The 72,089-nt window shown below is 38.4% G+C and overlaps 1 protein-coding gene across 2 annotated transcripts; it reads right to left on the minus strand.

Moving 5' to 3' along the window:
- Positions 1 to 2,150: 2,150 nt before the first annotated feature.
- On the minus strand, positions 2,151 to 40,901 carry LOC150052645 (fatty acid desaturase 2-like protein FADS2B). Of its 2 annotated transcripts, none has more exons than XM_090348748.1 (12): positions 40,581 to 40,901; positions 30,206 to 30,316; positions 26,477 to 26,674; positions 24,551 to 24,652; positions 17,769 to 17,894; positions 14,403 to 14,463; positions 12,827 to 12,903; positions 12,609 to 12,706; positions 9,428 to 9,524; positions 6,126 to 6,205; positions 3,994 to 4,119; positions 2,151 to 2,331 (listed from the first exon to the last, which is right to left on the minus strand). In XM_090348748.1, exons 1-12 carry the CDS (start codon positions 40,899 to 40,901, stop codon positions 2,283 to 2,285), a joined length of 1,446 nt encoding a protein of 481 aa, XP_090204874.1. In that variant the 3' UTR covers positions 2,151 to 2,282. The 2 variants fall into 2 exon arrangements, with proteins under 2 accessions (XP_090204874.1, XP_090204875.1); XM_090348749.1 differs by having other exon boundaries at positions 24,551 to 24,644; positions 26,469 to 26,674.
- Between the last annotated feature and the right edge of the window lie 31,188 nt (positions 40,902 to 72,089).

The raw sequence follows: 72,089 nt of genomic DNA on the forward strand, positions 1-72,089 counted from the left end.
ATCTTCCTTACAATATTAACAACCACCACCACCCAAATGGTGTTCTTTACTAATGAAGACCTCTTATTGACATCATTTCATTTGTTTATTATAATAATGCTATGATGAATATAAGTAAGTTAATAATATGCACTCCACCTGTTTTATAAATGTGAATATGGGAATGAATAAGTAAACTGGCCAAATTCACTTGCTAAATTAGAATTTAGTTTCATGACTTCTGCAGTCTTCTTATTACTCTGCTGAAACTTTCAGTAAATCCTCGTTTTGTAATTATACCAAGAAAAGTGAAGCCTTGGAGGAAAGAAAGAAAGTATTAGGGAAAAATCATATAAATATAAACCATGGGTAACATTAATTTTTCCTTGATTGACTTTCTACTATGGCACTGCAGAATTTTTAATTTCTTCATCCTGCTTACCATATGTAATACAGCATTTGGCATTCTGAGAGGTGTAATCTTGAGTCACTCCAAGCAAAACTGCCTTGATCCAAATACTTTTTTAAAGATTGGCAAGTAGAGGCTGGCCAAGAAGGACCTTTGCTTAGTTTCTTTTTATCTGTAACATGGTCCACAGGTATCTGTTCTGGCAGAACACACTGGTACTCATGGCTAAGGGTCATCCTTCCTACTCCATCAGCTCTAGAGAAGCTCTCAGAAATATTTCAAAGATGTCAACTCCCATGTATTTGAATGGTACCTAGTGATACTTTTCTTTGGCTATCCTACCATGGAAATGAATCAGCATTGCTGTGAAGTCAAATAGTCCCAGAACTGAAATTATATTATTTTCTATCTGTGAAACCAGGCACATTGCTCAGCTTCCCTTAAGCTTCAGATTTTCATCTATATGATGAGGTTAGTTACAGTATCTGCCACATGGGGTTATGATGAAGCATAAATAAAACAAAGTCTGTGCCTATTAATTATTAAGAATTTCACATACCAAATTCATTTCTTTGTATTCATTGAAAACAACGGAAGGAAGAGATATTAGCACTCTTATCTTAAAAGATATGATCACTCTCATCTTAATTGCAACAGTACTCAGGTATGAAAACAACTGAGATGCTGATTAAGATATGAATGAATAAACATTGAGGCATGTGCATCCCAGGGAATAATATTCAACCTCAGGAAAGCAAAAACAAACAACCCCACCCCCCAAAAATCCCAAATACCAAAACCCTAGAATAAACAACACAACTTGATCTGGAAGATGTCACAATAAGTGAATAAGAAGGATGCAGAAATGCATCAGAACTGTTCAGTTGTTTGCTGTTGGGACTGATGGAATTTCTTTTTCTTTTTCTTTTTTTTTTTTTTGCCAGTCCTGAAGCTTGAACTCAGGGCCTGGGCTCTGTCCTTGGGATTTCTCAAGGATAGCACTCTCTCATTTGAGCCACAGCACCACCTCTGGCATTTTCTGTGTATGTGGTACCAAGGAATCAAACCCAGGGCTTTGAGCATGCTAGGCAAGCACTCTACCACTAGCCAACACTCTCAGTCCAGTCCTTTTTTCTTGTTGTTGAAATTCTAACTTCTCCCATAGGAATGGTACATACACACAAATTGCGAACATATATAGGTCAAGAAATGAAAATCAGAAGCATTATATTGGAATCTTTGAAGATACTTTAATGTCATTCAGAATCAAATTTTGTTTTTAAAGAAAAAGAACTCACATAATTTGAGAAGAAATTAGCAAAAATGGATACTTCCCAAGCTACCTTTTTTTCATATATTTTTAATTGTAATTAATAGAAGGGTTACATGATATCTGCCAGATAGAAGGTGCATTAATTCACATACATTGATACCCTTTCACATGTCCAAGCTACCTTTTGAAATCAAGATACTTTCTTTTAAGATCAGTCACCCTGTTTTAAATAGAGCATGGGAAGGTCTCTCCTTGGTGGACTCACTTTTTCCTGTGGCAGCATCGTCTGGAAACTTTTTCACCTAGTTCCTGCCCTGATTGTTCTGATTCCTTCCTATTGTTCTATCTATTAAGATTCCATTAAGCTCATGAAAAAAATAATCAAAACAATGAACTCTCATTTCCTGTTTGTTATCCTGGCTCAAATCACCTGAGACATTTCTTCTGCTTGTTATAGGCGAAGAAGACCTTTAGGGAAAGGGTTTTCCAGTGTGTCTGGGGTTCACATTCCTGGCACACACACATGCCAATGGTGCCACTAGCTGATTCCCAGTTAAGTAGGAGAGAGCCCTAGCACAGCTATCAGCCCCCTCAGAGATACAATTACATGCACGTTCTGCATCATTCATAGTAAGCATCCATCCAGAGAGCTGCAGATTTCTTCAATGCCCTGTGGGAAAGTAAAGGAAAGCATCAGGAGGTGAGACTCGTCATGAAAAGGAGTTTCTAAATATGACTTTCAGTTACACTGGATAAGTTAGTTAAATACATCAAATCAATTCCCCTTCCTTTTCTAAAGATTTGAGTTTAGTTTTCATTTCTTTCTCTCTCTGAACCTATGTATTTACATAGTGGCCTGTCCCATATCCATTTACCTACTATATTTTATAATGAAGAAGGTATTTTTCTATACTCTGGGTATATAGTGATAAAAGAAACAGATGTGAGTCCTGTCTATGTGGAGTTCCTGGTCTAGTTTTAAAGACATATCATAGACAGTTTATTACATACTCAAATAATAATTTATTTAAACTCAATAGTTCATTATCAACAAATAACAGATTATTTTAGTATGGCTATGACAAAAGTCATTTCATTAAGAGAATCAGGTGCCATGGATCTAGTCTTGGAAATTAATGAAGATCAATCTGAGGAATAGGAATTTGAGAGGATCCTTGGTGAGTGAATGGGGATTGTCAAGGTGACATTGAAGAGATGCAGCAAATTGAAAGGATAATGATGAAGGAGGGAAAAGTGGTAAAGGAATGTGAGAGCAGGACCAGGGAGGGAGTTTGGTAGCAACTGAAAGGAGAAAGGGAAGTGTGGTGGGTGTAAAGCTACAAGGATCTGGTCAAGGATCTGAGAAGATCAGGCCTGGCCCTGTTGATCTTCCAGATACTCCTTTCCCTGTGCTTTTAAAAATAAAGGGACAGTTATCTAACTGGGACTAGCATAATGTCTTCTAGAAAGTTTCTGTGAATGCCTTCAGATGAATAAAGATTTTTCAGTGTTTCTAGCTCTCACTACCCAGAGCCAGTCACCCCAGTTGGATTTGTTCTTTGTGTTCACTAGATTCTTAACAGTGCACTGGAAGATTTAGCATCACTTTCACCACTCAAATTCTAAAGCCTATAAGGGGTACAAAGATGAATGATACTGGGCTTTCATTTCAAGAAGCTTGAAATATTATATTGACACTGGTGGTTTTGCCTGTAATTACAGCTGCTCAGAAGGCTAAGAACTGAAGATCATGGTTTGTAACCAGCTGCTCAGTATGCGAGATTCTTATCTTCATTTAACCAGCAAAAAAGCCAGAAGTGGAGATATGGTTCAGGTGATAGAGTGCTATCTTTAAGCCAAAAAAAAATCATCGAGAGCACAAAAGGCCCTAAGTTTAGGGCCTAGACACTGTTTCTGAACTTTCTATGCTCAAGGCTAGCACTCTACCACTTGAGCCAAAGTGCTACTTCTTTCTGAATAGTTTATTGGAAATAAGAGTATCTTTTCTTGCCGGCCCAGTTGGCTCACATCTGTAATCCTAGCTACTCAAGAGGCTCAGATCTGAGGAGCAAAGTTCAAAGCCAGCCTGGATATGAAAGTCTGTGAAACACTTATCTCCAAGGAACCACCAGAAATCCTGCCAATGGTAGGTATTTTAGTTATCAGATTACTGTTGCTGGAATTGTTTTCTGTGTCCCATGTCTAGGCTGAGCCTGCAGATAGATATTAACAAATGGTTGTGGGAAGTATGATTCACAAGCCAGTGCATTCGGTAAGGATTGTCAGTGAGGGGAATGTGAGGGTTGTCAGCCAAGAGAAATTATGGTCCCACCTGGCAATATCTCCAAACGCCTTCAACATGGGCTTGTTCACATACTGCAGTCCGTGCTTGGCACACAGTGACTTCACGAAAGGAGCCACTTTGTGGTAATTATGACGTGGCATTGTGGGGAATAGACTAGTAAAACAAACAGAGAATATAAACGTTAGACCTAAGGAAAGAAAATCCAAGGGTGTTTTAGTTCCCGTATTACTAAATAAACTTACATCAGCAATGCAAACCCAACCTTGACCTTACACAATCCTTGGAAGTTCAAACCGCTTGCCAAAACACTCTCAATCCTATTTCTTAACATCTCTGTGAGCTGGGTAGGTGGCAAATGTTTGAGACATGGTAACAGATATGGTATTGTTTTCACTGAAAATATTTACTATGGGATAAGTCAGATAAAAGTATGGGTGGTTCTATTATTGAGAATTACCTTGGAGAGCTGGGGGCTGCTCTCAGCTCCCACCTCCTCTGTCTCTCTGTCTAACTGTTGTCCTGTGAAGAGGTGATTATTCATTCACTAAGATCTAGTGATGGCACATGGGGAAAAAAACTCAAGGGCAGAAATAAGAAGTGAGGAGATACAGATTATATTCAAGGTGATATTCTTTTTTTTTTAACCTCCTTCTTGATAAAATATAAGTAACAACCCTCTTATTATTATTTTTTTCCCTGAGTGTTGTAAGGACTAACGTAAAAAAAAGGATGGGAAAAATTCCATGAATAGGCAGGCATAATATCTCTTGTATTCACTAACTTTTCCCCAGTTATGGTTTAGATAAAGAGATGAGGAAATTGTCCTTTTGAATTTTCTGAAGAGACTGGCTATCCAGTTGACTATCAGTTCCTATTTATTTTATGTTCAATAAACTGACCTATTTGTAAACTATTTCAAGATACTACTTGTGAATTAGATAAGAAATATTTGATGGTTGAATATTTTATATTTTTGACTCTAAAAAGACATTTAAATTGCCATGAAATTTCAATGAAATGTTGTAACTCAGGTTATATGATTTTTTTACCACCTTGAGTTTCACCAACTAATAAAATATTCATGTACACATGTCAACACACACACACACACACACACACACACACACACACACACACGCAGACATGCACCAATTTGAAACATTCGGTGTATCCAGAAAAGAATTACTGGTACATTTATACTCTTCCACTCCATTTTCTCACAACGATTGTACCTTCTTTTTTTCTTTTTGCCTTCCCCAACCACTGACCCTGATAGAAATATACTTCAGAGAATCCTAACTTATTTTATCCCTTCTGAGCTTCTGAGTGGAATAACTGCACACCAGACCTTGTCTGGTGCTGTTATTTGTGACTCATTCTTTCTCTCATTTCTTTCTTTTTTCCCCATATTTTTTATTGTAATTAATAGAAGGGTTACATTATATTCACTAAATAGAAGGTGCATTACTTCACAAACATTGATACCCTTTCTCATGTCATGGTCCCCATTTCCCTCCCTTCTCCCCCTCTCATCTTGATTTCCCCCCTTCCCTATCCAATTTCAAATAACCAACTAAGCATATCTAAAATATTTCAAGGTGAAATATTGTAATAATATGAGATAACCAAGGGACAGCAAAGGAGATGAGAGATAACATAGTACATTAAGGACAACAATCACTTATTATATGGCTTTTGTTTCTATATCCTGGAGGTCCTTTCATTTAGCATCATACTATATGGCCTTATATATCTAGATTTTGTTCTACTGTAAATTTCTGCTAGGAGAGCCCAAGGTTTCTACTGATTATGACAAATGAGGGAAACCATTGAGCCTTTGTCCTTTGAGTCTCACTTACTTCACTTAGTATGATTTTTTCTAAGTCTTTCCATTTCCTTACAAATGGGGCGATGTCATTCTTTCTGACAGCAGCATAGAATTCCATTGTGTACAAATACCACATCTTGTTGATCCACTATCAACGGAGGGGCATCTGGGTTGGTTCCGTATCTTTGCTATGGTAAATAGTGCTGCAATGAACATTGTTGTGCTAGTGGCTTTAGTATGTCCTTGTTTCTGGATGATTGGGTAAATGCTAAGTAGTGGAATTTCTGGGTCATAGGGGAGTTCTATAGCAAGGATTATTTCTATTACTCACTGGTGCTCAATTTGGAAGTTCAGGTGTCCTGTGAACCAGTCATTGAAAAAGGACTGTTCAATATTGCAAGTGGCCAAAACCTATAAAGGAAAAGTTAAATTAAATAAAAACTTCAGCATCAAGTAAAAACAAAAGCCTGCTTATTCTTTTACACAGCCAACCACCAACAGGTACTTTCTGTTTGTAGCAATTAGGAAGAATATAAAAGCTAACATAGCCCTCTGTTATATTTCCTTGATAGTAAAATCAGATTTTTTAAAAAAGATAACATAGTCCTAGGTCTTAAGAAGCTTAAAAGGATGATGAGATATTTTTAAACTATTTTTTGCCAGTCCTGGGACTTGAACTCAGGTCCTGAGCACTGTCCTTGGGCTTTCCTCAAGGCTAGAGCTCTACCACTTGAGCCACAGCACCACTTCCAGCTTTTTCTATGCGTGTGGTACCAAGGAATTGAATCCAGGTCTTCGTGTATGCTAGACAAGCACCCTACCACAAGGCCAAACTCTGGCCCGAGATAATTTTAAAAAGACATGTAAAAAGATACTTTTTGCCAAGAAGCACATACAAGATATAAAAGAACGTGTAGGATTTCTAGAGAAATGGTCACTGTTGATTCTTAGATACACAAACGTATGGTGTAATGAATAAGGATTTTGGCAGGAGGAAGTAGGATTGTCGAATTCTAATAGAGATTATAGGGATAAATTTCCATTCAGGGAGTACACTTCATGGACTTATAAGGTATGGAGAAAGGCACATCTTAATGTTCCATTTGATTTTATGGATTAAAAAATCACAGTCTCAAAGAAGTGTACTCTTAGGAGAAGTGCATCTTATTCTAGAAATTAATATACATCAAAATGAACTCCAGGAAATGGAAACTTTTATTTCTTCTTTGCAGCTGCTGTTCTTGTTTTCTTTTTTTCTGTCTTGTTTGCTCCTTTATCTGTGTCTGGAGGGTAAAGGGGCACAGAAATGAGGTGATAGAGGGTGAACCAATTGCCAGTGGTCCTCACTGGATACTATGTTGAACATGAACTCTACAATTTGTGGGCAGGGATGGGAGGGAAAACCTGGGGGAGAACAAGGGAAGGGGTGACATTGTCCCAAAGAAATGTACTAATTACCTGACCTATGTAACTGTAATCTGTATATCATCTTTCTAATAACAATAAAATTATTAGAAAATCATGGTCTTAAGAATTTGAAGACTTGACTTCAGATTGCCAAGATTAAGAATGTCTGTCTGTCTGTCTATCTATCTGTGTCATTTTCCCCAATGTCATTTTTTTCTCTGGTCCTGTGCCTTGAACACTTGGTCTGGCACTGTCCTCAAGTTCCCTTTTCCCAAGGCTAGCACTCTACCACTTGAGCTACAGCTCCACTTCTGGCTTTTTCTGTGATTATTTGGAGATAGGAGTCTCATGGACTTTCCTGCCTGGGCTGACTTTGAACTGTGATCCTTAGATCTTAGCCTTCTGAATAGGTAGGATTACAGTCGTGAGCCACGGGTGCACGGCTTTTCTTAATGTCTTCTTAAAATTTAATTTTAGCTGTATACTTCTCGTGAATGTAAATCTGTGGTTGATCTATGTTAGTGTTACTCAAAATGTAGCACTGATCATTTTGAGAGATCCAGTACCCTGTATTAAAAAATATTTCATATTATTTCAAACACACTACCTTTTAATTCTCATTTTCTGAAGGTACATGGTGAAATCTAGAACCAGAGGGCACAAATATGGAGTGGCATCATGACCTTGGTGTTAATATGAACTTAAATGATAATTTTAAAATTAATAAGTATTATTTTTTTGTTTCAGTTTCAAATATAATAGATAGCAACAATATAACTTACAAAGTTCTTTGACATTCTCAATAATTTTTAAAATTGCAAAGTGTTTTTGTGCTTTCATTATTGTAAGAGAGATGGAGGGTATTAAAAAACCCAGAAGTCTGGAAAGTTATTGGGAATATTTTATTCTTTCCATGTACTAGGTATAAACATGATATGGTAGTGTATTATTTTAAGTAAATTTCTTACTATAAATTATATGCCACAATCACCACAAGGTATGCCTGGAAAAAGAAGAGTGAATGGCTCAATATAATAGTTTTTCTTCTAGGGATATTGAATGTGAGACAAGAAATATTAATAACTTTTTTCCTACAGTAAAAATTATAGGCCCCAAAACCAAGCAAGAAAATAAACATAGCCTATATTATGCTGCTATCTTTACAAAGTTATTGAAGCTCAACAAGAAATAGACAACTATCTAGGTTGTGAACTATCTAGTTCACAGAAAAAGAAATAGGGAGAGCAAATAAATGTTCAAAGAGGTCCTATCAATTTAACTAATGAGTAAATACACAGTAAGTGAAAAACCAAAAGAGAAAAGAGTGGTTCTGTGGGACAAAAGTTTAAGAAATCTCCTCTGAGCAAATAAATGTTCAAAGAGGTCCTATCAATTTACCTAATGAGTAAATACACAGTAAGTGAAAAACCAAAAGAGAAAAGAGTGGTTCTGTGGGACAAAAGTTTAAGAAATCTCCTCTGCATGAGGAAGAGAGTCCTTTAAATTTTCATATGAATCTGCAGAAGAAATAAGGTAATTACTGATTCCTTCATTAGCCCAGTAGAGTGGCAAATGGTGTAGGAAGCAGGAAAGCTCTTCATTGAAGATAACTTTGTAAAGCATTAGCAATATATTTGGAGAGCATATTATGTCTCTTCTTTGGGTTACTCTATCCAGGTAGGCAATTTCCAAGGTTCTTGCAGGCATAATCTTTTTTCTATAATGTTGAGTCCCAGATTCACTTGAAAGACTATCACACAGGAGATTAGATAAGGGAGAGAAACTTGGCCCCTAAGTATCAGATAACAAATATTTTAGTTCTCACATAGTTACTCAATTCAACTGCATCACGAAAGAAGTCATAAATAATGTGTATGGGATGTATTCCAATAAAATGACATAAATGAGCCTGAAGTAGTTCTGAAGGGGTTCTGGTATGCTTGACTGATACCTGGTTTGGTGGAACGGTTTGAAGTGCCAAGGTTAAAATCCTGCTCCTATCATTTATTGTTTGTACGGCTCTCCACAAGATACCAAACATTTTCAAAAGTTCTGTATGCATCTTGGGATATCAGTTTTATGATCTGGCCAACTGAAAATAATCTTCGTGCTTAATCTTGTAGAGTTACATGAAAAAATGCTGCAGAGGGCCTGGCTTCTGGAAGCATTTTGTGAAGTGATTGCTATTTGAGGTGACAAGACTGTAGGTCACTCTGGTTGGATTACCTGAGTGCTTAGCCAGTCCCGGTTCTCCTCTTTGCTCATTTTCATTGGTATGTGGCTCATCTGAGTAACATAGGCAATCCATGGGCTTTCAAGAAACCTTTCAGGGAAGCAAAATAGAGAGGGTTGGCTTCTTTTTTTCATATATTTTTTATTGTGATTAATAGAAGGGTTATATTATATTCACCAGATAAACGTTGCATTACTTCACAAACATTGATACCCTTTCTCATGTCTTGGTCCCCATTTCCCTCCCCCACCCCTGTCCCTCATTTTGTTTTCCTCCCTTCCCTATCCAACTTCAAATAACCAAATACACATATATACCATATATCAGATAACCAGGTGCAATACTGTAACAATATGAGATAACCAAGGGACAGCAAAAGAGATGAGAGATAACATAATACTTAAGGACAACAATCACTCATTATATGGCTTTTGTTTCTATATCCTGGAGGTCATTCTATATGGTCTTATGTATCTAGGTTTTGTTCTACTGTAAATCTCTGCTAGGAGAGCCCAAGGTTTCTACTGATTATGACAAATGAGGGAAACCATTGAGCCTAAGTTCCTTTGAGTCTGCTTATTTCACTTCTAAGTCTTTCCATTTCCTTACAAATGGGGCGATGTCATTCTTTCTGACAGCAGCATAGAATTCCATTGTGTACAAATACCACATCTTGTTGATCCACTCATCCACTGAGGGGCATCTGGGTTGGTTCCATATCTTTGCTATGGTAAATAGTGCTGCAGTGAACATTGTTGTGCTAGTGGCTTTAGTATGTCCTTGTTTCTGGATGATTGGGTAAATGCTAAGTAGTGGAATTGCTGGGTCATAGGGGAGCTATATGTTTAGTCTTTTGAGGAACTGCCATACTGCTTTCCATAGTGGTTGTACGAGTTTGCACTCCCACCAACAGTGTACTAGTGATCCCTCCTGGCCACATCCCTGCCAGCATTTGTTGTTATTAGATTTCTTGAGCATGGCCATTCTAACTGGAGTGAGGTGGAATCTTAGAGTTGTTTTGATTTGCATTTCTTTTATGACCAGAGATGTTGAGCATTTCTTCATGTGTCTATAGGCCATTTTTATTTCTTCTTCAGAGAAGACTCTCTTTAAGTCTTTGGCCCATCTTTTAATGGGAGGGTTGTTTCTTTGGAGATTAGTTTTGGATTGATTCAATTTTTTTAGCTGTTGATATATTTTAGATATGAGGCCTTTGTGAGTTGTATGGTTAGTGAAGATCTACCTTCTCCCACTTTGTAGGCTTTTAGTTAATTTGCTAGCTATGTCCTTTGCCATACAAAAGCTCTGCAGTTTAATGTAGTCCCACTTATCCAGCCTTTCTTTGATTTGTTGTGTTTCTTGGTCCTTATTAAGAAAGTTTCGACCTGTGCCAAGGAGACCTAGTATATCTCCTATTCCTTCTTGTAAAGTTTTCAGAGGGTTGGCTTCTTAATGTGTTTTCTATTGAAAACACTGGGCTTGTAGTGTCATTTGAAGAGGTGGTCAAAGACTGGATGAAATTTTAGAGATTCCAATGGTTCAGCAAATATGGTCCTCATTCTATTTCTTCCTCGCATGTTTTTTCAATCAAGAGTTGACAGATAGACATTTGGCCATACCAGTTGCTTAAACCAGGAGAGTAGTACCTCCAATAATTTCTAGGCTCCCAAAGGTAAAAGCTAAATGTTTGACAATCAGCTTAGTCATCAGTGAGAGTTGAGTTCAAGTTCTGTCTTGGCATTAGGCTTGGCCCTTACTGGTTCTATTACCACAGGCAAGTGATTTAATCTCTATGAGAATCCAGTAGCAGAAAAATGAAGATGATACCATCTACCTTGTAAGGTTGCAGGATTATATCAAAAAAGATAATGCATGTAAAGCCTTTAACAACATGTCCAGCTCATAATAACTGTCGCTATTCTTACAAATAGGATTTAACATAATAATACAACAGAATGAATGAAGGAATAAACTGAAAAGTAGGACAAGGTTATTTAGGAAAAAAACAATAATTTGAAATCAATTGGGCCTTAGAAAAAATAAATCTCTATGAGAAAAAAACAAAAAATATCCCATCTTGGGTAGGACGTGGTGGTACATGTTTATAATTTCAGCTATTTGGAGAGGTAAGAGTACATGGATCAGAGTCTGGCTTGCTTGAGTAAAAACATAAGATCCTATCTGAAAAACAAGTAAAACACACAGGGGTGTGGCTCAAGTGACAGAGAAACTGCTCTGAATCTCAACTGATTTTTTTTTCCCCAGTCTTGGGCTTGAGCTCAGGGCCTGAGCACTGTCCTTGGACTTTCTTAAGACTAGAGCTCTTCCACTTGAGCCTCAGTACCACTTGTGGCTTTTTTCTATGTATGTGGTACCGAGGAATTGAACCTGGGTCTTCGTATATGCTAGGCAAGCACTCTACCACTATGCCAAACTCCCGGCCTCCTGAATTTATTTTTCCAGTCATGGGACTTGAAACTCAAGTCCCAGGTGTGGTTCTGAGTCTTTTGCTCAAAGCTTGTACTCTACCATTTCTGAGCCACAGCTACACTTCCAGTTTTCTGCTGGTTAATTGGAGATAAGAGTCTCATGGACTTTCCTGCCCAAGCTGGCTTGCAACCTGGACTGCCAAATCTCAACTTCCTGAGTAGCTAGAAAAAGTGGCTCAGCTGAAATTCTATATTGAGACTATGAGCAAGTGCTGATAAATGGAAACTGGGCAAATCATTCTTCTAAAGAAAGACCGTGCTTCAGCAATTGAGCCTTTTCATATTTATTGCCTTTTCATATTTACCTACACACACACACACACACACACACACACACACACACACACACACACACACACACACACCTCAGTTCCAGTTAATGGAGTATGGTATTATAATCTTCTACTCATCACAAATACCTCTGTAAAGAAAGTACCAGGACCCTATGAGTCGTAGAAATAAGAGATTTTTTTTTTTTGCCAGTGCTGGGACTTGAACTCAGGGGATGAGCACTGTCCTTGGGCTTTCTCAAGGCTAGCGCTCTACCACTTGAGCCACAGCAACACTTCCAGCTTTTTTTTAAAAAAATGTATATGGTACCATGGACTAGAACCTGGGTCTTCGTGCATGCTAGGCAAGCAGTCTACCACTAGGCCAAACTCCCAGCCCAAGAAAGCATTCTTACTTGACAAAATATATGAGCAACACGGTCCCAAAAATTCCATAGAAAGGGCCAAATGTGATGAAGTACCGGAGATAAAAGGTGCTGACCCAGGCAATGTCCTGAAGAGGAAAAACATTGGGTATTATTTTATTGTTTCTTCATACCTTAGGTAAATCTGAACATTTTCTTCCTGCTTCTTCTACTTGGTTTGGTTTCAGGCAATGAGAGAAGCTACTCACCCACCAATACTTTCGAAGGTACATCACTTGCATAGATTGCAGGTTAAAGTACACAGGCATGAGCAAGGGAAGACCAACTGAAAAAACACAAACCAAAACCAAAACCAAAAGAGATGACATATAAACATGACTCCAAAACAAGCCAGCAAACTTTTGTTAGTCTCTCTCCCTCTGTCCCTCTTTCCACCCCCCTTCCCCCCCCACTTTTTTTTTGTTTTTAGAATACTGGCCCCTTAGTATGGAGAAGCACACCTGGATCTTTCCAGGCACATCTGGGCCTTTCCAAGTCCCAGAAGCTAAAGTAGGAATTTGATCGGTGACTCCAAGCTCAAGTTCCCTCAGAGAGGTTAGTGAAATTTTGAAGATTCAGGTAATTTTTGATGGATGTATTTCCAAAACTTTGTCGTGTCTTTTTTTTTTAAATCAAGTCCTAGAGTCATTTGGTTTCTCCCAAATGCTTGTGTTTGTGTCCTATTACAATATGATTGTGTGGCAGGAATAAAGGTTTATCTACTTCCTGGACAGAGATCTGTTTATCTGCTTCACTCCTCATGTCAGCAAAGTTTCAGAGAGCACCACAAAAACTTGAAGATCTTTTAGCTTTTGGATGACATCCCCTATCAACACAGCCCTCACCTTCAAATGGTTTTTAGAGATTTTCTATTGTCTCCAAGAGAGAACACTTGCCCCTGGTTGAGAATCACTGGTCTACAAACAATGTTTGCTCCCCTTCTCTGTCTTAATTTTTTTTAAGTTTCCCAAATATGCAAATATGTTTTGGAAGAGCAAATTTGCAAGTTATTTGTAAGCTGCCAGAAGTTGATTTGGTTAAAAGGAAAGGCTCTCGCTATGAGCCTAAGAGGCATAGCTCTTTCTATGGTGTTATTTTATTGGTATCAGAATTACTCAGCGAAAATGATTTGCCTTCTGGATACCATCCCTACACAGATATGTATGTATGTATGTATGTATGTATGTATGTATGTATGTATATGTGTGTGTGTGTGTGTGTGTGTGTGTGTAGATGTGAGTGTTGTGTGAAAGAGAAAGCATGAGAGGGAGGGAGAATATCTCATGCATTCTGTAGCTATAAGTAGGTCATGGGAATATCAAGCTTCTTGCACACATACTACTTACTGGCTTTTGTTCTGAGTTCTTCTGACACCATACTATGAGTGGTTCACTATTATATTTCTTTCTCTTTCCCTCTCCATACAAATCCTTTTGGTTGATATGATTTAGTTTTTTCAACATGACAATTCAAGATACATGTCCCCTGGGTTGATAGTCTTCCTTCTGGACTTCTTGGCTTTCTCCCTTATCCAGTACAGTGTCTCTCTGTGTGTGTGTGTGTGTGTGTGTGTGATGAGATGAATGTTGAAAATTCTTACTTGATTTTCCACTTTCCTTTTCCGATTTTCACAGCAGTGAGTCTGAAATAAGACATGCTGCTTTTCTCAGTAATGAAAAGATCTGGGCTGGTCTCTGTGAAAGGATTCTAATCATGCCTTCTGGCTTGGCAAGTGCTTGCATGAAAGAAATGGGAAGATAAGGAAAGTAGCTCCAAGAGACTCACCCATATAGAAGTATAGATGTTGCTTTTCATAATTGATATATTTGATTTTCTTCTTACCATACTGAAGAAAAAGAGAATAGAACAAAAAATAAGAGACAACACTTCTGGTCATCACACTCAAGGACATACGTGTGTGTGTGTGTGTGTGTGTGTGTGTGTGTGTGTGTTTGTGTGAAATCACATGCATCAAAGAGTCATTTGGTCAATGTTCCTTGGTTGGCAAACCTGAGATACAAGGAAAACCAAAACAGGGATGGAAATAAATATCACACATTAGTTTCATAGAGACAGTTGTAGCCTAGATAGATTTTTTTGTTTGTTTCACTAAGGGGATTTTGATCATAACCTGTATGATGTAACTGTAACACCTCTATACATCACCCCAACAATAAAACACAATTGAAAAAAACTGTCACAGAAGTCATGTTGAATGAAACTCATTCCCCTTCCTGACCTAGCACTAACTGGGAGAGCATCGTAAACATTCTTAAACTGTAGTATTTAGGATTTGGATGCACGCTTAGGCTCCAGCTCTATTTTTGTTGAATGGATATTTATTAAGTGGTCATGTGATAAATGATGTAGATATATTACTCCTGTCTGCCCAATTTTTCTTCTTTTATGATCGCACCTGGTGATCCACTACTGTTTCTAAGAAGTGATGGTAATATGTATGTGTATACTGTTTATTCTGTATCAATACTCATCATATATATTATTATATGCCATTCACTACTTTGAATTCAGCTCACTTCCTAGGTTTTACTTTGGTGAATATAGCTTGTGGCCTGGGCACAATGACAGAAAATGTTCTTAGAAGAACAGAAAGAATGCCAATACCTCTGTAGTCCCCAACAGAAACTCAACAAGTGTTTATTCAAGGATTGAATGAATGACCATTCCTACTCATTCTATACATTTCCCTGTGTACATTCATTTGCAGCAGTACTGGCAGAATTAAGCTCTTGTTTTTCCCATTTTCTATCTATTCTCTTAGGTAACTACTTCATCATTTATTTAGATAATATAGTTAGTCCCTACTACTTTCACTGTCACAAATGAAAAGAAACAACTTGTAGCTGAAATAATAGAACTATTAGAAAGTGCCACGAAACTTCCGAACCTTTAAGTAGTAAGAAACAGGAAAAAAAAGAAAGAATGCGGCTAGATAATGCCTGGCAGGTATTAACCTGAAGAAAAATAGAAAAGTCTTTCTTGATAGGAGTAAAGGATATAAAAGATTTAATTAATGCTCATTGAGAAACTAATGTTTCATAGAGTGGTAGAAAGACTATCAGGAAAGAAGGCAAGACAGGTTCAAAACTCATCAGAAATGTTTCTGATGTGCAATTACTGAATTGAGTTGAAATAATTTTATGTAGTATATTGATGACAATGGCTTTAAAACCATCATGTATAGAAAACCATAGCTCTAAGCTGAGAAACTTGCGTCCTAAGTTACTCAAGGATCCCTACTCATGTGTGAGAAGTGGCCTCAGTAGAGATATCTGCAGTCAGTTTCCTTAGCTATGCCTAGCTTCCACTGGGAACCACAAGAGGAATCACATTTCATAATTCTAATGATGGACACAGATGTCCACAGCACATCAAGGGGGTCCACGTAGCATGAGGGGTCACAGTCACTCATTTAAGATAAGATTCAACAATTGTTTTAGAAGACATAGCTGAGATATGTGGTGAAGTTTCCCCAAACTAAGAAAAACTGTTTCCACGATTTACGTACTTTTTTGGTTTTCATACCTATCAGGTAGATCTAGGTAGATGTATTTATTTATTAACACTCTTAAATTTTTCTAGAAGAGAATAATTTTTTAAGCATTTGGCAACCATAATCCAACATGTCCTTTTGAGGAGATATTATTTTCTTTGTGGTCATGGTTATACCACCTCTGTTTAAATAACACTGTCTTGCCAGGTGTTGGTGGCTCATGCCAGTGATCCTAGCTACTCAGGAAGCTGAGTTCTAAAGTTTATGGTTTGAAGCCAAACCTCCAAGAAAGTCTGTGGGACTCTTATCTCCAATGAACTTGCAAAAAAGTTGGGAAGTGGAAATTTGGCTCAATTGGTAGAATGCTAGCTTTCAGGAAAAATAAAAGCTTAAGGAATGCAACCAGGCTCTGAGTTCAAGTCCAAAGACTGTTAATCTCATATTGTTACTGTATCTGACTTTGTTACCTGGCATATTGTATATACATTTATTTGTTTATTTGAAATAGGAAAGGGAAGGGGGAAAACAAGATGATTGGAAGGAGGTGGGGGGAGGGAAAGGGGGATAAAAACATGAGAAGGGGTATCAATGTGTGAGAAGTAATGCGCCTACTATCTGGTGAATATAACTGTAACCCCACTATACATTATAATAAAAAAGATAATTTAAAAAAAGAAAAAGCAAACAAAAGAAACACTTTCATACAATTTGATGGCTTAGTTATTTGCATGATATGCATAAATGAAATAAATAACTGAGAAATAAATAAAGGAAATAAATAACAGAAATTTTAGATATGACTTTCCCTTCCCTTTTTGGTATAGAGGTAAAACCTGTCTTTTACAAGGCATTTGGGCCTTGTGAATCATATAAATCAAATAATATAAATCAAATACACCAAATGGATATAAGCTAAGTCTAAGAGCATAATCTCTTTTAACTAGGCTAAAGTTAGTTGAGATAGATTTTTAGATGTTTGTGACTAGTGCTTATTGAATGAATTGGCTTATCTTCTTTCAGTGAAAATCTTTCCGTGGGTTTTGTTTTCTCATGTGTGGGGCTTGAACTCAGGGCCGGGGCTCTGTTCCTGAGTTGTTCTGCTTAAGGCTAGTTCTCTACCACTTTGAGCCACAGAGGCATTTTCAATTTTCTGGTGGTTAATTGGAGATCTCACAGCCTTTCCTTCCTGGGCTGGCTTTGAACAGCAATCCTTAGACCTCAGCCTCCGGAGTAGAGAGGATTACAGGTCTGAGTCACCAGTGTGCCCAGTTTTCTTTCAATGTCTAAATTTGGAAAGTCATGCCAGCACACCTCCTCATCTGTTCCACTTTATAATATTGGTTTATGTTATCTCAGAGGTAGTGGTGAGGACTAGGAAGGAATCTCTGCCAGGGGGATTGCCCAAGCCAGGTGATATCCCTTATCACATATCATGGTACAGGAATGACCTTGTGGGTCATAGAGTCATGACCTCAAATATTCATCTGCTCTTAGAAGCTTATTTTTTCCTTGTTATTTGAAATCTGTATCTTTGACTTAAAAGGAGAAAGGCTTGCTCTTATGTCTTTCTAAATGCAAGGATGAAAGCCTTTCCAGAATCCACTTCCAGTGATTTCCTAGGGTAGAGCAATAAATACCTTGATAGGCTGTACATCTCCAAGCAGAAAAAGTGGGCCCATATCAATATCTGGGTCTTTGGGGTAGATGTTTGGTTTTACGTGATGCTGAAAGTGTCGGTAATTCCACCATCTTGTTGATAGGCCCTGAGAAAAGAAAAAAAATAACTAGTAAGTTAATTTGTTAACTTAGTAACAAATTGACTGGTACACTATTAGTGTATTAAAATGCATCCTCAAAGTCCAAACTAGAGAGCTGATTTTCTATAGCTCAATTGCAAGACTGAGTCACAGAACGGCTCATGGGGCAAAAATTCCCTGGACTTGAGAAATCAGTTCTCTGATACAGAAACAAATCTTGAGGCTAAAAGAACTCCTAAAAACAAAAATATAGAACAATTTACTGAAACGAAATGTTTTTCTCTTCTTTTATTTGATTCTCATTTTTAAAAAGAAATTCTGAAGGTAAGTAGGGAAGAGAATATTACTTTTATTTTGCCAAGACTTTAATTAGTTGTGGGAATTAAAGAGCGGTTCCAACATAGCCTACTTCAATGAATATTTCAAAGAATCATAGCTCTGAAGTGATTTCCATGGGACACTTGGCTCAGATTATCACATATCCCAGCTTCAGTGCTCTCATATAAAAATAAATCCAAGCTTGAATCCTCTCTGATGAGGTGGTTGATAATTTTCTCTCTTCCTGAAAGTTTTAGAGATTTTCATAAAGTAGAAGATTTGGAGGTATACCAACCCATTCTTGTCTGTTGGGTGCATAAATGCTGCTATGTGGTTCTGGTAAAGCACTCATCCTTTTTGGCTGTCTATTCTACTCTCACTAAATGCACTTACAGACATTCACCTCTATGGGTACTCCAGGGAGCTTCTGGGTGCTATATGGAGAATGGTGGCACATGGCCATATTTTGTCCCTTTATATCGATGTTCATTATTTGCAGAAGAACAAGTGGCAGTTCTTAATACATCTTGCTGATTTTTAAATAGTCCTAGATCTATGCTATTGAATATACTTACCATTTACTATCTGTATCCAGCTGAATGAGATATCATAAGAAAGACAATATTCTGAAGACTCAATATTAATAACAAAAGAAAGCCAAATATCGTACAAACATTTCTTCCATCTGTTACATTTAGAAATAATATTTTCCTTATTGCTGTATGACTGTAATATTTCCTTGACTTTAGCTTTGACTCTTAACATTCTTTTTTATTTTAAACATTTTTTTTAATTAATTGATTAATTTTTTGCCTGTCCTGGGGCTTGGACTCAGGGCCTACCACTGTCCTTGGGATTTCTCAAGGCTAATGCTCTATCACTTGAGCCACAGCACCACTTCTGGCTTTTTCTGTGTATATGCTACCAAGGAATCGAACCCAAGGCTTCATGCATGCTAGGCAAGCATTCTACTACTAGGCCATGCTCCCAACCCTAAATTTTTTATTTTTTAATTATCTTTAAGTAGGTCTACAAAGAAGTTCCAATTCAACCTACTACCCTTTCTTATCCTTGTTCTAGTTAATTTTTGGATATTTTGTAATTAAAAAAAATTCACCCTCAGTCTGTGTGTGTCTTTGCCAGTAGAATATATACATGGAATGAAAAATTTCCCATTAAAAAGTTTAAAATGTTAGGTTGTTTTCATGTGGCTTGCCTTTTATTGTACGGTCTGGATACCATAGAGTATGCCTGAAAGCCTGTGAAGGTTAGCTCTGTCTTGTCACAGTCTTGCTGGCTTTGCTAAGAGATTGAGGAGACCCCTACACACTTCCAAACATAAGGAATGGAATGTGAAGTTCTCCTTTCACCCCAGTGCTCTCACTTTCTTACAGTGACACGTCCTCACCTCTCTCCTGAATCTCATGACAGCCTGTGAAATCACTTTCCATCTGTTTCTGTTTGAGTATCCTTTTGATAGCTCAGGCTCAGTGTATCCCCAATTGGCTGTGCCCATTTCTAGCCCACCTTTGGCGAACCATCACATCCTGTACTTTTGTTAAGCTGTATAGGCCCCACTCACACTCAGAACTGTACCTGTACTCATTTATTTCTATTCGCTCATTCTCTCATTATTTTTTATGTGTGTCCCATGTGTCAGGTGCTGAGCCAAGCATTAAAAATGCCAAAGTAAACATATTAACAAACATAATCCAGTGGGAATAGCAGACAACTGAACAAGAGCAAGTGCGATAAGAGTCAATTCCTCCTTTTAAGTTTCTCCAGACCCTCATCTATCAGATGACTGTATCTTCTGACTAACCACTACCTGCAAGACAGGTTGTGATTCACAATAGGCCAGGGAACAGATCTTTACAGCATAAGGCCCTGAAGCTTAGAACAGAGGCTAGGATAATGATGGGTGTGATCTAAACAACCGGTTCTACCTGGTCTGCTCTGTCTGGAAGCCAAGTTTACTCACAGACAGAAGAGAGAGAGAATACTTCACTAGCAAATGAATTCTCTCAGCCCCTGTGCTTGGCTGTCCCAGACACAGTCACAGGACACACCCCAAGTCATTCCTCATTTCTGTGTTAGGTCTTTTTTTTTTCAGTGCAGGAGAAATAATCCAGTCTTTGCCCAGAACCATGCTGAATTTTAAAATGCCTCTTTGCTGTGAGGTGTGTTACTTGACAATTTCCTGGGAAAATTCCACGAAGCAACATACTTGACACTCCCTCTTCCAGCCACTGAATGTTTTAGGACATAGTCATGAAAGACAGCCTAGGTCTGATTTCATAGGAAGCTCTCCATTTTAAATATTCTTCTCCATTGTCCCTCTAATGACATCTGTGTTGCATTGTTTTCAAAAGGTGCCTACTGGCAAGGATCAAGAGTTAAGTTTCAAGGGGTCCACTGTGGCATCAGGAGAGGTCACATGGCTTTTATTTTTGAAATGCTTGGGACTACAAGTATTTTGGATTGCAGCATTTACCATTTTGAAAAATTTGCATATGTGCAGTGAGATATATTGGAGATGAGAGGCAAACTTAGATGTGAAATCCATTATCTTTGCATCCTGATGGAAATGTATGTCATTTTAAAATAAACATAGAGGTGGAGGGGAGAGAGGGAATGCAGTCATAATAATTGCTGTGAATGTGGAAATGGAAGCAGGTGAATGAGTGGATGGGCGGGGTTGGGAGAAATGGGAGAGAATGATGAAAGGGTGATCAGGCTGCATCATACTTATAAACGGACATTTTGAATTTAAATCCCTTGGTACAAGTATTTAAGGATAATTAAAAAATTAAAATTATGCTGGGTGCTGGTGGCTCATGCCTGTAATCCTAAATCTGAGGTTGAAGGTTCAAAATCAGTCAGAGCAGAAAAGTCCAAGAGACTATCTCCAACAAACTACTCAGAAAGTCAGATGTTGGGCTGTAGAGTGCTAGCTTTCAGCAAAAGAAGCTCAAGGATGGTGCCCAGGCTCTGAATTCAAGCCCCAGGACAGGCACAAAAGCAAAAAAAAAGCTCTTATGATCAAGGCTGGTACTCTACTACTTGAACCACACCTTTACTTCTAGCTTCTTGGTGGTTCAGTGGAGACAAGAGTCTCATGGACTTTCATGTCTAGGCTGGCTTTGAGCTGCCATCCTCAAATCTCAGCCTCCTGAGTAGCTAGGATAATGGATGAGCTACTGGCACATGAACCAAAGTTAAAAACATTTGGTAATGGAACAAAGTTTTATGGTGTGGAATTTTCTGCTGCTGGCATCATATCAGAGCTCAAAAGCTTATGGGTTTTGAGCTGGGTGAGGTGGCTCAAGCCTGTAATCCTAGCCATTCAGGGGACTGAAATCTGAGGATCTCGGTTCAAAGCCAGCCCAGGCACTAAAGGCCACGAGACTCTTATCTCCAATTAACCACTGGAAAACTGGAAGTGACGCTGTGGCTCCAGGGGTAGGGCAGCAGCTTTGAGATTAGGAGCTCAGGGACAATGCCCAGGCCCAGAGTTCAAGTTCCACAATCCACCAAAAAAAAATAGTTTATGGAATTCACAGCATTTTGAATTTTGTATTTGCAGACTGAGGCCCCTCCGCCTGTATCACATGAAAATCCATACTATTCCATAGCAATTTTATGACTTTGAGAGGATCCTTTTACTGGACCAGAGGATACTTAACTTTGCCCAGTGGGTGAATGGAAAGTCCTAAAGTGACTCAATCAGTATCTCTCCCTTTGCTTGGATTGGGAGGTGGAATTGAAGATCAAGTTTTGAAATTGAAAATTGTGATGCAAATGCAAGGAGGGGATGCTGCAGCTCATCATTTTCTTTGTCATCTCTTTCCCGCCCACCTTTCCTCACCGCAGGTGATTTTCTCTTCTACATGTCATTGAAACCTGTACTCACACTGTTCATAAATCACTGGCTTTGCTAACATAATATATACCCTGGCTTGCATTTGGAGTCGAGTTCCATTTTCTGGTCTGGTCACAAGTTCATCAGTTGTAGTCATTTCAACTTGTGTTCAATGGTTACTGGACACACAATATTGAAAGCGGTGTGGGATGTAAATTTGAACCAGTGGGGGAGTATTGGATATTAACAGATGCCAGCCAGGGTGGGGCTGATGGGAAATTTTGCACATCCTGGCACCAAATCCCCTGTCAATGACCTCAGGGGTGGGTGAGTTTCACCTTTCTCAGGGAACTGGGCCAGTTTTCCACCCGAGTTTTACAATGACAAGAACATAACTCTGCTTTTACTCTATGGTATTTCTTTTTTTCTTTGTTTCTTGTTGGGGTCTGGGTGCTGTCACTGAGCTCTTCAGCTCAAGGGTACTGCCCTACCCCTTGAGCCACAGCGCCATTTCCAGTTTTCTAATGGTTAATTGGAGATAAGAGTCTCATGGACTTTAGTGCCCACGCTGGCTTTGAGCCGAGAGCCTCAGAGCTCAGTCTCCTGAGTAGCTAGGATTACAGAGGTGAGCCACCTCACCCGGCTTACTCTGTGATATTTCTAAGTGAATTCGGAAACACCCACGTAGGATATTTAGCACAGGCAGATAGATGTTGGCATTGCTGCTACAGGAATCTTCTGATTCAATAAACCTTGTCATATCAAATGACAACTATTCATTCTAACCATTTTGATGGGTAGTCATATCTTTAATACTCAAAATCCAACTCTGATTTTTTCACTCTATTTCTAGAGTAAAATATGAAAAAAATATATATGCTCTTATAGAAGGTAAGGGAGCAATTCTTTGCAAGTTAATGAGACTGAAATTTGAGGTCTACTTTTGTATCTGAATACTAGCATGATTAATATTTTTTAATGATTCTGGGATGAAAAGATAGTTCCTAATATTAACAGCAACTAACAATGACTGAGCATTTTTAGGTACTATTATATGCCACATGGACGCTTTATACAACTCTTTATCCTTCCCTGTTGAAGCCATAATCTACCCTGATTTTTTCAGCAAAGAAAGTGAATTTCTAACACATTTAGTATCTCATCCAAAGTGGCCTATCTTATCAATAGCTGAGTTTGCATGGAAGGTAGCTCTGTGCTCAAGACAATAGTATTTATCTTGGATTCAGTTTAGAATCATTAGGGTCACGGGAGGCTTTCAACCTTGGGCCCCTAGATCTGTCTGTCTGTCTGTCTGTCTGTCTGTCTGTCTGTCTGTCTATCTATCTGTCATCTTCTATCATCTATCTACTAGTTGTGTAAGTTGAACTCACTCAGGGCCTACTCACATTCTCTGAGTTTTTTTTTTTTCCAAAGCAGACACTCTGCTACTTGATCTATATCTCTACTTTTGAATTTTTGGGGGGAGGGGTGGGTTTTTTTTTCCAGTCCTGGGCTTGGGCTCAGGGCCTGAGCACTGTCCTTGGGTTTTCTCAAGGACAGAGCTCTACCACTTGAGCCACAGTACCACTTCTTGCTTTTTTCTATGCATGTGGTACCAAGGAATCGAATCTGGGTCTTCATGCATACTAGGCAAGCACTCTCCCACTAGTACTTCATTGCCCAGGATGACTTTGAACTGCATTATTCAGAACTCAGCCTCCTGAGTAGCTAGGATTACAGGCATGAGACACCAGCACTCAGATAAGGTGAATATTTTTATTTATGAATTTACAGTTTCTCTCTCTTTCTCTCTCCTCTCTTCAGATAGACTGATAGACAGACAGACAGACATACCTGATGTGTGGTGCTGTTGTAAACATTATATATTACATGCATGCATATATATGATATATGATAGATAATCTTTTATTTTACATGCCACTACTGGGGCTTAAACTTAGGGCTTCTAGAATTCTTCAGGCTTTTTTGCTCAAGGCTCGTGCTCTACTATTTAAGCCACGTCTCTAATTCTGTAATTTTACTGATGAAGTGGAAATAACAGTCGCACAGACTTCTCTTCCTGGGCTGGCTTCAAATCCTAGTCCTCAGATCTAAGTCTCCTGCCTAACTAGGATTATGTATGCCAGCCTCTAGAAGCCTGTGATATCTTCCATGAAAAGGCACAAATGTCCTTTAGTAAGATTTTTTTTGACAATGAGAGTCCACAGTGTGCCAGATTAACAAAAATACAAGTTTCTTAAATAAAACAAGGTTTCCTAATAAAAATGAAGATTGTGATTTATCATCTACTTATGACATTATAGTATATATTAGCACGTATAAGTTACAGAAGTAGAATATTTATATACTGGGGAGATGATAAACATGTTTTTGGTTTTTGCTGGCATGCACACACAATTAGAAACCCTGCTTTTGAGAATGACAATGAAGTATCCCTATCTCACTCTCTGCCATACTGTACCTTGAGATGACACATGACAAATTTGTGCATCAGATGATTCCACTTGGACTTCTTAAATAGGGAAAGATGTCCTATGTCATGCTGCAAAAATGAACTCTGAGCCTAGAAGAGAAAAGCGTGGTGAGAGAAATTGAGAAATCCAAGTTTACTTTCTATTGCCCACACATGCCATCTAGCTACTAACCTCCCCCCTTCTATACAAAAGCCAGAATTATTGACCACTGTTAAAAGTCTCCCAGTGTGGAGTAGAAAGGCCAGGCCTTAAGGGTCTTTATCACTAAGAAGTTGCATGAGACAGCTGGTCTGTTCTTAAGTATTTACCTGATATACCTGCTATACAATAATACCTAATGTGTAGGGCTTTTGCACAATTTATACAGAGTAACATAGTTAGCTCATGCAAAACACCAAATACTTGTTTCCTTCCTTCTTCCAAGTATTGCTCTCCAAAGAATAAAACATGATAGATTTTCAAGGAAAAAAATTTAGTGACATGAACATTTTGGAATCCAGAAACAATGGCTGCGAATTCTTAACAGAAATCATTCCCATTTGTTCGAGTGAGAATTAAATTAATTTTAATTCTAAAACAGCATGTGTTCTTTCTCCTGATGGCAGAGGTCCCATTGTGCCCTGAAGTTTGTATTTCCAACTGAGTAACTTTTGCTCTCATAGTGGTTCACATCCTGGAGGGAGACCATGTGAAGTTCCTTTCATATCTACAATACATACTTGGGCTCGTGGGAACCACGTTCAGAGATTCACACTGTATGTATTTCAACCCGGGTTTCTCAAATGCTCTCCAAAGCACCAGTTTCTATTTGTCCCTTAAAGGACATTCTTGCTATTCTCTATAAGATAATGGTCCTTGTTCTTGAATTCATGATCTGTCTAGTTCATTGAAAGATAAAGTAAAGGGGAATGTTACAGGATCAAGGACAGGATTTTAGTTACTGTAACTGGAGGGGAGGGATAAAACAAGATGAAGACTAAATAGTAACAGTCATGGTTCCTTTACTAGGTGTCTGATATCATGCTAGGTAGTTTACATATTAGCTTGTTCTGTCCTCTTCAGAATTTTTTTCATATGTTTTTAATTGTAATTAATAGAAGGGTTACATTATATTCACCAGGAGCATTACTTCACAAACACTGATACCCTTTCTCATGTCTTGGTCCCCATTTCCCTCCCCACACCCCTACCCTTCATCTTGTTTTCCCCCTTCCTCATCCTATTTCAAATAATCAAATAAGCATATATACAATACATCAGATAACAAGGTAACATACTGTAACAATATGAGATAACCAAGGGACAGCAAAAGAGATGAGAGATAACATAGTACATTAAGGACAACAATCATTCATTATATGGCTTTTGTTTCTATATCCTGGAGGTCCTTTCATTTAGCGTCATTCTATATGGCCTTATGTGTCTAGGTTTTACTCTACTGTAAATCTCTCCTAGGAGAGCCCAAGGTTTCTGCTGATTACTCTTGAGAATTTTTAAAATGTTCATTACTATTCTTATCATATGGACAAGAGAACTTGGGGCTTAGTGAAGCTTAGTATCACGTGGATAAATGTTTGACCTTGATGATAGCTTGACACGGTTTGTTAGGCAGCTGCTGACACCAATCTAAAAAAAAGGGAAGAAGGGGCCGGGAGTTTGGCCTAGTGGTTAAAGTGCTTGCCTAGCATGCACAAAGACCCAGGTTCAATTCCTCGGTACCACATACATAGAAAAAAGCCAGAAATGGTGCTGAGGCTCAAGTGGTAGAGCTCTAACCTTGAGAAAGTCCAAGGACAGTGCTCAGGCCCTGAGCTCAAGCCCAGGACTGGCAAAAAAAAAAAAGAAAAAAAGAGGAAGAAAAGTCTCCATGCTTCTCACCTGGACTACTGCGTAGCATTAGAATACCAGCTTACCTGAGACACTGTGAGGAGAAAGGAAATGAATATTGTAACAGTCCAGCCACTACCAAAATGATACAGGATTAGCCATGCTAGGACTTCCAAAATCAGGATCTGGGCAAGGTGGAGGAAGAAGAAGCCCAGGTTGGAATCAAACATGTTCATATCTTCCAGTGTCCTACGTAGTTTTTGGAAATCTTCCACCAATTGTGGCTGTAAAATATACATTAAAGGGAAGAAGAATTAATTTTCTCTACACCAAGGGGAAAGAGAATAAAAAGAAGTATCAATGCCTTCTTCTGATGAATAATAAATTTGTTGTAAAAGAAATAAAAATATGTTCTTGTTAATTACTAATAAAATTATTGTGTTAAACAAGTTTTATTACAAAGACATTTAGTTAGTTGTTCAGAGTTTAAAATCGAAAAACAGTGAAACAATGAGATCTTTGAAAAAGATGATGATTTTTTTTTCCCTTTTCTTTTCTGGAGAAGAGGAGGGTGAGTAGTGACTTGAAAGGTGCCCTAACTATTAGGAGACTGAATGAAAAATAGCTGCTTTGTTGAGGACAGCAAGATAAAGAGGGTCGTCTGGGAGACACAGAAGCCTAACACTTGCCTTTGAGACCCTCCCTACTGTTAAGAGGAATTAATGGTGCTCTGTGTATGTGTTGGTTGTGCTTAGGAATCTGTATTTCCAGAACATTCCTACAGTTCCTGGTGAACTTTACAAGATACCATTCCGCTTTTCAGTCCTTGAATGTGTCCAAGGAATATTTTTTATAGAAAGATGTGAACACGCAACAACATAATTCACTTATAGAAGCTCTAAGGATGATTTTTGTGTGTGTGGGGGAGGCGTCATGGGGCTTGAACTCTGGGCCTGGGTGCTGTCCCTGAGCTCTTCAGCTCAAGGCTACCACCCTACCCCTTAAGCCACTGTGCCACTTAATTAATTGGACATAAGAGTCTCACGTTCTTTAGTACCTGGGCTGGGTTTGAACCACGAGCCTAAGATTTCAGCCTCCTGAGAAGCTAGGATTATAGGCATGAGCCACCTTGCCTGGCCTAAGGATGAATTATTTTTCCATATTTTTATTGCAATTAATAGAAGGGTTACATTATATTATATTACATTATGTTATACTAAGGATGAACCTTTATGAGAATTTTTTTTCAGTAGATTTTTCAGAAACAGGTTAAGGTTTCTATGATCTCTGGTGTGAATTTGTGTAGTGTGTATGTAATTAACAATTAGTCTGGTCTGGTGTTTGGTATTATGTGAATGTGTATGGGTGTGATTATGTACCATACATATTGATTTGCAAGATTAAGCTTGCCATATCTGCCTTTGGTAAGTGTGCAAGGGTTTGAAAGAGGTTATCACTTGGTTTGATGCTACAATGGATTTATAACCAGAGCAGTTGAGAAAGTGACTGGAGTATGAAAAACAAAACAAATTGTAGAGATGGAAGAAGGGAGAGAAATTTCAAACAAAAGCAATAAACAGCTATGAAAGTAATTCCAGATGCTAAAGCATCCTTTGGAAACACGCTGATATAACCTTAAATTTTTATTTTTTTTTTCCTGAGGACATAATTCAAGGTCTCATGATTGCTAGGAAAACGCTCTACTACTTGAGCTACACTTGCAGTCATTTTGCTCTTTAGTTTTTCAGAGCTGTTCTCAGATTAACTTTGCCCTGGCTAGACCTAGAACTGTAAATATCTTCCCTTCATCTCTCTATGTAGCTGGGATCACAGAATGTGACATCATTCCTGGCTTATTTTACAGGCAGGATACAATCAACTTTATTCTTTCTCTCTACCTTGGCATTGAATATGATCCTCTTATCTCTACTTCCTGAGAAATCACCATCCTTTGCTAGTGGTAGAACTTTTAAAGGAACAATTACTGGCCCAAATTCTGTATGGGCGTATCTTTTACTACTCTATAATCCTTACAATTCTGGTGGTTATACATTGATAATCTGAATACCTAATATCAATCAGTCACCTCTCAGGTTGCTCCCAATCCAATCACCTTTTCCAACAGTGTGGCTGGATTGAAATATTCATCAATTCAGGGACAAATGTGAAATCTCAACTGCCAACTCCTGACACCCAATGTCACAGTTTTCTTTATACAAAGACCCGAGTATCTGCATCAACTTCCTTAAGAAAATTTATGGTGGACTTTACCTCTCAGAGATGAGCTTTGTTTTTACTTCTTTTCCTTACAGAAAGTCTTTAGGAGGTTTCAACTAAGCTAGGTGTCATCTTTCCTCATCAACCTAGGGCCGTCTTCCCCAAATGTTTATAGCTACTCAGGAGGCTAAGGTCTGAGGATCACAGTTCAAAGCTAGTCTAGGCAGGAAGGTGCATAATTAGCCACCCCAAATTCAGGAGTGGAGATGTGGTTCCAGTGGTAGAGCTCTAGCCTTGAGCAAAAAAATTCAAGGGAGAGCATGAAACCTTGAGTTCAAGCACCAGTAGCATACATACACACACATACCAAATTGCAAATTTAAAATATTACTAGTAAGGATAGACCCTGTAAACCTTTTGTAAAACAATCCAAATAAATCTTTAATATTATATAAGCCCTGCCCATTAGATAAGATTATTTCATAGACTAGAAATATTAAAGAGAGAATGGTATATATTCTTGAGAATACTGGAGACGTCAAGGCCAGAGAGTGATTTAGAATTCCAATACATCAGCTGTTGGGTTTTCAGAAGGTCATTTATTCTCCATGAATGGCAATTTCCCCATATATAAAATGGGCAAGAGTTAGGCTATATCTAAAGCTTTCATTCAGCATTGTTTTATGGGCTTCTTAGTACATGTTCTGGTCATGTGCAGGCAGGCATAAAAGACACTGGGATACGGAAAATAAAAACATTCCCAGCTCACGAAATCCATTGTAACAAGGAATAGAGACACAAACAACAAGCACGTAATTACAGGCAGTCATTGAAATAAAAATATGCTTAAGTTTCCTGACACATAGCAGGTGCTTAGAGACACAGAATTGTTTTTGAGTAGAGTGCTAAAAATTGTAACAAGGAATACAGACAAAGACACCAAACACATAATTACAGGCAGTCATTGAAATAAAAATATGTGTAAGATTCCTCACATAAAATGGGTGCTTAGAGACACAGAATGACTATTGCTCACAGAACTAGGCATTCCAATTCTTTGCTTCACAGTAGTTTAAAAATTTTGAGGATCTAAAGAAATGACCCTGCTTAGAGATATGCACCAGGCTCTCAATGAGTCCTCTTGTCTTTTCCTGTCTTTCTGTTACTTCCAGTCACTCCTCATCTGAAAAAAAATAACTATGTAGAATATTCCAGAAGCAAAGCATTTCCTCAGTTTTGTGCCTTATTCCAAGTCACATGATGGAATCTCTTCGCCATTCTTTCTCCTCCTGTTCAGAGCATGAATCATTCCTATATCCACGATATATTCATGTTTTACACATTAACCCTTTAGTGGTGGAGTTGCCTAAGTAATCAAGATACTTTTCATGGTATCCCATTACTTGTACACAGGGTGCATCCATTTTCATCCAAAGTTCCAAGTAGACACTGAGGTCATGAAACACACCTCCTGCTGCTGTCTTGTCTGGTGTGCTTACACAGGCATAACATTTACTCCCTCACTTCTCAATAGTAACTTGACCTTGAAATGTTCCCCTTCTTCATTCCTCTCTGTGGGTCCCTGACCCCTTACTTACATTTTTGTTTCTCTCCAGGCTGGGCTCTCCTGGGGCAAGCTCTCCAATGAGCAGTGGCTTCAGGTACAGCTTCACCAAGTCCTGATCCAGGTGCATGGCTGTGAAAGCATCCTGGAAATCAGAGATATTTGTTGGAAGTTCAGAAGAGAAACATGTTTGTGTATACACCAACTCACCTCTTCTTACTCGTCCTGTGCTCATCTTGCAAATTAGCACAAAATCAAATACAGAGCATTTCCTTTTAATACTTCTATGTGGAAACTTCAAGTCAATGAATCAAAACTACACTTAGAGGCCTCCTATAAAACATCATGCAAGAGACACATCTAGCCTAGCTACTGTTTCGTCATGCACAGCCCCAAATTGTCAGGGTCTCCTGAAGCATTGAAGGAACATCCCAGCTTATTTGACTGAGCACCAGAGGAAAGAGTTGAGTCTCTTGGCCAAGATGAATCTTTCACTCGTTAGTCTTCAGACAGAAGTGTTCTACACTTTCTGAGCCACACAGTAACTAAGGTGGCTGATGATAGCAATTTAATCTTCTAAAGAGGACCTTCTTTTTTTAGGTAGTTGATCAAGACCCAGCAGAATGAGGCTTCCTAATTACTTCTCTCCAGAGAAAGACATTAAATTTGATGGCAGCCACTAAAAGCAAAAACATTATCTACTCATTCCATCTTGCATGAGGAAGCAGTAGGGATCTTAGGAGAGAGAGATTCTTTTCACAAGTATTTGCTTAGCTTTTATGGAGTGTGTGGGGAGGAAGATTCTGTAAAAGATAGAGGCTGGACTTTGTGCTGTTTGGGTTTTAGACTGAGAGGGATTTAAAAGGAAAGAAAAGCACCAGCGGTTGTAAGTTGAGTATACTGAAGCCATAAAATACCCAAGAGTGGGGTGGTTTTTCCCAGCACTGATCCCTAGAGTAAAACTTGGAACCAGTTTCCCAACACTTAAATTTTGATGTTGACTTTTACTAACTCTGTAATTTTGGATGAGTCTGTTGAATTGTATGTAACAGTCTATATTCTTGTCCCTAAATAAAGATGATTGTAGCCACTCAATTCCTAAAGTAATCATGAAGATCAAATGAATTGATTTGGAATGCAGACTGGCATGTACTAAGGTTATGATAGTTATTAACACTAGTTGTTGCTCGTGAACTCTAGTGGTGTAACTACCTATCTAGCACTTAGGATAACAATTCAAAAATGGTCTTCCTATACCTTTAATACTAATGAAGATTCAGTCCTGAATATATCAACGAATACAATAAATCCAACATCTTCAAATCATGTAGCCACTTTAAACATATCCAAGAAATACATCTATCACTCTTATAAGAAGGGCTTATACAATGATTCTAGTGATGAAATAGATGCAATATCAACTTTTTCATTTCACCTACAGATCTATGGATGTAATGATATAACCAGGACTTTCCCCCCTTTGGGCTTTTGTCTTCTTGAACCACTCCAGGCTGCTTTGTCCATTCTGTGTACTTCTTACATTCTCCTGGGAAATGATGGGTGATAGTATCATCTCAGAGATGTTTAAACTTCTCCACGTTCTATGTGGCTACAGTTTAGTTCTGATCAGGAAAAGAATGAGGAGACAGTGATGAAGAGAATGATGAATGCCTCTCATGAGGATAATGATACCTCCGGACACAAACTGCACCTATTTTGCTGCTTCAGAGCAAGGTAGAACAGTGGATGTTGAAGGATCAATGTCAAGGCAAAAAGGAATGTAATTTCCTACAATTATTCTTTACAGTGAGATGATAGTCTTCGCTCATCATTTCTCCTGATCCTCATGTCAGCACCATACTGTGATGATAGATACCAATGAGGTACACATTCTTCTAGTACCGTAAGTTTTGAACTGCTTTGTGGAGCTTTCTTCCCATTGCCTGACTGGATCAATACAACAAGGAAGTTTCAGAAAATTCATAATTTTCTAACAGAACCCAGATACTAAGTTGTGAAATCTGTTGTGGAAAGCCTGTAAGAACAGGTTCAGTTACTCACATTCTTGGGCAAGTATATTCCTGCCAAAGGGAGGAGGGGGAGCAAAATGAAGGAGAAGGGGAGGGAGCTAGTGTTAACCCAGTACAACCTGTGAAAGATGCTCTGTGGGCCAACTTGTAGTTATCACTTCTGGGACACAAGAATAGATACCATGTTTTAGAGGAGAGTGCTATTTTGCTGTCGTATTCCACCACCAATAGCAGAACCACAATTGAAACTCATCACTATATAGTCTAAAGCATTGAAGTTATAAGCATCTACTCTATCCTTGCTATGTACACTTGTTTTTCTAAGGGACATGATGCAAGATAATTTTCAAATGATGTTAACACTCAGTTTGTGTCTACTGGAAGGAGGGTAATGGTGTTTCTCCACGTTGGGTTTGATTTCTTTTATTAGCATCAGATAGTTGTGCAAAGGGGATTTTGTTTTCTTATGTCTATGTAGACATTTGCCTGTGGCTTCCACCTGCCTTCTCAGCCTTACTTTCTTCTGTATATTTTACATCTAATGAGTAGTCTGTATTTCTTCATGTACCATCTACTTTGCTGGATTGTCTTCTTCCCTATCGCTAAGCTCCTCTTTGTCCTTTAAGACCTCTTCTGCCATTTTCTCCCCTCATTTATTTACTAAAGTTTTTCATATCACTTCTAGGCACTCATGACTCCTAGAATGTTTTGTATTAGGCTACAATGACATATTATATTGGTCTCTTCTTAATGATTTGTGAGTTTTATGAGGACCAAAACTACTCACAGTTATGAATCAATGTGTGGCTAACACACACTACAGAGCCCATTACATAGCATGTGATGAATATATGCTTTATGAATAAGAGAAAAGGCATTGAAGCATTTCATCCCAAGAATGTAGTGTTAGATGTCTATGTACTTTCTGATGGCCCCTGCATCTCCATTTTATATTTGACTACTTTGACTTTACTCGTTTTTCTTGCTAGCCTTCTGACTCTCTTCATCATCATCTCCTCTTCTGAATTTATACACAGATTTATATTGCTGTTCAGCTAGAAACTGATCCATCAACGCAGAAGAGATGTGATTATTTCTACTTTCACTAATTTTTCATTTTTGCTTTCGGAAGTGATATGCTTTACTATAAAAGCAATATAATCCCTAGTGAAAGGAGAAACACATGTAAGTCAGGAGCCTCTTTTATACTTTAAACACTATTACAAAGACTGTTCCTTGCAGGAAGATGCCCAGCAAAGGGGGCAAGTGTGTTCTGAAATCCTCCAGACAGTCCATTTGTCAAACCTTGTGCCTATGGAGCTGCAGTCACCAAATGTATGCCCTTTGCCACCGAGACTAAGCTACTTGGAGGATAATGATGGATCAGGCACCTTTCCAGTGGGTGATTGCCCTCAATTGCCCAAGCCTCAGCCTTTTTTTGCTCAATGTAGGTAATATTACCTAATCCATCACATGGATTTACTAATTCCCCCATTCATTTACTCACTCATTCTCAAACGTACCCATGACCTAGACTTGTGACTAAAATCACAGGCTTTGAAATTAGACATACCACTAAATAATTGCACACAATTGCTACTATGATTACTTCATTCCATTGATATGGGTTGAAATTTCTAAACATGAGTGCATGAAGAAACACATACATTAAAAAATACCAATAAAATTATCTTAAGTGAAATAAGCCAGACCCAAAGGAACATAGGCTCAATGGTTTCCCTCATTTGTAATAATTAGTACAAACCTTGGACTCTCCTGTCAGAGGATTACAATAGCTCAAAACCTAGGTACATAAGGCCTCATAGCATGAGGCTAAATGAAAGGATCTTCAGGATGTGGAAACAAGAGCTATAAATAATGTGTGATTGTTGTTCTTAGTGTACTATGTTATTTCTCATCTCTTTTGTTGTTCCTTGGTTATTTTCGTATTGTTACAGTATCTTACCTTGGAATCTGGTATATTGTATATATGTTTATTTGAAATAGGAAAGGGAAGGGGAAAACAAGATGAGAGCAGGGGGTGGTGGAGAAATGGGGACAAAAACATGAGAAGGGGTATCAATGTGTCTGAAATAATGCTCCTTCTATCTGATGAATATAACTGTAAACCCTCTATTAATTGCAATAAAATATAAAAAATAATAAAAATACCAATGGAAAGAATATATGCCATGAATAAGATAACTAAAATACAGATGTTTCCTTATTGACTTAGAAATGCATACAAACTACGGCTGTGGCTCAAGTGGTTAGCACCAGCCTATCAAACACGAAGCTCTGAGTTCATACCCCAGTATTGCTAAGAAAAGCTCATAAGAATATATTTTATAGTCAGCTAAAGACAAAGTTCTTATTCCCACAGGTTTGGTAACTCCTTTAGGCTTTCCTTCCAGATCTTTTGTGTTCCAAGGGGAATGGGGAGAGTAAGGCTTTTAATATTTGAGATGAAGAGAGCGCTATTACTCACTACATGAATCATGATGCACTCCACCTCTGTTTTCCTCTGCTCCTCCTGTCCCAGCTTTGCAATTGTTGGCACTGTTCATCCCAAGTCACATGCAGCAAATTCTCTGTTGGAGGTAGACACTATGCAAGCTTTTTCCCTTCTACATAGGAATCTTCAAGATGGTCGAAGACTCAAGCTTTCACCATCCTATCCTTGTCTTATCCATCTGTGACTATCAGGCCACGAGATTTTTTTTTCTGTGACTTTACTGGGGTATATTGTCTAGAGATTTGGAGCAGGCTGTCCTGAACATAAGATCATGAATCTCCTTTCCTTGTTCCAAATACATATTCTTGAACACAAGGTAGCATTTATTGTTTGGTGGAGCCTAGAACAATGTTGCCTTATATAAAATTTATAGACACCTATTTATTCATATGTGTGTCCTGTTATTAAAGTGCTTTGTGATCATCATTTTGAAGATTGCAACACTGTCCATTATGTTGTCATTATGTGATAATTTTCATAATTGATGTCTCCAATAATAATTGATATCTCATAATTAGAAGCTGGCTTTTCTTGGGTGAGATCATGCAAGTGAAAAGACCTAGGCCAAAGGTCTAGTAATTATTACTGTAACATTAGTTTAAAAATAATATCATTGGAAAGAGAACACTTAAATCATTTATATGGAGCTTATGTATAAAGTTAAATATGTTTATTTTCTTAGAGAAAGTTGAGTTCCACAGAGAACATTCAAACCCATGTCAGAAAGAAGAAAGTAATAATAGAACACTAAATAACCACCATTTATTGAGAATTTAATCTGTACTGAGCACCATAAAGAACAATTCATTTCATCTCCACAAATGTGTACAACAAAACTAAGGTTAAGGTGGTAATTTTCCCTTTAAGATAAAGAGATTCTGAAAGCTTGGATAACTTTTTTGTGGGCCAAACTACTAAGTGTGAAGGCTGGAGCATCCTACTAAGTGCAGAGTCCAGAGGTACTACTAGACCAGTTTCATTCCCAAACTTCTGCCTTTAGGCATCAGACTGTCCTCCTACTCAGAAAGTATTGCAGAACAAACGAAGGAGAGGGTTAATCATCTCGTAGGACAGATAGATCAGGTAGGTAGGGGTTATCATTCACTTTCTATGAGGCCTAGAAAAGAGTTCTTATGCAAGCAGAAGGAACTGACACATAGAGACTCATTTTCAGTGCTCTTAAGGTATAGAGAGAATGAATGCTCTTTCTCAGGTGCTCTAACTGATGCTCTGCTCTCTTAGCTAGGATGCACAACACATTTTCCCCCATACAGTGTCTGTTTCAATTAGAGAGCACACAATGTAATTGGAGTATCTACATAGATGATAAACTAGCATAAATTAGTGACATTTTAAGGGGCTGTGGGTTCTAGCTGTATGAATACTCATCTCTACAATCTAATGAACTGAAATTTAATGTTGAGTACCATATCAAACAGTAATAAAGTATACATTTCACTTATCATAAACCACAGTAATTCCATTCCTCCTTACCAGGCTACAAAGTTGATTCTCAGAGCCTTTCAGTGGCTCCTTGGTTTGAGTAACCCATTCAAAGGCTCAAGTTCCCAGCCCTCCGAGTAACTAGAAGCTCCTTCTGGAACTTTCTAGTAATCTGGAGCCAGCATTCCTTGGAAATAGTTTAAGATTTCCTCTGAATAGTTTAAGATGCATAGTTGACTATGCATGTGATTTTCTTCCTTGGCACATATGCATTTTAAGGTAGCATGGCTTTTTGTTCTTAGGGATTTGCTGGTATTACACTAATCATTTTCATCATTGTTTAGAGTAGGAAATAGAAGCATAATGATACCTTGGTTTCTAGAAGATAAGGATCATTAGCAAGTTACAGATTTTATTGTCTGGCTACTTCAAGTGAGGCTGGATAATTTCCTTCTCATTATTATTATATTAGTTTTTTTTGGTGCCATAGGGATTTGAACTCAGAGACTTGTTCTTGCTAGGCAAGCACTCCATAATTTGATCTTTACTTTCAGATGTTTTCTTTTTTTATTCTTTCTTGCTTTAGGTTACTTTTCAAAAAGGTCTCACACTTTTCCTCCCCCAGGACTATGCACTGCAGTTTCTGTATAGCTGTAGTTGCAAGCATGAGCCTCTATACTTGTCCTTGTCAGAGATTTTCAACATGTTTTAAAGCCCATGTCTTTGCCCAGCACATCCTCAAGCTAATTTTCTGACATGTATTAGAAAAGCATGATATCTTTTCATTTAGCCTCATCCTATATGGCCTTATGTATCTAGGTTTTGCCCTATTGTAAAGCTCTACTAGGAGAGTCCAAGGTTTATGTTAATTATGACAAATGAGGGAAACCATTGAGCCTATGTTCCTTTGAGTCTGGCTTATTTCACTTAATATGATTTTTTTCTAAATCTTTCCATTTCCTTACAAATGGGGCGATATCGTTCTTTTGGCTGGCAGCATAGAATTCCATTGTGTATAAATACCACATCTTGATGATTAACTGAGGGGCATCTGGGTTGGTTCCATATCCTTGCTATGATGAATAGTGCTGCAATGAGCATCGTTGTGCTAGTGGATTTAGTATGTCCTTGTTTCTGGATGATTGGATAAATGAAAGGACCTTCAGGGTATAGAAATAAGAGCCATATAATGTGTGATTGCTGTTCTTAATGTACTATGTTATTTCTCATCTCTTTTGTTGTCCCTTTGTTATCTCATATTGTTACAGTATCTTACCTTGTTATCTGGTATATTGTATATATGTTTATTTGAAATAGGAAAGGGAAGGGGTGAAAATAAGATGAGGGGAGGAAGCGGGGAGAGGGAATGGGGACAAAAACATGAGAAAGGGTAGCAATGCTTGTGAAGTAATGCACCTTCTATCTGGAATATAATGTAACCCTTCTATTAATTACAATATAAATACATTATATAAAAAAGTAAAGCATGATATTAGATGCTAGAAAAAGCATGTTCCTAAATTGTTGGAATGAGGGGACAGGAGAAAGATCAGTGTTTCTATTTCAAAAAAATTTTGTATTTGTTTATTATCTGTTATTTATACAGAAATATTCTCCCACAATGTTCTACCTCTGATCTCCAGATTTCTAGACATGTATCATTCCAACATCTATGGATCTACCATCCTTGATACAAGCTCCTTTTCCCAAGGGAAGGTTAACTCTATTTTAAAAACCTTATCCAGAGAAGAGAACAGGGGGTGTAGTAGAGTATGTCCAGATAGCAGAATGAAGATGGAAAAGTGGTAAAGAAGATGTTGGTGGGAGGGGAGCAGATAATTCAGGAAAACTAAGATTCATAGGAATGGATATTGATGGCATCAAAGATTCAGTCTTCTGTGCTTTCAAAATCTACCAGTAATTAGTAATTTTCTTACTAGCACACCTTTCTTTTAGACTATTGCTTAGCAAAGTGTTATCTTCAGTCCTTTGCCTGGAAATCTAGCTGGAGAAGTTGTAAGCTCTGTGTGTGTGTGTGTGTGTGTGTGTGTGTGTGTGTGTGTGTGTATGTGTGTGTGTTGTGTGTGAAATCAACAGGTTTTACAACAGTGTGTGTGTGTGTGTGTGAGTGTGTGTGTGTTAACAGGTTTGACAACAGTAGCAGAGAACCTAGGTTTCAAGTTTTGCTCTGTCATACTAATATTCTAACCTTGAGCTTATTGTTTTGTTTCTTTAGACATCTATTTCTTTAGCTATACAATGTGGAAAATGAAAACTCCAAATCAGAGGAAATACAGCCTTATGAAATACTATAACCAGACTTTCTGAATAAAATCCTGTATCACAACAAACAAGGAGAGATGGTTTTCAAATGGGATTGCATCAAGTCAAAAAAGATTCTACACAGCAAAGGCTGTTGTCACTAAACTAAAAAAAAACCACAAAAAACAGGAGAATTTTGCCAGCTAGACATCTGATGAAGTCCTAATAACTAGAATATACAAAGGGCTTTAAAAAAAATCTCAAGCAATCATTAATCAAATCAAGCCAAGGAGCTAAACAGTCACTTCTGAGATGAAATTCAGATGATCAATAAATACATGATAAAATGCTCAATCTTCCTAGCCATAAAGGAAATGCAAATGAAAACAACATTTATATTCCATCTCATTCCAGTCAGAATGTTAATCACCAAAAGTATGAACAATAAATGCTGGCAAGAGTATGAGGGAAAATGAAACCTCATGCACAATAGTTGTTGGAGTGTTACATTAGCGAAACTGGTATGGAACTCAGTGTGGAGGTTTGTCAAAAACCTAAACAGAACTATCCTAGGATTCAGTGATCCTTGGACATTTATCTAAAAGATTGTAATAAAGGTAGAAGACGTAAGACATAACAAAGGCACCTGTATGTGTTCATAACAGCACTATTGAACTATTCACCATAGCAATGTTATGGAAATGGTCTATAACTAGTGAATGGATCAAGAAAATATAACCTGCACAGACACACATAAGCAAACATATATACATATATGTAAATACACATATATGCATATATACACACACATACAATGGAATTTTTTTCATTCATCTGGAAGATGACATAATGACATAATTTGCAGGGAAACAGGTGGATGGAAAAAAATCATACATAGTGGTAAGCCAGGCTAAGCTCAGAAAGATGAAGGGCAAATGTTTTTATCTCATATATAAATGTTTATTTTGCTGAAATTTGATTTTTGCCTTTTTAAGGGATTACACTGGTTTTGTTTTCCACGAAATCTACTGTACTTCAGTTAATACATTCATATACACTTGTACACCACCCAATGTGTTTACCTGTGTGTTTATTAATTATTCCTAGCTTTCACCTATGAAAGAAAGCATGCGATTTTTGTCTCTCTGGGCTGGATTAATTCAATTAACACAATTTTCCCAAAATCCTTTCATTTATTTGTAAATGATGCCTATCATTTTTTTCTAACAGATGAGCAAATTCCACTGTGCAGGTACGTGTGTGTGTGTGTGTGTGTGTGTGTGTGTGTGTGTGTGTGTATACCACAATTTTGTGATCCATTCAGAGTCTAAAATTTGTCACCAGCACATTTATAGTCATGAACACATGTATTTAGACACATACACACACATACTTAGAACATAAAATAAAGAATAAAATTTGTCATTATCAATTGCTGGGTTTGTGACACATTAGTTACCACTTTGAATATCAGCTTTCTCATCTATATTATGGAAATGGTGTTCAGCTCCTTTGAGGGAGGTTGAAGCAAGGTATGGCATTTGAATACATCTCTAGAAGTGGGTTGCATCATTTCTGTCTTACTGAACAAGTTAACAGGTGCAGAAGAGGTCTGTAAACTGTTAAAGCCCAGTAACCATTGACTTTTGTCATCATTAACGACAGGGTCATGTTCACTGGATGGCTTTCTTTTTTCTTTCACTCCAATTAAAAGCGTCAGAAATTTCTGCATGAGCTTCACACTTTCCTTTTCCAAGATTTTCTTCACCTATTTGCGACTTTCCTCTGATTAGATCTTGTGACCGCTTCCATTCAAATCAAAACCCAACAACCAAGAACTAAACCAAACCCAGAATGCCCCCAGCAGTATCCACCACTCCAGCAATACCAACATCTGAAAATGCCCCATACTGGGTGCACACATTAACTAGGCTTGTTTAGATAGCAATCCTGAAAATTTGGTTTGGGAGGAGATGAGTGATGGTAGAGCTGAGCACGTACCTGAATGCTTTTTGGGAAGAGGGCCAAGGACTGAGCCATGTAAGCAGCTGGCAGAGGCAGAAAATGGGAGGGCGTGGCGGGAGAAAGAGAGAGAGAGAAAGGGAGGGGAGAAGTGAGAGAGAGAGAGACAGACAGAGAGAAAGGCTGGAGGTCCTTACCGTGGCATCTTCTCCAGCATAATGACTCAGGACTCTGTGTCCACCAGGATGTATCTTCGCCCACTTAGTAACATTGTAGACCTTGCGGTTGATTACCAGCCACTGGTCGGTCTCTTGATTGTGTTTCTGGATCTCCTGCCAGGTGTACGTGTTGAGACTCTTGCTGAGCCCATTGTTCTGGCCGTTTGCCTCTGGCTTTAGGTAGCTCTCAGCTTTCCCATTCGCTCTTGGCTTCCCATTGGCCTGGTGCATCTCAGCTAGGTATGGCTCACTCCTTCCTACCAGGCTTCCAATGTCCTCAAACTTTTCTTCAAGCTTCATGGTCACTGAATCCCAGGGATTATCTAGACTGACTCCTGAGATTTCTACTGTTCTCACTGGACCACGAAATGACTACTCTCCTTCCCTTTCATTCCACTGAGATAGGGTGCCTGAGCAGAAAAACTCCCTAGTCCAGCTGACTCTAGTAGTGAAAGAAACTTCCCACCTGTCCCTATTCTGATCTGACACCAACCTCTCCTGCTCTGAGGGAGGCTGTATGTTCTTCACTTCAGGCTTCACTTCTCCCCAGGCAGGCTGGTCTCTGGCAGCATCCTTCTTCATCATTAAATGTCCCTCAGTGAGGAGTCTGGACCAATCGCAGTCCAGCTAGAGGTTGAGCTCCGCCCCCCTGGGGGCGGCGGCTCTGTACAGTGTTCCTTGAAGTGGGTTGGATTAGTTTGCTCCGGGAAGAAGTGCTTGTTGAATAGACCTTCAATGTTGCAAGCTCAACTTGTGAACACAAAACTTTCTGAGTCTCCAGGATGACAACAGAATGCTTGGTGGACTTGGGAAATATTCTTCTGATAGCTATCATTCACTGCAGATCAGAGATGTCAAATGCTTTTATTGAAAGCTTCATTACATTTTAAGAGAATTGACACAAACCACTACTTTTCACTGTCAACATGCATAAAGGTAATAGCAACTGATATGTGCTAGATAGAACTCATGACAGTTTCCTAAGTCTTTGTCACATGCTTAATCTCTTCTAATTCTCCTATCAGTCTTCCAGGATTCCGTTTTCCAGGTGAGAAAACAAGGGCTGAATCCTTCAGGTAAGAGCCCAGCAATATCACTCTGTGAGTGAGAAGCAAAGTGACAAGTGACCCTACATGTTCTCATTCAATATTCTAAGCTCTTGACTTTGTTTCCCACCTCTAGATAGCAGACATGATAATAACATGACCTCGTGGTTTAGAAACAAAGCAGAAGAGATTGTACAAATGGTCAGAGGTAATATATGTTTGAAAAACATATAAAATAAGAGGCTGAGGAAAGTATATAACAAAAGTACATTCTTACGATTTGGGAATTTATGTGATGAACTACATCTTTAAAAATTAAATCCAAAATTCAGGTACAAAGTGATTTAGCCCACTGTTACTTATAAAATATTTATTTTAACTGAATTTCTTTCCAAAACAAGGCTCACCTAAATGTTCAGCTCCATGAATAATGAATATATTGAATATTGTGTAGATATTTCCAAAAAAGATTTTGGTAGAATGTTTCATGGCCACAACCAATCAATGGATTTAATACAATCAGTGGATTGTTTTAAATCAATGGAATATGATGAGAAGAAGAAAATAGGTCACAATGTTGGCAATAGTTCAACTTGGGTTATAATTCTATTCAAAATTAAGTTTAACCCAATGTTTGTGGTACTTCTTAAATTTTCTCTAAATTAGTAATATATTTGTGTGTTCTAACTACATACAAATATACACACATGTGTACGTGTTTGCATGCATATGAATATACACATACCTTATATGAACAGATATATAATATTTATGCTTACATGTAGGTATGTATATACATATACTTTCATATACATACATATGTTCATACACACATATATACTGTGTTCAGGTCTTTCTAAAACATATAGGAGTCTATCATAGATATACAGAGAGTTGGTCCTTCTCAGTATTGTCCCTACCTTCCTGAGAACTTTCTAATTCTTCACTGGGGACACTTGAGTAAGTGCCTCAGTGCAGATGTAATACTCAAGCTGGTTATGATGACAAAAATTAAAGTATAGTTAATCTAGAATTTATTTTAAGGATAAGATCCTGACACAGTAATCTCACACAGAGCTTTTATAGAGGCTGACATCTTTTATCAGTTGAGAGTGAATCATTTCTTTACAAATCCATTGGCTGAGCTCACATTGTGTGGCTTCTGTGGCCTGGCATTGAGCCACCTGGCATTTTTACTGTCTTTGGAAACAACTGAATCTTTTGGATTTGATCATTCAGAAGGGACTTAGAACAGGGGTTACCATGACTCAAAGACATCGGTGGCTTAGGAGTCTCCTGTAGTATCTTGGAGCCAGAGGAGTTGGCCTTTCAGAATGCTAGGGTCCCAGGCTGTCCGCCTGAATCGGTTTGGAGTTATTCAGAAGAGTGTTCAGCTTCTTCCTTTAGTAATTTACTGAAGATTTCCTGAGAATGTATTGGTTTCTGTTTCTGTGCTAAACTGGAAGTGAGAAATGAACAAAACTTTTCTTTTTCTCTACAGAGATCTACGAAAAACACACAAGAAGAGTGGCACTTCCTTTGTAAAACTATTTAAAGATAATTTTTTTAAAAAAACTTTCCCTTTCCTATATATTCAATTTCTTTGTACAGAGCTAGGTGTGCAGAATTCAAGTAAAGACTAATGCTTCTTTGGATAAGTGCCCCCACTCTCTGTTCCTCAGTTTTCTTATTGTAGAACTACTAGCATGAATGCCGTATAGATTTCCCTTGGTGACATTTAAGCACATTAATTCATTTATAGTCCTTATAAGAACACTTAGAAGCTATCTATAGGCATTAGCTAAAAATGGTATACATCTAGATTGTTGATACATAATTATTGATATAATAATTACATATGTTCAAGAGGTATGGTTTGATATTTCAATACAGGTCTAATATATATATATATATGTATATATCTACCACTGCAAACACACTTCTCTGTGATAGGAGAATTCAAAATTCCTTCCTATTGATATTTTGAAAACTATACAGTTAATTTTAGTGAACTGTATTTATCTTCTTCCTGTACATTAGAGATAATTAAAAGTTAATCTTCTTATTCAGTGTCACCCTTTTATCTGTTACCCACCCCTCTGGCCATTATTCCCTGGAGTCTCTAATCAGTCTTCTTTTTTACTTCTATTAGACCCATCTTTAATTTTCTCAGATAAGTGGGAGTATTCAGTGTTTTCCTTTTCTTGACTTGTTTTATGTAACATAATGCCTTCTAGTTTCATCCATGTAGCTCAAATAATAAGTTTTGTTCTTTTATAGAGCTGCATAATATTCCTCTGTGTATGTGTATATCCCATCAACTTTGGTTGATTCTACTTCTGCCTTCCTGTGAATGTAAGGGTGCTACTGTAATAAATGTATCTTTTGGATATTCTTCAGTATTTGGATATTCTTCTAGTTATTTGAGGAGCTTCCCCACTGTTTTCAACAATGTGTGCACTGATACTGCCAGTAAAAGTCCCCCAATCTCACAAGCTTGCCAGCTCTAATTATCTCTGAGCCAGGATAGAATCCCATGGCAGCAACTGTCCAGAAATTGCTGTTAGATGCTGAATGTTTACAATAATTTAGTTTTTCTAAAGGAAGTGAGATAGTAGGCAGTCAATAGGCAGGAAAAAAGGGGGACAAACATGTATCAAAAGTGAATGTATTGCTTGGTACTGGCACAAGAACAGGCCTGAAGACCAATGGAATAGAACTGAGGACCCAGATATTAAACCACAGACCTATGGCCACCTAATCTTTGACAAGGGAGCCAAAAAAGTAGAATGGAAGAAAGACAGCCTCTTCAACAAGTTGTGCTGGCAGAACTGGTTAAGCACCTGCAGAAAACTAAAGTTGGATCCTTCTTTGTCACCCTGCACTAGAATTAACTCCAAATGGATCAAAGACCTGGAGGTAAAAGCTGACACACTGAAAACTTTACAGGAAGGAATAGGAGATACAGTAGGCCTCCTTGGCATAGGTCGAAACTTTCTTAATAAGGACCAAGAATCACAACAAATCAGAGAAAGGCTGGATAAGTGGGACTGCATTAAACTGAGGAGCTTCTGTATGGCAAAAGACATAGCTAGTAAATTAATTAGGAAGCCTACAGAATGGGAGAAGATCTTCACCAACCAAACAACGGACAAAGGCCTCATATCTAAAATATATCAACAGCTTAAAAAGTTGAATCACTCCAAAACTAATCTCCAAAGTAACAACCATCCCATTAAAAAATGGGCCAAAGACTTAAAGAGAGTCTTCTCTGAAGAAGAAACAAAAATGGCCTACAGACACATGAAAAAATTCTCAACATCTCTGGTCATAAAAGAAATGCAAATCAAAACAACTCTAAGATTCCACCTCACTCCAGTTAGAATGGCCAGGATCAGGAAAACGAATAATAACAGATGCTGGAGGGGATGTGGCCAGGAGGGATCACTACTACACTGTTGGTGGGAGTGCAAACTCGTTCAACCACTATGGAAAGCAGTGTGGCAGTGCCTCAAAAGGCTAAACATAGAACTCCCCTATGACCCAGCAATTCCACTACTTGGCATTTACCCAACCATCCAGAAACAAGGGCATAGTAAATCCACTAGTACAACAATGTTCATTGCAGCACTATTCACCATAGCAAGGATATGGAACCAACCTAGATGTCCCTCAGTTGATGAGTGGATCAACAAGTTGTGGTATTTGTACACAATGGAATTCTATGCTGCTGTCAGAAAGAACAACATTGCCCCATTTGTTAGGAAATGGAAAGACTTAGAAAAAATCATATTAAGTGAAGTAAGCCAGACTCAAAGGAACTTAGGCTCAATGGTTTCCCTCATTTGTCATAATCAGTAGAAACCTTGGGCTCTACTAGCAGAGATCTGTAATAGAGCAAAACCTTGATACATAAGGCCATATAGTATGAAGCTAATTGAAAGGACCTCCAGGATATTGAAACAAAAGCCATATAACGAGTGATTGTTGTCCTTAATGTACTATGTTATATCTCATCTCCTTTGCTGTCCCTTGGGTATCTCATATTGTTACACTATCTCACTTTGTTATCTGACATATTGAATTTATTTGTATTTGATTATTTGAAATTTGATAGGGAAGGGGGGAAAACCAAGACAGGTTGGGGGGCTAGGGAGGCGGGTAATGGTTACCAAGACATTGAAAGGGTATCAATGTATGTGAATTAATGCACCTTCTATCTGGCAAATATCATGTAACCCTTTTATTAATTACAATAAAAAAAGAGAGAGCTGAAAAAAAAGTGAATGTATTGAAAGTGAATAAAACCTATCTACGGCCATACCACCCTGAACGTGCCCGATCTCGTCTGAAAGTGAATAAAACCAGAGAAAAAGGTACTAAGTTTCAATCACCAACTGTAGAAACAGGTCGCTTTTTCCCCCTTTTCTCAGTTACAAGAGTTAGATTTTTTTTCTGGAAGAATTCAACTTTGCCATTTTGAATCTCCTTCAGGCTCCTCTCTTCTCCTTTAGCACATAGTAATTGTCCACAACAATGGGCTTCATTGAGCAATTTCAAGGATGCATACATTTGATTGTATTCAACTCATCATATCTGTCCCCCCATTCTTCCCTCTGTTCTTGCTTTTCTCAAATAGTCCCCCTTTGTGTGTGCATGCATGTGAGTGTGTGTGTGTGTGTGTGTGTGTGTGTGTGTGTGTGTGTATGTGTCTTACTGAGATTAGAACATAGGGCTTTGAGCTTACTTAACTAGGTAGTCTTGATTTACTACTTGATCTACATCTCTGATTCTACTTTTGTTGTTGTTGCTGTTGATTAACTGTGGATAAACATATCATGGATTTGTCTTCCAGACCTATCTTTGTAATATGATCCTCAAATCTCACCCTCCTGAATAGGTAGGAGTGTAGACCTGAGCCATCAGCATCTGTCTTCTTCTGGTTAGTTTGGAGATAGGATCTTGCTTTTTGCCTTGGCGTGGTACACAGTCGGCCTGTCGTAGCTAGGATAACAGGTATGTGTCCACACCCAGCATTTCCTATGGAGATGGGGTCTTGTGAAGTTTTTTGCCTGTGTTTGTCTGGAATTGTGTTCTTCCCAGTCTCTGCTTCCTGATTAGCCAGGGTTACAAATAAGAACCACCAGCCCTTGGCCTCTGCTGTGTGCTTTAGAGGTTCCATATGAATATCGGGGCATCCCTTACCTTTGCAAAGCCCTAGACCAAACAAAAAGATCAAACTTATGCACAGCCTTGTAGAAATTTCCTCAAAACTATAGAATCACTTTTAGGGGATAAGAGGACAATATAAATAAAAGGGTTCTATAGCAGGCTCAGGTACCAGTACATGCAACTTTTCCTGAAGATTCCAACTCTAGAACTAGCTGGGAACGAAAATGCCTGTGAGTGAGAAAGCTCTGATCTTAGCACTAGCAAAACTGTTGAGACATTTTAAAATATATTACTATTAAAAACTTATAATAAAATATTATAATATTTTCACATATTACGTACCCTCTCTAAACCTCAGTTTGTTTCTGTTGCCTAGAATGTCTAGAATGCCTGTCTGTGAATGATTGTTGGTAGAATCAAAAGAGAAATATGGTTATTGGAGATACCTGCTATTATCACTGTGGTTTTATAATAATATGTAGAAGCCTCTCCAGGCTTTCCATGAGAGTTCATTCAACTGAAAGCAAGCTGTCTGAGTGAAAGAAAAAAAATGTAACTGTTCTTAGGCACTACACCATACAGAGTGTTGGACTTTGTCTAAGGGGGTTTAAGCGTGTGTCAATTCACTATGTACCCACCTGTCTGTCAATTATGAACTTGGAGCTCCCTGAGGATTGACATTGTGTGCATATATCCAAGTGTCGATATTGTGTAAGTGGCCAGTCTACTTTCCAGCTTAACTCTGGGTACACCCTTGGTTCTGTGTGTGAATGAGCCACTGTACAAACTGCACACCCAGTTGTTGTTGTTTTTTTCCCCCAGGGCAATTGTTCTAAATCACAACTCTATCATTTCAACTAAATTTGTTCGAAAAACACTGCAATTAGCTGCTTGTGCTCTGGGTTAAAAAAGTGTCATTGGATCGAAGTAGAGATTCTAGATGAACTGCTTTATCCTGTCCACTACCAAACTGCCATTGGCTGCCCTGGAGCAGAATTCTCCCAAGAGCAGAATTCAAATGGGACAAGTCAGCTTGGATTTCTCACAGACTTCATGTTTTCTCTTCTTCTTCTGGTCCCAGATTTGGCTTATCCACATGGGAAAAAGGAGAAATGGGCGGGGGGGAGGTTCTTATCCTATGAACACTCAACATTGTATTTAGGTGGCCAAAGAAGAGATAGCTAGAGATTGGAATGCCTAAATGTCAAGGAGCTTTGCGCTCTCTCTGTCTCTGTCTGTCTGTCTGTCTGTCTGTCTGTCTGTCTGTCTGTCTCTCTCTCTTCCTCTGTCTGTCTCTGTCTGTCTGTCCATCTGTCTGTCTCTCTCTCCACACTGCTCTATTTGTGCAGTTTAGAATAAGCTCAAGTTTTCTTCAAGTGTTTGCTCACATGTGAATAAATGTAGGAACAGAAAGACTTAATTTCAAGTCTCTCTGTGACCTTTTTCTGGTACTTTACGCATGCTTATCTACAATGAGAGAAATGAAGAGACATTTTTTCCCAAGCATTTCCTGTACAGCCCCATATTTACTCATCTTTTGTTTAATTTTCATAATAGTGGCATGTCAGAACTGTTAATACTCCTTGTCCTGCAGGGTGAAGCAAGTTCAACAAGATTAAATAGCACACCAAAGTTACATGGCTTAAAGGTGGTAGAGATAGATGTAGCTTCTTAATCTTTCTTCTTAAAGGCTCCCTAAACAATTGTTTAAGGAGAAAGGCATGCATGCATGAATAACATGCTCAGGCTAGGTTTCAGTGACCAGTTAATATGATTTTCCATGAAAATTTCATGAGGAATTTATTCCTTACTCAGTTTTTGTTTATTTATTCCTTACTTACTTTGTTTATTTGTTTATTTGTTCCTTACTCAGACTTTGTTTCCTGCTCACTTCAGGTTTTGGAGATGCTGTAGGTTTGTTGAGCTTGTGGCTTCTGAGGCCTTAACCCTTGGTCCCAGGTATTGTGAGTTTTTAGTGATACCATTTTTTTCCCTTTAGGCCAGATGCCACATTTAGTGGCATTTACACATCCTTTCTGTCTGCCTATTTATGTGTCCCTGGCATAGGATCAAATTTGTGGGAAAATATGATTTCAATGTGATTTGCTGAATGACAGCCTGGCTTTACCTATTTATTATCTTTCTATCTCTTTAGCTCTATGTGTCTATCTCTGTATCTATGTAAATGTATGTATGTATGTATGTATGTATGTACGTACGTACGTACGTACCTACCTACCTACCTACCTACCTACCTACTAACCTATCATCTCCCATCTATGTATTATCTGTTTCTATCTACTCATCCTTCTCTTCTCATTTATCTATGCATGTCTATTTGTCAACCATTCCTCTAGTAGTTTTTGCTGATTGATTTCAAGAACCAGTTACTGATATTGTGATACCTCACCCCTAAATTTTTAGCATGTTTTTAAAGATATTAATTGTACCAAGGTGTCTCATTGTGATCTTTTTTTATCCAAGCTCCTTTTCTCCTCCTTCTTCTCTTCACATAAATTCATTTTTTACAAATTAAGTAATTGGTTCTTTGTGATATTTTTATAGCTGGATATAACATACTTTGATCAAATTTATGTTTCTCTTTCATACGCCCAACCCTTTTAAATGAATGTAATGGCTTCCTTAATCCTGTTTTCATACATGTTCATGGAGCACATCAATCATATTTATATTCCCTTTTCCTTCTAGGATGACATACTAGGATGTAAAGACCAAAAATGGGTGTAAAGAGGAAACCCTTGTTTCATTATTTTTTTTATGGTAGTTCTAGGCCAGCCCTGGTAGAAAGAGTGTCTTTGAGACTCTATCTCTGCAGAGAGAAGCTAGATATAGAGGAACACACCTGTGATACCAGCAGTGATAAGAAGATTTAAAAAGTAGGCAGATTAAAGCTGAGACATGCACCTGTGTGGGAAGCAAGATCTTATCTCAAAAACAGCTGGTGGAAAAACTAGGTTGGAGGCATTACATTGCAGGAAAGCATCAGGTGAGCAAGTACTGACCCTGAATTCAAACCCCAGTACTTCCAAAATGGAGAAAAAAGGGGAAGAAGGAATAAAAGAAGGGAAGGATGGAGGGAAGAGGGGAAGGGAAGAGGGAAATGCCACAAAATCAACATAAAAAACCAACCAGTCACATTTTTATATTCCAACAAAGAATAAGCTGAGGAAGAAATCTAGAAAATAATCCTGAATACTTCCCCCTCCCACTCGGCAAAGAATCCTAGGAATAAACCTAACCCAGAAAATGATCATGTCTGTGATGAAAACCATAAGAAACCTTTTAGAAGAAATTGAGAAGACATAGACCTTCTATGTTCATGAATAAGCAGTATGTATATGATGAAATAGCCACACTACCAAAAGGAATCTATAGATTCACTGCATTATCCCAATGCCATTCTTTGCAAAACGAATTTAGAATCTTTAAAGAAATCCAGATTCCAAAGAGCAACATTGGGGGTATCATGGTATCAGATTTCAAATTATACTACAAGGCCACACATAGTAACAACAACAACAACAACAAAATTATCATCATCAATAACAAGAAATGGTTCTGGCACAAAAATGGCTATCAAGACCAGTGAACTATTATTGAAGAGTAGAAAAGCTAGCCTGCATAGGCGGGGTCATTTGAGTTGTGACAAAGGACCTAAAAACTTACACTGGAGACATGATAGATGAAGCTGTAGTAGGTAGTGGAGACATGATTTGAGCTTTGTGTCCAGGGAGCTAATTCTTTAGGGAGCTTTGCAAAGAAATAGGAAAAGATCACTGGGTCCTGGGCTTATGAGGTGTTTTTTTTCACATGGATTCTGGAAAAAGAGAGTAACAAAAAATTAGTAGACTGAACAGGCTAGGTGGAGAAACTCTTTCCAACAACTACAAATACCTGAAGGAAAATGTACTTGTATCAAATGATGAATAAAAATGGCACTTTTGTTTTGTTAGTACATGCTTAATAAGGTTTTAATCAGAGTTCAAATTTATGAGTTTCAAAATTCTTTTTTTTTATTGCTACTCCTGGGGCTTGAACTCTGGGTCTGAGCACTGTCCATGGGCTTTCTCAAGTTTAGAGCCCTACCAATTGAGCCATAGCACCACTTCCAGCTTTTTTTATGTATGTGATATGGAGGAATTGAACTCCGGCCTTAGTACATGCTAGGCAAGCACTCTACCACTAGGCCAAACTCACAGTCTTAATTATTCTTAAAATGAAAAGAGACCTGTGTCTGAGATATACACATACAGAAAAATCTTGTGAAGGAGTTGAAAATGAAAGACGGTATGCCTAGAACTTTCTGGCAAGAGGAAGGCAGTATCATGAAAAGAGTTAGAGATGCCTTCATGCAAAGCCATGGATTGCTCCCTGAGTAGATGAGCATGTGGCATGTGTTGTGTACCAGTCTTCTTCTGCTGCTGGTTCCACGTGTATATTCTCAGTCGCCTGCTATTAGCCTCATTTTTGGCAATTAAAGAGAGAAATGAGAGGAAGGAAGAGAAAGAATTCTGTAACTCTTCCTAAAATGTAATGGGGCATCAGTCTTGTCCCAACCTATCAGAAACATAGAGGAAATGACTTAGTGCTATCTCCCAGTGGCAGCTTGATTTGTGGGGTTGTGTTTTTCAGGACTGTGTTATGCCTGGGAATGTTCTTCTGGGGGAAAAATGGCTGGATTAATATCCACTACCTCCAATAAGATACCTTTACCCCAACCGAGTGGAATTAGTCCTTGTGATGAGAGTATGAACTACTCAAAAGTAGTGTCCATCTTCACCTGGGCCTGCTGCTTTGTGGGAGGTCAAGGTTCCATTTCAATTTCCTCTCCTAATCCTGTTGGGATCTGTCTTGACCTTGAAACCTAGAGCATGTGACAGCAAACATATTACTCTATCCTTTAGATCAGGCTCAAGTCATAACTTCTGTGGTAGGTTGCTAAATGGCCCAGATCTTTGGGTTTCGCAAGTGGAATTTTGTGAGGACACTGCAGTGGGGCACATTTATTCCTCGCAATGATAGTAAAGATCATCATCAGAGCAGCAGTACTAAATCAATCATTAGTTAATCACTCAAGATGTGGGAGCACTATTCACAGGCCTTTCTGGGTATTCTAAAGCATAAACCCCCAGACTAACCTGTGAATTAAGTTTCTATGTATTTTTGAATTGTCTGCGATACCATCCTCCTCACACCCTTCTCCATCCCCATTTTTTCCATTCACAGTGGCAATTTCGTCTCTTGCCCACAAACTCTCTTTCTGATATGCATCCCTTAACTCTTTATTAATGTTTATTTCTTTTTTAAAAAAACATTTCATTTTAATGTCAGGGTGTTGTACAATTACATATGTAAAGGAGTGAATATATTTCTTGTGGAACATTGTTACCCCTTCCCACCTTTTTTCTACCACTTTCCTTCCCCCACATTACCCCCTAAAAATTGTAAAGTTTGACATACTGTCTTGTGAGTATTGATGTTACATTGGTTCACCTTTTGTCCGTTGTCTCACCATTTTGTTGTTTCCCTTCCCTTCCCTAATTCAAATAAAAATATATACAATACATCAGTTACCAAAATCAGATACACTGACAACAGGGGATAAACCATAGGGGGGAAAACAAAACAAAACAAAAATAGGGCTGGGAGTTGGGCCTAGTGGTAGTGCTTGCCTAGCATGCATGAAGACCCGGGTCCAATTCCTCGGTACCACATACATAGGAAAAAGCCAGAAATGGTGCTGTGGCTCCAGTGGCAGAGTGCTAGCCTTGAGGAAAAAGCCCAAGGACAGTGCTCAGGCCCTAAGTTCAAGGCTGGGAACTGGCAAAAAAAGAAATAACTTCATATAGTACATTAAAAACAATAAGCACAAAGAAAAACCTCTTGTTTCCATTTCTTGGAGTTTATAGTATTTATTTCTTAAGGCCTCCTTCCTCCACCCACCCCTTAAACTTTTTTGAGTCTGTTAAGACCTACTTTAGGGTGCTATGAGTTTTGTCTAAATTGCATGATACTGTGTTTGTGGCTCTACTTCACTGAATCATCAGTGTGTGTGTGTGTGTGTGTGTGTGTGTGTGTGTGTGTGTGTGTGCGCACGCGCACACATGTGTGGTTGTTTTTTTCACTAACTTGTGAGCTCTAAGAGGACTCATGTAATATTTGTGTCTTCTTTTCATTCCTATGGCCTGGACTAGGTCAATACCCAGTAAATATTTTTGCAAGTGATGATAAAAGAATGAATGAAGTGACTTGGCAGTTTGTACTATAAAAGAAATCAGACAGTGGATCAAAACTCTGGGAAACCTGAATTAATGCCATAGCACTGATGCTCTGAGATGAATATATTTATTCAAAGAACTGTTGTTCAAATACTTGGAATTGTTGATACATTGCCATTTGCTAGGGAAATGCAGTATACCCTCTCCTCCAAGGATGAGATACCATAGGAGCAGCCATGTCTCTCTTTCTTGCAGGCTAGAGTAAGTGGGCTGATATAGTGGTTGCCTCTTCTCCCCACCCAAGTTTAGCCTGTCCATTTCTTTGGGAAGCGATTATTGTCACAAATGGAGGAAATGCAAATCTAAGAATTATTAGCAGTTGTCACCTCCAACCCCTTGGACTAGAAATCTAGAAAGGCTTGTCTGTAGCAAGCATGAAAAGTAAGGAGATGCTGTGGGGAATAATCCAAGTGTAGAAATCCTGCAAAATTTTGTGGCTTCAAGTCTTGCAGTGTTCTAGTTAGTGACTGAGGACTACAGACTCCCAAAGTAAAAGATTATTTATACTGCTTTCATGATTGTCTCTTCAGTTGTAGTGTGGTAGGCATTTAATCCTTATTTTGTTCAACGATTGAAGAAGTGTTTGCTTAAGCAGAGAAAGTAGCTGGAGCAAGGACATGGGTAGCTGGGTCCAATTGCTTTGAACTTAGAACATTTTATATCTCCTATAGGCTGATAATTGACTAAGTTAAAGCCTATCAAAATGAATACTAAGAAATGAATACTTGCAGGGGGTGGGTAGGAGAGGGGTAGAAGAATGAACAGGGTAAATGAGGAGAGTGCAGGTGAGAAAGCCACAGAATTGAGAAAAATAAGAAAAGGGGTAGGTGAAAGGGGGGTAAGGATGCTGACACAGCTCAAGATGCACTGTATACATAATTTACTTTCTTAAATGAAAAAATTCAACATGTATCTTACAAATCAAGAAAAATGAGGAAAGGAATGAGGTGGGAGAAAATTTAAAAAGCACTTAATCATAAACTGCTCTATTAAATGGTTACTCCTTTGTACAACTACCTAAAGAAAAATTATTTTTAGGTATCAATTTGAATAGGTCCATCCTTTAAAAAATTTATTTAACATTATTGTAAAGATGATGTACAAATGGATTACAGTTACGTAAGTCAGGTAATGAGTACATTTCTTTATGAACAATGCCATCTCTTCCCTCACTCTCTCCCGGCTTTTCCCTCCTGTATCCACCCACTAGTTGTACAGTTCATTTGCAAAATAATGTCTAGTGAATATCACGGCTGCATTTGTTCACCCCAAATAAAAATATGTTTAAAAAAGAATTGACTTTAAAACCATAGTTGGAGTCACCCTTTTAGCTCAGAAAATTTTGCTCTAGAAATACAGGCAGGATTTATTTCAGAAGAAGGCACCCTCAATAGGTGTTCTTTGAAAACACACAAGAAAGATTTGTGGTCTCTGTGCCCCAGTAGCTTGCTCCCTGCCCCCCTTGCATTTTCTGTTTCCATCACTTGCCAGACATAAGACAATGTGTGGAGACACCAAGAGTCCACTGTGTCCTCCTTCATGTGGCCCCTCCATTACAGCTTGGGTTGTGTGAAGGCAAAGATCACCTTTTCTGCACCTCTCAAGCCTGGCACTATTCAATGCCCACCATTAGATTGTAGAGTGGCTAATAACATCTGGAGGCATCCCATCCCATCCTGAAATCTCAGTTAAATTACCATCCTCTCCCCAACCCCACCCCTCACCTCCCCTGAGGATTTCATGCCAGGCCTGCTGTCTCTATTCAGGGCCATCTGATTATTGTCTTCATATGTTAATTAGAAGTGTCTTTATGTCTTTTAGTCTGGGCATATTCTTTAATGATAAGCTGTTTATACTCTTATGTAATTTGCATAAGATGTTTAGAGCTGATGATAATTACAGAGCCTGTAAAACAGAAATCTCACAAGAGGAGACTGAATGAATCTTTCAGGTGACAAGATGAAGAACCAAATCCCATTTTCCAAGCACTGTTTATGCTAAATGACAGGTTTAGGACTCTGTAGGGTAATATTCTGTAATGCAATTAGCTTCCTGACTTTTGGAGTTGATGTATGTATGTATGTATGTATGTATGTAGTTATTTATTTTTACTATATAACTACAATGATCCACAACGTCAGTGGCAGTTTTTCTAGTAGTCTTCATAAATGACATTTCGCTTCATCTTTACAGGTGAGATTCAGAATCAACAGGAAATAACTCAAAGTTCCACATCCAGCATGAAAGTGGCTGAGATTGGACACATTTCTAACTAGCTTCAGAGCTTCCACTTCTTCTGTTTTGGTACAATGTCATTCAGCTGTGATTGTTTTGGCTGTCTATTCACCACATGCAAACAAACTTCAATCTTCTACTCTCTACTCAGACCATCTTTCTGTATTTACTAAAGGAATGCCTTTAGTGCCTAACCTGTGGTCTATGGGGTGATTCTAACACAGAGGAGTTGCATGCCAAAGATCTATAACCTCATTCTTCCATGTACATTATTTGCATGTGGAAAGATCACAAGAAAGCTCCTTACTTTATAGAACTAATACATGCTAAGAAACCATGAACCCTCACTATGCACTTCTAGAAGAATAATCTACAAAAGACCTTGGGATGGTTCTGTCTCCTGTAATAGAAACAAATAATGATGACATAAAGTAGCATCTTCAAACTCAATGGAAGAATAGAAAGTGAAATTTGGAAGGATTCTTCCTTGCTTGACAGGATCGAGGGATGCTTTCAAAAGAGATGACACTGAATTAAACGATGACAGACACAGAGCAGCCATCAGCAGTGGTCAGGAAAGAACACAGGCAGACATAAGATGAACATATTTGTGAAAATGCAGAACTATGGGATAGGCAGATGAGAAGTGCTCAAATTTTTGTGCTTATCGTATCAATTAAAATAGTAATTTGGAGAATTATAATGTTTACAATTTGAGAATTAAAATGCTAGCATTGGGTTGGAAATGCTGGGCTCAGATGATTGGATCGGAACAGTCTCAGAGAGTTTTGCTGTTTCTGTAATTTTATTGGCGAGGAGAGCCTTAGAATGGACAAATCGGAATATTTCTTCAAGAGCTTTACTTGAGAGATGATGAATTATTTTGTGCAAGACTGTGAAGAGCAGAGAGAGCGAGAGAATAAGCAGGATGTTTGTGCAATAGTGCAAGGTGAGAGGTAATGAGGGCTTGAGAAGGGATGGGGGTGGAAAGAATGGAGATAAAAGCTTGGGACACCTCCTAGCCTTTGCATTCCAACCACAGGTCCTACCCCTTATCTTCTCCACTGAGGTATCAAGAAACAAGATTTCTTATGGAATCTCCAGTTGGTAGAATTATAGCTGCAGGGGGGTAAATGACTTTTCCCCCTCCCAGCTTTCACTGAGGGAAATGGAAAATTTGTTATCCTGAGTTCTATTTTATAATACACACAGACAGAAATCATTTCTCACTACTCGGCTTTTGAAAAGAGTAACAAATGCATGAACACGCATTGTTGGGAGACTGGATCTGAGCAACAGTACTCTGTCCTGGAAAGAACTCAAGTTATGTTCTTGCAGTGGCTCTGTCTCATATTAACTATGCCTTGTATGAACAAAGGATGAGATTTGGGTTCAGTGCTTTTCAATTTCTTTCTGTGATGTAGAAAAACAATCATTGGAAGATAGAGCAATGCAGTTGGGGTAGAGAACTCAAATATTGCTCATTCAGTCTCTGTGGAAACTACCCTACTCTGTTCTATCTGAGAAGCCAATATTCAAATGTTTTACTAAGTTTTTTTTCTGGATATGTTTTAGGGAAAACCCTCCATGAAGTACTAGTCTGGGTTTAAATTTTGTACCCCAGTAGATGACAGTGAAACAGCTTGATCAGTTACTCTGATTCAATGGTCAGCAATGTTTGTATTAGCAATGAGTTAGAGACAGCTTGTGTTTCTATCAGTTTAGGACTGAGGTATATCACTTCCTGTTTTACTAAAATGAGAAACAGGCACAGTAGTTTGTGTAGTTATTGTCTTTGGAAAAGAAGGGTGAGAATGTAGCATTGCATATGCTTCAATAGCAATGCATTGATACTCGAATAGCACATGGAAATCAAATCTATTTCCCATTAGCACTAGGGAAGGGGAGTGAGAGGGGCAGTGATATGAACCAGGAGGAGAGAATCCTTCTCATTTACTGTTGCAGCACTTTGGCAGTTAGGTACCTGACCCACCTATTCACAAAACCAAAACAAAGTTAAAAATAATCCCCCAAAGTGGTATATACTTACAAAGTCACTTTGAGCAAGCTATTAAAACTTTAAGTTGCCTATTATTAAAAATAAGGAAAACATCTTGAGGATCTGTTTCAGTTATTCACACAAATCAAGCTCATTCTCAACTCCAGGCATCATTTACAGCGAGTACTCTTGTACTCTCTGTGTAGGATGTGTTATTCCTAGGGTTTTTTTTGGGGGGGGGTGGTTGAGGGTCTATTTATGTTCACTCTACACTTAATTCTAATAGTGGTCTCTTCTTCTTCGAAGTCTTCTTGGCTGATGCTGGCTTTATTTGTCAGTCTCTGGTCATAACTCTCTTTTCACAATTCTTTTTATTTTTTATTTTTCGGTCCCAGATCAGGCTCAAACTTGGTACCTGACACTTTTTTTTTTAAAAAACTCATTGGCTAGCTCTCTACCAAGTAAGCCATGTCATCAATCCTTGTTCAGAACTCTTATCATTACAGGAAGGTTTTGCATTGATTTCGTATGTTTTCTCCATTATGCATACCAGGTCAAGAGGACTGTCTCTCTCTTTGTTATAGATGAGTGTTTATAGCAAAGGGAGATAAGAAGAAGGCAGGAGCTCAGGAGACATCACTGGCCATCTCTGGCCACCACTGGTCAGATGGGACAGGATATAATTTTACCACTTCTGCTTTTCCTGGTCTTTATTTTGTTGGACATTGGCTTAGAAACACCAATCTACTTTTCAATTTTAATTGGACTTCTGATTTTCTCCCACCTTTTAAAAATTCTTAGTTTGACTTTCCTCATCATAGTGAGACTCAAGAACTAAATCACCTCCCTGCCTCCTCAGTGAAGGCTCAGAGTGAGAGAGCAGATTCACAGCTGTGTGTGTACCTTGGCGAGGAATAATTGTGCCTATTTTTTTTGCATAACTTAGAGAGAAAAAGCTTGATTTTTTTATCTCTTCAAAATCTCCAGAAACAAAACTCCATGTCTGTTTTCTTTTTTCTTTCTTAAGGAAGTCTATAGCCAATGAACTTGATTTCACCTTGAGGATGGAGCAAGAGAAAAAACACACCTATACAGTGACACCAACCTACAGACACATACACAGTCAACTTTTGCCAGCACTGGAATTTGGACTCAGAGACTGGGTGCTGTCCCTTAACTTTTCACTCAATTCTAGCACTCTACAACTTGAGCCACAGCTCCACTTCAAACTTTGGGCTGGGCTAATGGGGAATAAGAGTCTCAGAGATTTTCCTCCTTGGGCTGGCTTTGCACCAGGACCCTCAGGTCTCAGCCTCCTGGACAGGCTTGTGGCTTATAGCCACACTCAATTTTTGTATGTGATTGATTTTTTAAAAATCTATTTTGGGGGGCTGGGAATGTGGCTGGCTTAGTGGTAGAGTGCTTGCTTAGCATGCATGAAGCCGTGGGTTTAATTCCTCAGTACCACATGAACAGGAAAAGCTGGAAGTGGTGCTGTAGATGAGGTGCTAGTCTTGAGCAAAAGAAGCTCAGGGACAGTGCCCAAGCCCCAGGACTGGCAAAAAATTGATTTCTTCTGGTTTTACAGATAAATATTTCAAATGGTACAAGGGAGTTAGGCTCCTACTATGCCCCTAATATTGGGGTATAAGTTTAATTCTCTCTAATTTACATATTATTTTGTGGGGCCTATTGGAATTTGGTTTTCATGCTTAAAGTATGGTTTGCCTTGTTATAGTATAACAATATGCATAATCCTAATAGAAAGCTGGAAATGGGGACTATTTCTCAAACCATTTCACCTCATGTTAGCAGCTTATCTGGCTTATTCTAGGTCTCCTGATAGCAAATGCTTCATTGTTGATTATTTGGTTGATGACTTCAATTTCACACTAGACATACATGGAATGGATTGATGAGGTAAACAAGCTGGGAGATTTATGGATAATCTTGCAAACACGACACAAGGGAATCTTTTAAGATTCTATTTTGCACTTTGGAGGATGACTGAAATCTCCCAGATGAGGGTTTGGGAGGAAGGTACTCTCAGAGCATCCATTTAAGGCCTCAACCCTGCACAGAACTGCCTAGTCCTTGTGTCTGAAATGATGCCCTTGAGCAAACTGTACCAGGAAACAGCTCCCTGTACACGTGTGCCTTTCATGGATCTAGGGATTCGTTAATGGTAAAATACATTTCAGGGGAAGATAGTGGAACCAAACCTTATGGTTTTCCTCAATCCAAATCTTCTTCCTCAGTGTGAAATAAAGCATTTCTGTGAAGAGTCAGAGAGAATGCAGAGAGCAATGCAGGTGAGCCAGAGGCTTCATGCACTAAGTTATGAAAAGTTTAAGACAGAGTCTGTGTCTTGATCAAATTTTCACTTCCCAGAGGCCAACAAGTGAGTATTTTTGTTTTTAATATTCTTAATATTAACGCCAAGTTTGAGGGGCTAGTCGGTAGAAGAGGACTTAGCCATCCAGCATTTGTGAGGCCTTAGTTTCCCCCATTTCTAGCACTGCAAACAAACACTTAAACCACCAAAATTTTGCCATCAAAATAATGCCTATGTGAGCCTGGCCCTGGTGGCTCATGCCTGTAATCCTAGATTTCTGAGGACCTCGGTTTGAAACCAGCTTGATCAGGAAAGTCCATGAAACTCTTATCTCTAATAAACCATAAAAAAGCTAGAAGAGGAGATATGGCTCAAGTTGTAGAGAGCTAGTGTTGATCAGGAAAATAAATAAAAAGAAACAACTAAGGAACAATGCTCAGGGCCTGACTTCAAGTCCCAATACTAGTATACACACACACACACACACACACACACACACACACACACACCACATGAAAAATAATACCTTACATTTAGAAAGTATTCTGAATTGTCTCCAAGATCTTTTATATTCATTATTTTATTTAATATAATTCTACAATTAGTCAATGCTTGTTAGCTTGTTATTGTCTCATTTTTTTACAGATTAATAAAAGAGACTCAGGAAGATCAAAGAGTATTTACTATTGCTGCTGTTAGTTTGCTATTGTTTCCTGGTAAGAACACTGAACAGGGGATTATTGCCTTTTGCAAATTCTAAATACACAATTGAACATAAATAGCTACAGACATTCTGCTGTTGACTATATTTCCAGAATGATTCCATCTTGTATAACCTGTCTTCCCCTCTTCCATGGGAGACATGATTTTGGAAGTCGTTCTGTGAACGTAACGATATTAGAATGTACCTGCATGTGAGAGTAAGGAGAGACTTTTCTGTCTGTGTTTGGATGTATTTCATTGAGTTCATGCCCTCTAGGTCTAACTATGTTTTCACACATGCCAGGGTTATCTTTGCTTTTTTTTCTTTTTAAGACTGAGTAATACTCTGCTGTCTGATGTGGGACATTATTGAATCCATTCATCAATGGAAATTATGACTCGGCATTTTTTGTGGAAGTTACTCAATTGTGTCTTGAGGTGAAAACTTCTTGCACATTCACTAGCCATGTAGGGGAGGGAGGCCCTGTTTCTCTCCAGCTTTTGCCTTCCTGGTGTGTTGGACTTTACCAGTTGACTAGATGAGAAATAATATCTATGTATAATAAGACTTTTATTTCATGGGAGAGAAATATAATACTTTTTATATAAATATTTTTATATATTTGGGTTTGCAGTTACATTTCATTTCCTGAGGCCTTTCTGTTTTGCATTTTTTCAACCAAATTTTGGCCCCTTTTCACATTAGTAATTCTATAAATAAATGACTTAAGAGATTTTTTTTTAAAAAGAAGAAATCTGTAAGGCAATTAAAATAAATACTGCGACCATAATTTATTTCATGTGGTATTATCTAAGTTTCTTCATTTTGTTTTCCAGTTTGGGGACTGCCCAATATTCCTGCAGTAAGTTCTTACAGATACCTCTCAATGTCATGCAGCTTCCTTAAAGGTGAATAAAATCTAACTTAATAGCAAAGCCTGGCTAGGGGTGTGGCTCAAGTAGTAGAGCACCAGCTTAGCAAGGGCAAAGCCTGAGTTCAAATTCCAGTATGTGCACATCCCCTAAACATGTCGCATTGCCCCACAGAAGAATGAATCAGTTCCTACCTGCTTTAATCCCAGAATGTCATTTCAGTGGGGATGTCTGTCTGTGTGCCAGATAATTGTCAGCTAAGATGGGGAGATGCTGTTTGCACTGAGGCTTCATCCTGGTTCCTGGTGTTCTGTGATGAGTCTTTTGGGTTTAGAAAAAACAATGACTGAGTCATGAAAGGCAGTTGATATGTTTGGATTAAATTTACATTAAGCAAGAAAAAGCAGCTCTAAGATTTTCATGTCAGCTCAGTAGTAATCTCTACTTAATTTTAAATGTTGGCTGGGCTGGATCCCTAGTTGTTTTTACCCCTAAAAAGAGCCCTAAGACTTTCCAGATTTTGACACCTTTGTAACTCTCTCCTGAGCAAGGCTTTTACTGGTAGATTCAGTTCCTAAAATTGTGTTGTTAAATTCTTCTCTAATTTCTGTGTAGAAGATACTTGAATTCACTTACTTTGTAGAAGTAAGCCATTGCTAAATTTTAAATTCAAGCGAACTCTTGGTTTTTAGTTGAGAACCATAAATTTCTAATTCTTTATTATTCTTCCTTTCCACTTTCCAAGGTCAGGAGTTGACATTCTCCATAGGTCCATATTTTGAAATTATTTGTCTCTCTCCTCCCCCCAAAAAGTAAGTAGGGAGCAACAAAGCTTATGACAAGTGCTAGGCTTACTCATGAACTAAATGATTCTCTGTATATGTACAGAAGGTAAAATAATAATTAGTGGCATAAGAAAATTATAGATACCTGGAGAGGATAGATCAATAGAATTGCCTGAGACCTTGCTATCTATCTGTCTGTCTGTCTGTCTATCTATCTATCTATCTATCTATCTATCTATCTATCTATCTATCTATCTAATCTATCTATCTATCTATTTATTTTGCCAGTCGTGGGCTTGAGCTCAGGGCCTGAGCACTGTCCTTGGACTTTCTCAAGTCTAGAGCTCTACCACTTGAGCCTCAGCACCCCTTCCAGCTTTTTTCTTCTATATATGTGGTACCAAAGAATTGAACTCAGGTCTTTGTGCATGTTAGGCAAGCACTCTATCACTAGGCTAAACCCCCAGCCCCAAGGGACCTTGCTATTGTTAGGAAAGTGTCAGAGACTGCAAATATTTTTTTCTAGGACTGAGACTGAGAGCTATAGGGACATTGATCTTTTCATGGAACCCTTATTGCTGACACTGGGGCATGTACTCAGAGCCAGGGTGTTGTCCCTTCTCTTTTCCACTCCAGGGTGCAACTTTGCCACTTAGGCCACAATACCACTTCCAGCATTTTGGTGGTTAATTGGAGATAGAATCTTACTAACTTTCCTGCCTAAGCTGGCTTTGAATTGTGATCCTCAGATCATCTCAGCATCCCGAGTAGCTAGATTACAGGCATGAGCCATTATCCCTGCTCACATATCTTGTCGATAGCCAAATATAGTCCCCACCTCATTGATTTTTTTTGTTTAATACAGTTTAATAGATTAGTAAGCATCTGCTTACTAATCTGCTTTTTATTTTCAGATCTTCAAAAAGAAGGAGTTATTTTTTGTGTGTGTACACCTAAAATACATTGTGATCTTTTAGCACTCGTGACTTAAAGTAGTCAATCAGTTTAGTGATTGAAGACTTTTCCATGCCATTTCAGCATCTCATCTTTTCCTGTCTTTTGTCATTCTCTCCTGCTTCTATCCAGTTCTTGCCTCCTGTGTGATGTCTTGTTCCAGCGATTTGGGGTCGGGGGGGGGGGAGTACATTTCCTTCTTTGATGCTTCCCTCATAGGCTCATACCATTTTTGACCTTGCTCTTTGGAGAAATATGACAGGGACTCAATGCTTTGCCTGGATGGAGAAGCTGAAGAAAGAAAGCTGTTCACCTAGACGTGGATGCCTGCCATTGTCTATCAATCTTTGTTCACTTCTGTGAGTGGTATACATAGTGTGCTTCTGGAGCCATTTATTAAACTGTGCTCATCCCTGATAACTTTAGAACTGCCACTGAATACAGCGTGTATCACAGTCTCAGGGCGGGGTGGAAATCTTGAGTTGGAAAACACTTTTTCTCAAGAGAACAGTCATCATAATTACGATTTAGTCTTTGTCACTGCAACCTGACTCTTGGATAAGAAAAATAGCCAAGGAGCTATGTAGACCCATCTGCAGAAGCACAGCATGGAGATTGTCTTCTATACTTCCTGCCTTCCTCAATTTCTCAGTGGGCGAGTGTACACTGTTACATGACTCTAGTCATTTCCTTGATAGCTTCCCGTGAAGAGCTGGGAGGGTCAGGACATGTGGTCTCTAGCATATACTCAGGCTGGGGTGGGGATAGGATTTACTCATGTCTACTTGAAGTGGTCCTCCTTGAATTGAACGTCATTCCTTAATTCTGCATCCTGGTGTGTGTGTGTGTGTGTGTGTGTGTGTGTGTGTGTGTGTGTGTGTGTGTTTTGCCTTACACATTCCAAGTCCTATTTATATGCAATTACCAGCTGACTCTTGGGCAAAGAAACAAATTCTCAACAGTATTTAGTAAGTCTTGGCTGACTGTTGCTCAATCAACATATGAGCTCTCTTGCTCATGAAGGTTTTTTTTTGTTTTTGTGGTTGGAGAATGATAGGCCATAGTAGTTTTTCAAGCTAGGACCTGAATTGCTAACTTGTCATCCCAGTCCTTGTTAGAGTCCATCCTGGCTAACCTTGTTTTGAGAGCAGTGAGTGAGTCATTATTAGAGAGAACGAGCAATTTTAATTGAGTTGAGTCCATCCAGAGCCCTTAAGAGAAGCCCTTGCAAAAAGATCAGAGATAGAAACATTTCTGGGCCTGTGTATCTTGGGAAATTCAGCATGCCAGTTTCTAAATCCTGAGTAGAATGAAGTTGATTCCAGTGGCTTTACTGTGTCACATGTGCCCATCCTGACATTAGTAGAAAAGTTCCAGGGTCACCTAGATCCAGATGCCTTGTCTTGGTAAAAGCGCTCTGTTAAATGGCAACTCCCTTGTACATCTACTTAAAGATAATAAAAGAAAGAAAGAAAACGACATCGCCCCATTTATTAGGAAATGGAAAGACTTAGAAAAAATCATATTAAGTGAAGTAAGCCAGACTCAAAGGAACTTAGGCTCCATGGTTTCCCTCATTTGTTATAAACAGTAGAAACCTTGGGCTCTACTAGCAGAGATCTGCAATAGAGCAAAATCTTGATATATAAGGCCATATAGTATGTAGCTAATTGAAAAGACCTCCAGAATATTGAAACAAAAGCCATATAACGAATGATTGTTGTCCTTAATGTACTATGTTATCTCTCATCTCCTGTGCTGTCCCTTGGGTATCTCATATTGTTACAGTATTTCACTTTGTTATCTGATATATTGAATTTATTTGTATTTGGTTATTTGAAATTTGATAGGGAAGGGGAGAAAAACCAAGATGGGGGGGGGAGGGTAATGGGTACCAAGACATGTGCAAGGGTAACAATGTATGTGAATGAATGTACCTTCTATCTGGCAAATATCATGTAACCCTTTTATTAATTACAATAAAAAATTAAAATTAAAAAAAGAAAGAAAAGATTAGGTATATGATTATAAATATGGCAGAAAGTTAAGAGCTTTTCCATCCACAGCTGAAGAGAAATTGTGATTCTCCCTTTTGTGCCTGAGAATTATAGAAGCTAGAGGGAGGTTGGTGGAGATCCACTGACAAAGGCAAAGGTAGTAGTTACTGTCATAATTAACTGATGCTAAGAGGGTAAGCAAAAGAACACTAGGGAAATATTTGAATGAAATGAAGGTAGGGATAAAGGGATACAAGTAGATGATTTTCCTCTCGATTCTTTAAAGGTCTTTGGTTTTAGTACACACAGTATTATATATACTGGCCTGTAGGAATTGTATACTTATTTTCAGAGATGACCCTTAATCCACAAGAATAAATCCAACCTAAGAGTTACCCATACTTCTGGGCTACAATCAGCAACTGGCCAAGTTAGCAACTTTGTATAAGTTTATTAGCTAAGTAAGAAAACAGAATGAACTGGGCATCAGTGGCTCATGCCTGTAACCCTGACTACTCAGGAAGTTGAGATTTGAGGCTTGAGGTTCAAAGCCAGCCTAAGAAGGGGAAGTGGGAGATAGTTTGATCTTCAATTAGCTAGCAAAAAAAAAGAGGAAAAGCCAGAAAGTAAGCTGTGGCTCAAGTGGTAGACTGCTAACTTTGAGCACAAAAGCTCAAGGAAAAGCACCCACGCCCCAAGTTCAAGCTGTAGTACCTCCCCCCTTAGTTTCTGTTTCATTCTCTTGATTCCTTCTGTTCTTGAGTGTTGAGTCAAATTGTGTATGCAGCTCTGTATCAAAGACCCCCTTTAGACAAGGCTGTGGCTTCCTGAGCCTGTTCTCCTCTACCTCCCTTGGTAATTTTTGACTCAGTTACCAAAGTGTATCCTAATCAATGGAGAAGAGCTCCTAGAAATTGAATATGGAAATTTTGGACTTCTTTTGTGTTTACTTCTGATTTCTTTTACCTTTCACTACATTAGTTATCTGGCTGACAAAACGGATGCTTTATCTTATTTTGCATTCAGTATGGAATATGGTATGCTTAAGGATCCATATATATTTGCAGCTCACATCACAAGCTTCTAAGATCTACCAACAGTAGGTCAAAGGGCAGAAAGTGAAGTTGATCTTTGAGCAAATGAAGCACCCGGTTTTCTTTTCTAAATTTAGTTTTATTGTAAAAGTGATGTACATGGGGGTTACAGTTACATATGTAAGGTAATGAGTATGTTTCTTGTCTAACATTGTTGCCCTTCCCTCATTTTCCTCCCATTTCCCTCTCCTATCCCCTCCCATTTGTAAAGTCCATTTCCAACATATTGTCTTGTGAGTATCGCTGTGGCATTGGTTTACCCTTTGTCCTTTCTCTCACCATTTTGTTGTTCCCCTTCCTTTCCCTAATTCAGATGAACATTTATACAATACACAGGGTACCAAAATCGAATTCAGTGATAACAGGGGACAAACGCTAGGAAGACAAAGCAAAAGAAAAAAGAAATAACTTTACATAGTGCATTAAAAACAATAACCACAAAGAAAAACCTCTTGTTTCCTTATCTTGGAGTTCCTTTTGCTTAGCATTATCTTACATCATCGTATGTGCATAGCTACTGTGATTCTCTGCTAAGGCCAACCTTGACATATACTAAGTATTACCAATGAGGGAAACATGGAGTCTAGGTTCTTTGGTCTGGCTTACTTCACTTAATATTATTTTTTTCCAAGTCTTTGCCTTTTATTATGAATTAGGCAGGGCCATCCTTTCTGATGGAAACACAGAATTCCATTGTGTATATATATCGTATATACACATGATCCGTTCATCCACTGAGGGGCATCTGGCTATGGTAAACAATGCTGCAATGAACATGGTTGTGCTGATAGCATTAGTGTGGTGGTGTTTGTGGCCTATTGGATAAATCCTCAGGAGTGGAATCGTTGGGTAACAGGGAAGTTCTAAGTTTATTCTTTAGAGAAACTTCCATTTAGCCTTCCAGAGTGGTTGAACCAGTTTACATTTCCATCAGCAGTGCAGTAGTGAAACACCTAGTTTTCTACTCACATCTTCCCTTCCCTTCATACTCCCTTCTTGCCACATCCTTGAGCTATACACTAGCCTCATCATTTTTAATACTACCCCCATCATTGTCTTGTGTGAACTGCTTTGAGAAACTTTTCTAAGCTTGGTGCTGGTGACTCATGCCCATAAACTTAGCTACCTGGGGTGTAGAGATTGGGAAGCTCATGATTTGAGACCAGCTGGGTAAAACAGTTGATGAAACTCCATCTTCATCAGTGGCTGAAGACAGTGGCATTTACCTGTCATCCCAGCTATAGAGGAGACTGAGACTAGGAAGGTTGTCATTTCTGGTCAGCCTGAGCAAAAATGTTTTCAAGAACCATTGTCAACAGAAAAGGCTGGTTGTGATGGTACATGTTTGTCTTTCTAGCTAAGATGGGATGAATGCACAGGAGGAATTCAGTATAGGAAGGCCTGAAGGGAAAAATGAGACATGATCTCAAAAATAACCAAAGCAGGGGCCGGGAGTTTGGCCTAGTGGTAGAGTGCTTGCCTAGCATGCACGAAGACCCGAGTTTGATTCCTCGGTACCACATACATAGAAAAAAGCCAGAAGTGGTGCTGAGGCTCATGTGGTAGAGCTCTAGCCTTGAGAAAATCCAAGGACAGTGCTCAGGCCCTGAGCTCAAGCCCAGGACTGGCAAAAAAAAAATAACCAAAGCAAAAGGACCAGAGGTGTGACCCAGATAGCAAACTCTCTTAGCAAGTATGAAGCTTTGCCTCAATTCCAATTCCAGTACCACCAAAGAAGAAAAATCCATCCCTAATTCAACTTCACTCATCTCCATTAAGTAATGTCAGTCCTCATTCCTTCACATCTACATAAGCACAAAGTCGAGTCGACATGTTACATTTTGTTGTGTAGCCTGAAAAACTGGGAAATCTGTGAAGACTAGCCTCTGGGCTCCTTTACTCCTAACTCTCAGCAAGGCTGATGAAAGTAGGAACTTATTAAACACGTCATCAAAGAAACCAGTGAGTTAACAAGTGATTCTTAAAAAAAATACTTTTACTTTGAAGAGTTATTCCAATGTTGACTGGGTATGATATTTCCTAGGCGTTTTTGCATTCCAAATGTAGCAGGTGTATTAAGGAGCTAGAGGGATGCTATTTTAAAAGTGGCTTGTCAGGCATTGCCAGCCTGTAGGTGAGTCAGGTGTATTTGGTGTTTGCATATGTATTTTAAGCAGAAACCTCAGGGAATTTCACGGAAAACTTCAAATGATATGGATTACTGGGAGCCTAAATCCATTTTGGAACTTGGGAAGGTCCTTGAATATTTATCTAATGTATGTTGATGAATTCTCCCCTTGATTGAATTTTAATTTTGTTTGTACAGAGGTCATTTTGCTTGGCACTCGTGTCTTTGTGCTTAGCTTGGAGCTCGGCCACCAAATTGCTGCATGATTATGAATCAGGAAGCTTGTGTCAATCAGTCCTCTTTTCCTTATTTGTGAAATAAGAGGTTGGATTCTTTACTCTAGGGGACGACCTGTTAAATGTGTTTCCCCCTCAAGCAACATGGTAAAATACTTACTGAAAATAAGACAAAGCAATATATTTTTGAAAAATTAAATAAATATAGTAAAAAGATTAATAACAAGACATTCAGTTTTCTCCCCAAATGCAAATGCTGTCTCCACATAAAACTAGATTTTGTTTTTTTTTAAAAACTAGATTTTGAAAGGAATTTTCTGAAATCACAGGCAAATGGCAACTGTAACTAAGTCAAAGGAAAAATTGATCAAATGTAGTGCACTCCTTATCCCTCTCCCCATAATTGATTCTATTATTTTAAAAACAGGGCTCCTAAAGCTCAATGTGACATTTTGTTATTTTCATCCAACACGTTACTCTTCTTATCCTTTTAGACTTTTTACTTGGACATATTTCAACCTACAACAAAGTTAAAACAACAATTCATTCTGACTAAACATTTGCAAACTACTCACTGGTCTCACCAATTGAATATTTTACCCATGTGTAACCTCTTCTTTCTGTCTTTCTTTCACATGTGCTTCCACCTCCCCCCCCCACCTTTTTTGTGACCATGCATCTATTCTTCATTCAAAGGTACTTGACAAAAGTGGTAAGATCTGGGCTGGGAGTGTGGCCTAGTGGTAGAGTGCTTGTCTAGAACACACAAAGACCTGGGTTTGATGCCTTGGAAACACATACATAGAAAAGACAGAAGTGGTGCTGTGGCTCAAGTGGTAAGAGTGCTATCCTTGAGAAAGCCCAAGGACAGTGCCCAGGGTCTGAGTTCAAACCCTGGCACTGGCAAAAAAAGTGCTAAGATCCTTTTGTGAAGTTGTTAAAAACAGTCACTTTCTCACTGTCTTTCCAAATATAAGAAAGGAGCCAGGACATGGCAAGTTTTAGCAGTCACTGAATGTGAGTTGAAAAATCATCAGTGTGACACTTTCAGTTGTCACTTCCTTTGGCCTAACTCAATAGTACTTTAAATTTACTTTTTCATTTGGAATCTACATTGCTAACTGAATTTGGTCTTCTTTCTGCTATCTTCCATCTGTCTGGTTACCTGCATGCATGGGAAAGAGACTACATGGCAAGTTGATAGCCTTGGTAAAGTCTAGGAAGTAGATTGATGGCTATTCCTATCCCTGATGAGATAGGAATAAGTATGCATGTATTGTATACACAGATATACATAATATATATGTATATATTATATATACAGAGCTACATACATGCATGTATATGCATATATGCCCACACACATATATACATACATATGCCTCTGTATGATTAATATTCTCCAAATTGAATAGGATGGTGTTTGAAAGATGAGTACCCCAGACTCTCACTGTCACAAGAGAAAGATGAAAATATAACATGGCATATTAAGAGTCAAGAACCTGAATCACATGATCATCTTCATAGAGTCAGAAATGCCTTTGATAATATTATTTTATGAAGGAATCTCCAGAGAGGTGAGGAATAGGAAGGGATATTCCTCAACATACCAAAGGCTATTTATGACAAACCTACAGCCAGCATAATACTACCATGGTATAAAAGAAAACAAGGTGAAGGGCTGTGACAGTGTTACTTAGAAAAAATAATACTTAATTTGGGAAACTCTGGAGTTCTAACCCAGGATGTAGTTAGGTTTTAGAGTACAGAATTTTATTCTTAAGCGTAGCTGGACTTACAAGTGCAAAATCGCTAATGATATATATGAGTGCCCCCCCTCAAAAAAAACTTTGAAAGACAATAATTCTAACAGATAGAGTGCCAGGAAATATCATTATATATGTGTTTTTTTATAGACATGAAAACATATCTAGGCCTAAATCATTCTGGCTCTTGGGGAAATTTCCCATAGGGATGAAAGAGATAAAAAGTTTGTTTTGTGGACATGGAAATGGGTAAGGGAACTATATCCATTGTTTGAATATTTCAGAGTAGTTGAGAGGGTTACAGGAAGAACACAGCTGGATTTCTTACTCTTGTTATCCTTACTCTTCTTATGCTGATCTTTTCCTCTGCCTTCACATGTTTGCTTGTTTATGATTGAGTTCTGTAAACTCTTCCTCTAGGGTATCTTTAAATAAAGCAGTACTTTAATCTGACTTCTGCTTAGTGTAATATGAAAGTTCTTTCAAAAGTGACTTTTTATGGTCTCACTGTCAATTAGTTTTCTTTACTCAGTTTTACAGTCTGGGAAATTCTAATTTTGTTTTATTTCAAAGACTTTTTTATTTTATTTATTTATTTTTTGTGTGTGTGTTGTTATTGGTTGTGGCGCTTGATGCCTGGGTCTCATTTGTATGTTTTTTAAGAGGGAAGATTTACCAAAGGGGAAGAAATAGTAATAATACAGACCTTAAATATATCCCAGTGATCTACCATGAAAGCATAGTGATCATGGGTACCAGTGTTCATGTCTGGAGTATTTGAGGCTTACCTAAGAAAGGAAGTATGGTGGCACAGACTAGATAATCTAGGTTTCAACTTAGATTTTTAGATTGCCGAGTTTGAGGCTGGAGAATTTTCAGGCCTGAAGGAGAGGGCTGATCTCTTTGTATGTGGGTACACTGCCACCTGTTGGTCATTACTTGTCATTGGCCAGGTTTGAAAAGGCTACTCCACATTTCATCCCCCAACTTTTTCTTCTTCTCTCCTCCTCCTTCTTCTTCTTCTTCTCCTCCTCCTCCTCCTCCTCCTCCTCCTCCTCCTCCTCCTCCTCCTCCTCCTCCTCCTCCTCCTCCTCCTCCTTCTTTTTGTCTTCATATTCTCATTTTAATTTAGGTGAATCAGTTAATATGATTAAGGTAACATAGGCTCATCCATGACACATTGAAGTAAGCCATGTTACTAGCACATGTTACATGTTAGAAGCACAAATTGAGGCATAGATTGAAGCCTGAATAATTACTTTGGAGGTCAAGGCAAGAGTAGTATTGGAATAAGTAAATAAGAAAAGACAAAGAAGGTGATCAAAAAGTGACAAATAATAGTGGGCAATGGAAATTAAGGATAGGTGAGGAGAATCTGAGCTCCATTTCTAGTTTTTTTTGGGGGGGGGTGATAAATTGGAGATAAGAGTCTCAAGGACTTTCCTGCCCTGGCTGGATTCTTCTTGCAATCCTCAGATTTTAGCTTCCAGAGTAGCTATGGTTGCAGGCATGAGCCACCGGTGCCTGCTCCATATGGATTTTTTTCTAAAACGTTTATTTTTAGGTAATTGTAATAAGGGTACTTTTGCTTCCATTTCTTGGAGCTTAAGCCCATTTATTCTGGATGTCAGGTTCCTGAAACAGCATATAATAACTACAGATCTGAACTACACAGAACATCTTGAAAAATAGTGTCCTAATCATCCTTCCACCCCCAACGTGTTAGCCTAATACCACTTATGACCCATTACAACACACAGTCCTACAGGAACTTTTGAAGGAATAGCTTTCTTACACAAAGAAGAGTATAATAATTTTTGGTGGTCTTGTGGTCAATACTCAAAAAAAATCCCATGATGATAATTTA

Source organism: Megascapheus bottae, chromosome 16, assembly GCF_031878675.1.
Source record: "Megascapheus bottae isolate mThoBot1 chromosome 16, mThoBot2.hap1, whole genome shotgun sequence".
Lineage (NCBI taxonomy): Eukaryota > Metazoa > Chordata > Mammalia > Rodentia > Geomyidae > Megascapheus > Megascapheus bottae.

Bases quoted from the DNA above. Each gene is read 5' to 3' on its own strand.
- LOC150052645 (XM_090348748.1), bottom strand. From the start codon at position 40,901: ATGAAGCTTGAAGAAAAGTTTGAGGACATTGGAAGCCTGGTAGGAAGG. The intron at 12,707-12,826 runs GTGAGTAGCTTC...TTTCCTCTTCAG, and splicing joins ACCTTCGAAAGTATTGGTGG to GACATTGCCTGGGTCAGCAC. The intron at 9,525-12,608 runs GTAAGAATGCTT...CTTCCCTGAAAG, and splicing joins TTGCTCATATATTTTGTCAA to GTTTCTTGAAAGCCCATGGA.